This window comes from Hevea brasiliensis, chromosome 3 (assembly GCF_030052815.1).
Source record: "Hevea brasiliensis isolate MT/VB/25A 57/8 chromosome 3, ASM3005281v1, whole genome shotgun sequence".
Taxonomy (NCBI): Eukaryota; Viridiplantae; Streptophyta; class Magnoliopsida; order Malpighiales; family Euphorbiaceae; genus Hevea; species Hevea brasiliensis.
The window spans coordinates 30,110,418-30,182,506 of record NC_079495.1 but is presented as its reverse complement, the minus strand read 5'-3'; the positions used below and the strand labels follow the sequence as shown (position 1 = coordinate 30,182,506).

Genomic DNA, 72,089 nt, shown 5'->3' with positions numbered 1-72,089 from the left:
ACTTTCTACCATACAAAGCTTCATATGGAGGCATCCCAATGCTTGATTGGTAGCTGTTGTTATAAGCAAACTCAATCAAAGGCAAGTGTGTATCCCAACTACCTTCAAATTCAATCACACAAGCCCGTAGCATATCCTCCAATATCTAAATAACCCTCTTAGACTGGCCATCTGTCTGTGGGTGGAATGTTGTGCTGAAGTTCAATCTAGTTCCTAGGGCTCTCTGAAGACTACCCCAGAATCTAGAAGTGAACCTAGGATCTCTGTTAGACACAATTGATACTGGAACTCCATGCAGTTTTACAATCTCATATATGTACAATCTGGCCAATCTTTCCAGGCTATAGTCCATCCGAACTGGCAAAAAGTGAGCAGACTTGGTTAGTCTGTCAATTATAACCTATACTGCATCATGACTATTCTGTGTCCTCAGAAATCTCATCACAAAATCCATAGTTATCTGTTCCCTTACAATGTTTCATAGGGTGCCACTTGTATGCTAGCTTGACACTTATTAATGTATACAAATTCTGTTAGTGGGATGTATCTGTCCCATCTCCTCTCGGATTCAATGACACAAGTTCTCGATATATTCTTGAGGGCTTATCACATTTCTGAGTTATTTTTATCATTTCATTTCATTATTTATAGGAACTCAATGAGTTTCTGAATTTACCTGAATTACTTGTTTCAATTGTCCATCTGTCTGAGGATGATACGTTGTACTGATATCTCTAAGCTTATAGCAATTACTGTGGTACTGGTAGTTCACATTATTGTAACCGAGTTACTGACTCCAGCTACCTTACAAGTGTAGTCTTTCGACAGGCTAGTTCTGAAGTTTTAAATTTCTGACTAAAATTTTCACGTTTATTTCAGAATAGTACCTATTCGGGTGCAATCAGATCAATTTATACATTACTGACAAATATTCTTACTTATTGGACCACGAGGAAACACGTAGCTCTACACAATAATCCAGTTGTCAGACCGTAATCTGCAGCTTACAATACAAATATCGAGAACATTATATAGTCACTACGTTATAACCTCATGGACTAGGTTTTCTAACATCTTATCTTTCTCGAATCCACTAATATCCCAAACCGATTCTGATTACAATTTCCTTTGACAATTACTAACAGTAACATTTTTGCCCTCATCTAGAGCAATTCTATTACTATAACTTACTTTAGGTCCTCTTGCCTTACATTAAGTAGGCTCGCCATTTAGCTTTATAATTTATGGTATGTTAGAAAATACTTTTAGCTAACAATTCTTCCAAAAGTAATGTCAATCATACTTGTTATTATAGTTATTATCCTAAAGGACTAGTCACTAATACATCAAAATTGCTCCCATGTAAAGGAATGACAACAGAACATATAGTTCGACACTAACACACAACTAAGTAGTCTTTGGGATCAAATAATAACTAAAATTAAGAACTTACCAGCCTACATCCAAGTTTCTGCTCCTTTTACTTGGCGCATAGTGGACACTCCGACTGGTGCGCTACTATATTCGGGTTGATTCACTGTGTTATAGTGGTGAGGAGTACCAACTCTATTTTTATCTTGACTCTGACTGACGGTCTGTGAACTCCGGAGAGCAGATCGAGGTGGTTTAGCACAATCTTTAGCAAAGTGTCCAAGTTTTCCACAATTGTAACAGGCTCCAGAGGCCTTACGACAAATACCTCCATGATATCTTCTACAAGTTTCACATTGGCGGGAAGGGTAGGAACTTCTAGTTGTTCGACGACTAGATCTTAGTGGTCTCTGCCCTGATGATCCGCCTCTATCATATTTCTGAGTTCGGGGTTCCTCAAATTCTTTTCTCTTTCTCAAATTACTGTTCGAGCTCTGACCCATAGGTTTCTCCCTCTTTTCTATTTCACACTGCCCTTGTGGGGGTTGGGTCTGTACTTGGGCTTGGGCTGACAGATTATCAGCCATTTATTGAAAGAAAGTGGCCATTTGCTGGGCCATTTGTGCAGTAATTTGTACTGGTAAAGCTGGTACAGTCGGGCCTTCGACACTTTGTGGAGTTGGGGCCTCAACTTGTACTTCTGCCATCACAGACTGTTCTATTGTCTCATTCTTCTCTTCCATTCTTTTCACAGAATTTTCTATTCCTGTACAACCAACATAAGGAGATTCCTCTCCATTAGTTCACATTTATGATGTAAATGTACTATATGTATCAAACATTTGAGCAGTTGTAGTTCTGACAAAAAGATTTCAAATTCACAGTTCGAAATTTACTTTAAAACCATTGCTCTGATACCACTAAAACATGTCACACCCTACCCCTCTGTAAGGCATAACATGATCCCGTAGTATACCTAATGAATTACCAACTCCGTCTACTGATAACCCATTAAATACACTACAAGGGATTTTCAAAACTCTTCTTACTTCTTTTACAGTGGTGAGCACTATTTACAGGTGTTAAAACCTTTTTGAACAGAAGTGATAGAATTGACACATTTGAATTATTTGGAATTTTTGTAAAAATTTTGGCAGAGTGCCCTCTGTATTTTGGATAAAACAGTTCTTCAGAAAACCTGTAAAAAAGCACTTCAATATGTATTTGCAAATCTCAACTCCAACATTTTTCTCAACACAACATTTTTCTCAACTCAAATCCGCAGTGATTTTTCAAAGACTGAGATACAAGAAATATAATACAAAACTATTCAAGTAAATAAAATCTCAAATTTACATTTACAATAATTTACATTTAATTACAAACCAAAATATTTTACAAGAGTTTCTATACAACTGCTCAAATAATTTACATACATATTATTACATGCATACATCAAAACCTATGTACATGGGTATACCTATGATATACCTGGAGCTGATCTGAATATATCTTCAAGGAAATTTACTTATCGCTCTATGCTCTTCTTACTCATGACAAGATACAAAGCTATCAGAGTGGTGAACTTAGTGGTGCACAAAAATAATTTAAAACATAGTACAATATACATTGACAAAATTTCTGATAAATAAATTGGGAATCTGAATACTCATCAAATTTCAAAACTCAAAATATTCGTTGCCAATAATGTAAATCATTTGTATAAATGACTTTGATCACAAAATTCAATTTATCAAATCATGACTAACCATTTAAGTAATTCCAACAAAATCAATTATACATAAACCATAATTGAAATCACAATTTCTTACCATTCAAAAGCCATTCTGTATCTCAAAAATCAATCTTTATCTCAAAACCATGTTGTATCTCAAAAATCATTCTTTATCTCACTAACTATGTAAGACTAATCCGATAGGGCCATCTTCGATGTGATTCTAACTCCCTATGGTCGGGGAGGTCGAATCAGATTCTAACTCCCTATGGTCGGGGAGGTCGAATCATCGTGCACAGTACCATCACAATAATGAATCTTCCACAAGGGCCATAACGATAAAATAAACTTAGATCTAACCTCAAATCAGAGAAAAATCTAAGCCTGTGCACGTACCATGGTAATCAAAACACAACTAACTCCATTGTCTTCTCAACAAATGAGAGAGACGGGTAATAACCTAGTCAAGCATCTATAGTGAGATATAAAACAATATCACAATCCTTTTAGTGAGCATAAATCACAATATAATTCGATTCAAAGTCAATTCTAATATCCAATAATTTTTTTTTGCTCAACACAAATCAAATCATAAATTTGTATTTTTCCATGAAAATTACCATCACAATTCAAAACATGTTCTATCACAATTTTCCAAAACATAATTTATTCAATCCATAACAATGCTTAATACTTGTGGAAATACCATTTCACAAAGCTGAATTCATACATACTATAACAATTTTCAATAATCATTGAATTAAATCCAATGCTTGTTAAACATAATACATAAGAAAAATATGTCATTTAATCATATGAAATATTCAAAACAAAATCAGTTAAAAACTAGTTGTGCACAAACACAATTTAAAACAATAACATACAATTAATCATATGAAATATTATTCAGAGCAAAATCAGTTGAAAACTAGTTGTGCACAAACCTCTGATAATTGTCTCCTGGTCTGAACTCAGTGTTTCCTTCCCTTTTCCTGAGTCTTTGGTAACTGAGAAACACAATTTGAAGTGTTTCAGTTCTAAATTAAACTGTCTCTAACGATAATGTTCGATAAGTAATTCACTGAAGGCTATTATTTGCTCAATTACCTAATATACCGACCCTCAATGCGTTTAAGGTAAATTAGGTTTTGGTGTCCTTAATATGTCACATTCGATAGGGTTTTAGGGTTGGTACGTTTTACTAAACTCATTTCCTTGTTTAGTGCATTTTCTTGCAATTTGCTGGATTCCGGGATACTAGTTTGACCTAACCGGACGACCTAGTTCCCTCGGTTTTCGGGTTTCGATCAAAACTACAAACTTGTAGATCTATGTCTTATTGCACGCGGGGCAAAATTTTAGGTCAATTCTAGTTAAGTATACCATGTTATGGTCATTATACTATTGCTGGTCAAATGGCATCAAATTAGGTCAATTTTAGGTCAATTTGGTCAACTTTGGTTCGGCCAGTTTTTGGACCCGAACTTGTGCAAGCTTTTTGACTTGCTTCTGGTCATTTCTGGGTTTTGGTGTCTTCATAAGACTTGTAGGTATGGGTCTTAACTATTCATGGTTAAAATTTCAGGTCAATTGGACCTGTTTTGAGTGAGTTATGGCCTAAACACTCACTGCTACCCAATTGGTCATTTTTCAGGTCCTAATTGTACCTAATCCGAATTGGTTATTTTCTTAGGTCACCTTGCAAGCAGAATTTTGGTATGTTTTCTCAATGAAAGTTGGCACATTTTGTGCCTAGTTCCACCTCCAATTGGTCTCATACCAATTGAGGTTACACATTTAAACTTACTGGCTAAAATGTACACTGCCCTTGGTTACTTTGCTTAACACACATCAATTACACACATTTACCTTTTAATATGTTTACTTCCCTACCAAATCTGTTTTGGTACATTACCAAAACTATATATTACTTTACATTAACATCACTTTGGGCAGATTACAATTATCCTCAACATACCAAATATAACTCTAATTCCCAAAGTTCAAATACCATTACACATACACATAAACATCACTAGTTTTTACATACACTTTACACAACAATTTCATACTCATATCCTTCAATCCTTAATGCCACAATTCTGCCCATATCTTCATGAACACATACACTTATCCAAGAGTTTCAAGGCTGCCGAAATTGTCCTTCAACACCAAAGTGTCCTACAATTCATTAAATCCCATTCCAAGTGCAAAATTCACCATATACATGTGAAGTAATTCACTAGGTTATTAAATCATCATGATCAACACCATTTCTCATCAAATATATGCACAATTATTTCATCAACTACATGACTCCATGGCTGTCCAAAATGAACACAACAATAACTCTTCAAACTCAAAAATTTTCTTCACAAATCCAACACCCATAACATGCACACAAAACTTAACAAAGCTATCTTCAAAAATTCTAACTTACCTTATGGTTGAAGCTTGTTAAACCTTGCTTAAACTTCTCAAATTTGGTATCAAACTCTTCCTTGTGATGAGTAGACAAACTTTCATGAAGCCACTTAAGGGATTGGAGTTGAAAATGGAGAGGTTAAGTGAGCTCATGCAAAACGCCCATGGAGTTTCCTCTCCCTTCAATTCGGCAATGTTGAGAGAACCTTGAGGAAGATGAAGTTCAGCTGGTTAGTGGACTTACATCAGCCCCCATTTAGTGTTTAATTAATCCATTAATGGTCCACTAACTCCAAATAATCATATAATAATCTAATTGTTCACTTAATCCCACATTAACCCATGATTTTAGCTATTTACTTTAGGTACCACTAAACTAATTTTTCATTTTATTTTCTAAGTGTAATATTATTTATTTTTAATGGAAATTTAGGTCAAAAGACACTTTGGGATGTCAAATGACCATAATGCCCCTGTTCGGGTTGCATTCCCGATTTTTTGGTAACACCGGGTTTTGTCCGTTTTTCGATTTCTCACTTTTCTTTGTACTAATTATTTAATTTTTCTTTGATCTTTCTAATGATATTTATTCTTCAATAAGGGTCTATTTAAGTCCTAAAAATGTTTTCCAGGGTTCCTCGCAGTCCAGGGCTAGTCAACGGTCCACGCCGTGACTTCCCAGTGCGGTCACCCACCGCTAGGTTTCCCGGCTCGCTTAACTTGATCACATTTCTTTGCTATTATTTTTCCTTTGTTTTTCTTGTATTTTCTTTTCTTGTATTTCATTATTTTATGTCTCCTCACTCATATTGAAGTGTAGTTCTAGGCATCCTAGCTGTCCGGACAGCACTGGTCACCGGAACAGCAGAACGCACTACCGAACTTAGGGGTGTTACACTCATAATCCATTTCAATTTTTTACAAAAGCTTTAAATGATTGCAAAATTGAAAGTTCAATTGACAATAAATTTGATAATATGCATGACTTGACTTGAAATTAACTTACTTAGATTGGCCTGATTAACCCAAAAATTAAATGAATAAAATTAATTTTTGAAAAATTTTTAACATTTTAAAATGAAAAACGAGCCATGGCCCATAATGTAATACCTCTGACCAATGCATATCAGAATATACCTCGAGGGAATGGAATGTCCTCCTGAAATTGGGTGAGCAGAGAATCTAGTTTAACTAATAACAAAGTAAACAAAAGTAAAGAAAACACTAACCGAAACACTAACTAAGTTAGGGTAGTATTTGGTTATAAGGCACCTTTGGTCACCAAAAAACTTAACTTTAGCTGCGGAACATGAAGAAATAGAAAAAAAAAAAAAAAAAGAAAAAGACAAAACCTTAGATATTTTTGAAGGAGCAACAGAAGCAGTTTGAAGGTTGGATTTCAAAAATTTTCTAAGGTTTCATGCAAACATACAATATGTTTTATGATCCTAACCAACCTTAAGCACCCAAGGCATGTTAAAACACATGATTTTTTCATTTTCCATCAAGGATTGTAGTTTAACATTTAAACTACTTAAACCCTAGCTTAAAGAGGGTTTAGAGACATCTAACCTGAAGGGACACAAAATCACACTTCTTGCTGCCTTTGGAAGTCTCCAGAGCTCCAATTGTAACTCCTTTAGCTTGTCCATCACAAGCTTCACCAAGCTCCACATTTAGCAACTCTTTGCCTCTCCTTTGTGATGTGCCAACCACTCTTGTAGAGGTTTTGCTTTGGTGGGTTTCAATTGGATGTATTTGAGAAACTAGAAACACTTTCTAGTATTTTGATTCAAGAAAGAAACAAGCTTTCTTTCAAGTATCAATGGAGGAATATGAAGAAGAGGGAGAGAGAGACTGGTGCCATCCAACATAAGGAGGAAGAAGAAGATGAATTAATTCATTTTGTGTTCTTCTCTTCTCACATTAAATGTGCAAGACAAAAGCCATTTATTAAGTGCCACATGTCAATATCCCATTCAATCTTTCTTTTAGTGTGTCTTAATCTTATTAATCCACTTGTCAAGCCAAGATTGAATCATCAAATTATCATCTTCCATCATATGGAAGACAAATGGCACACTTTATGAGTGTCACGTGTCACCATCTCATGGTGCCATGTCACCATATGAAATTACTAAAATGCTCTTGTTTGTATTTTGAGTTCCTAACTCAAAATTGTAATTCTTTCCCTCCAATTAACTTGTATCACATATAAACTAATTAATTAATTAATCTCCATTAATTAATTTATATAATACATCCAATATCCAAGATTTGGTTTCAAGTCATGCTAGTGACATTGCAATCTTATTGCAAACCAAATCTATTTAATTAATTAATTAAACTCTTCAATTAATCAATTAAATCATCATTTGCTTGATGATAAACTTGTATAGGTGTGTGACTTACTAGGCTCATTATTACTTGACGATGAGAAATGATATTAACTCTTAATATCATTGGAACTCTTCCAAAACCATAAATGATTTCCCCAAATCATTTTAGGTATCTCATAGACCATGGTTGACACCAAGCATAGCATGCCATGGCCACCCAATCAGTAATAAGGAATACCTTAAATATGAACATTTAATCATACATCACCATGCACTAAAATCCTTCCGTATTATGTTCCAATCCCATTAAAGATCATGGTAGAGTCAAACCTCTTATCATGGAATTTTATGCACTCATTTGAAATCTTATTCTTGACATATAAGACTTTACCATCAGGAAACACCTTTCCTGGCAAAGTCATCTGTCCTGGCTAGGAACTTAATCTTGTCAAGAACAGCTCAAATTCGCATAGGACTTTAATCCTGTTTACTCAAGGCTACGAATCCCCTCTTGACTGAACACCTGTCCAAACATATGACCAATCTGAGCCAACACATACTGAAATATCCATACACAGTACAGATATGTAAGTGGTATCAAACTCAAATCACCCATATAAGAGACAACCGTGTCATCTCAGGTCTGACGATTATATGCTCTAATATGACACAGATAACATTTTATTGACTTGAATAAACACCATGTTCATGTCATCTGTACGTCACAAGTTCAACCTACTTATCTCATAAGTGCCCACTGTGTTTATCCCGATAACTCATATCAGATGGCATGAGACTCACCATTTCATAAATATCAATATCTCATACTATTCAATGGAGATAAACAGAGGTGACAGCTCTTTGGATATAATGTGCCCACCAAAATATCCTTCAGCTGCGAACTCTGATTTATAGCAAATGTCTCATATATTCTATCACTCATATTCTTATCATATAAGAGTAAAATATATAACATATTGCTATTGGACAATTTCAAATAAATATGCTATAATACATACACAATATTTAAATGAAATGTTTATTGCCATTGGTATATTTACAATGTTATTTACAAGTTACAAGATTAGTGCATGCTCTAAGGCACACACAACTAACAATTTTTTTTATATCCCATTTCCTTTACAGTTTAGAACTTTCCTATTCTCTGTCTTTTTCCTCCTTCTCTCCTTCTCCCACATCCTTCTCTCTCTCCATCTCTATACCCCTAAACAAGAGAAATCTACAGACACCGTAGTCTTAAGAATGCTAGAGAGAACCAAAAAGGATAATCCAAAGTGAAGGGAAATAATATATAAACAAGAAACTCTAGAAGCATAAAAGGTAAGTACTGCTTATGGGAAATTAGGATAGTAGAATAAGTAGGATTGTTTAAAAGGAACAAACTTGATGTTAAGAATTAAATGGATTTACTTGTTTAGGAAAAGATTAAATGATTAAATCACTGGGGATGAATAATGCAACACCCCTATTTGTATAGCCTGGTATATTTCACTATTTCGGTGACCGGTGTCGGTCCGGACAATTAAGGGGATTAGAACCACACTTAAGACAACTAGATAACCTATAAACACAAATAATTAGTAATTGTCAATTAGTTCAGCATAAATAAGAAAAACAGAACATAAGAAGTTAAACGAGCCGAGAGTCACAGCGATGGGTAACATTCTCGAGAAGGATTGCAAAGTCAATTTAAACTCAAATTTTGAACCATAAAATATGACGCCGCGGTCCTTAAGACCATTACGAACACAGTGAAAAAGAGAAAATCACGAAAAAGAATTGTTAAGTCAGTCAAATAATTAGGTCAAGGAGTCGAAAGAAATATTGAGTTATTTGCAAACCGGGTTGAACCGGCGAGGGGCAATTTGGTCAATTGACCTCGAGAGCTGACTCCTGACCTGATTGTCAAATAAAATCAGAGAAAAGAAAATTTAGGAATCGAGAATTAAATTTAAGAACTAATAGGAAAATAAAAAAAAGAAAGAAAATGAGAAAATGAAAAAGTGAAGAGAGGTGACATCATGCATGACATCATGCATGATGTCATAAATCCTATAATTAATTAAATTGATTTTTTGGTCTTCCATAAGACAAAATACATAAAAGAAAAGAAAAGAAAAAAAAATTCATTTGGTCTTCTTCCTCATCCATGTGCTGCCCTCACTCTCTCTCTCCCTCTCTCTCCATTGTTAAACCTCCATTGAAGCTTGTACTCAAGCTCAAATTCCCTCACTTAACCTTAAGATTTTCCATAAACACTTCATCAAAGCTTGTTACCTCAACCTAAGAAGAGGATTGAAAGAGCAAAGAAAAAGAAAAAGAAAAAGGAAGAGAATTGAAGAATTGGACACCAAAGATTGAGGTTAGTGATTAAGTTGCAAAATTAGTTTATTAGTTGTGTTTATAGCTTGATTAACTTAGAAATAAACTTAAAATGAAATAAAATAAATTGTTGAGGGACCAAGCTGAATTTCAGCCAGCATGTGTATGGGGGTATTATTGCATGGTTTGATTGATTTGAATGGGTATATGAACCTCAATTAGTTGAGTGATTATGGTTAAAGACTTTGAATTAGCTAAATGCAACAATTTAGTATGGTTAGGGTTTGGACACTTAGGGTTCAGAGACAAAAATGTGAAAAATTGGTAAATGATGTCTTTGACCTAATTTGAAGTGAGAAATGATCAATGGTGACCAAATGAAGTGTGTTGGAAGTGTTGGAGTTGAGATCAAATTCGGATTGAGTGTGGTCATGCTGCTGGCAACATGACCAAGGTCCCTTTGAGGGATCAAAAATGAAAATTTACATATCCAATTGGTATGAGACCAATTGGGAATGAAAATAGACACTAAATGACACAATTTTCATTTAGGAAGCATGCCCAAAAAGTGACCAAAACCTAGTGAATAAATTGACCAAATCCGAAAAATCTCAGTCTACCCTGTACAAAATGACTAAATGAACAGTGTTTGTTCATTTGGCCATAACTTGAGCTAGGCAGGTCTAAATGACCTGAACTTTTACCAGTGGACAGTTGAGATATAGACCTAAAACTTTTATGAAGAACACAAATGCAAATTATGCCATTAACCAAGTCATTTGGCCAGCCAAAATTGGTGACCTAAAGCTGCCAGAATCAAAATTTGCCCAGAATTCTGGGTTAAGTCCAATCCGGCAGCCATGATTCAAATGGCTATAACTTGAGTTACAAAAATCCAATTGGAGTGATTCAAAAAGGAGAATAAACTTAAGAAAATAGGGAACAATTTCTATGAAGAAAGTTTTGCCAAATTCTAACAGTAAAATGACTAATGGAACAGTGCAACATTAGACACCAAAACTGAAAATTTGCAAATTTGCCTAAAAGACTTAGAATTTGAATAAACAACCAAAACTAACAAATTTAGTGATCAAAATGTGGTATGTGGGTGAAGTTGGATTTTTCATACCTATTAAACCTTAGAAAGTCAACAATTTGACTTGAATAGTATAGTGAATAGTAACCCCAGAACACAAAATTTAAAGAATGTCGAGTTTAGCACATTAGAGCTAGGTAAAAGTGAAGTTAAATTTATTTTTGGATTTATACTAAGTTATGGTACTGAAACACTATGAAATTGCGTGTTTCAGTTGAAAAGAACACCGGGAAAGAACCCGAGGAATCGAGTCAAGGCCAAGAGACAACTCGCTTGAGGTTTGTGCACAACGTATTATTTCTGTAAATTATTTTTTGCATATTGTTTTGAATAATTTGAAATAGTGAATTGTGACATTATTTATGATGCTTTGATTTGAATTGTTGAAAGTTAATTGTGTATATTTGAAATGGCAATGTTTAGCAAATTTTTAAGATAAGTTTTGAAACCATAGTGTCATGACCATATATTTGAACACCTCACTAGCATGACTAGTGGGGGTAATCAGTTTCGAATTTTGATTCCTTCTCTGGATGAAGTGTTGAGGTGTGCCAGTAGAAGAGGAATTTGAATGGATATCCATATATTTGAGCTAGCTAGCCTTGTGATGTCACTTCTCCTTAGCCTCTGGCTATTGAGATTATATTTGTTTCGGATGGCATGATATAACTGTGGGTTTTATGAAATGTGTTTTGGCACTTCGAAATGAACTTGTTTGGATTAAAATCTCATAATTCATGTTTGGTATTTAAGTTTCATGTTCAGTCAAATTTTTGAATAAATGTGATTTAAATTCTGCATAAAGATAATTTTAGTATGTTGTGCACCACTGAGTCCTAGTACTCAGCGATAGCTGTTATTGCTGTCACAGATATAGAGACTAGAGGAGCAGCAGATTGAGCTGCTGAGGACAGGGGAGCTACCAGCTTGAAGTATTCGGGTATAATTTATACCCTGACTGTAAATATTTATTTTGATATTTGTGATGCACATAAATGCATGGACATGTAAATTCGGTCTTGAGCAGCTTGTACAAAGCTTATATTAAGTTTGTAATAAATTTTAGTTTGAATTTCTCTCAATGTAAATTTTTGCAGTGATGTATATAAATTATTTTGTCATTAATGAAACATGAATGGTAGTATTTTATTTTAAATTGAATGAAGTTCATTAATGGAATTTGATGATTTTTGGATATTGAAAATGGTGGATTTGATTTTTGGAAGTTGATAAATGAGTTGAAATTGATTGATATTGATTGTGAAATTGAAGAAGTGGTTGAGAAAATTTATTGGAAGTGCTTTTTTACAGGTATTTGAAGAACTGTTTTCTCAAAATACAGACGGAACTCTGCCAAAATTTTTATAAAATTTGGGAAAAAATAAAATGGGCCAAAAATTTTAACTAGTTTTCCACTTTAATTAAATGTTTTAGTACCTATTAGAAAATGCTCACCACTTAAAAAAAGTAAGAAAATTGTTTTAAAATCCGTTGTAGGTTACTTAATGAGTTATCGGTAGGTGAAGTTCGGTAGTTCATTAGGTATTCTACAGGATCATATTATGCCTTACAGAGGGGTAAGGTGTGACAAATAATATTAACATAAAAACCTTCATGAATGAATAAATGGTGGAATGATCTTGGAATGAGTATTGAGACAATGGGGTAAGTGGAATAAAGGAATAAACCTAAAATATGCGTTCTAGAAAATATAGGTTCAGCAATCGAACTAAGTAAACAGTAGGCAACACATGCATGCAACTTCAGGAGCCAAAGGTCCCATATTCAACTGTCAAAAGTTGTTTGTTCTCTAATTGTATAGTATGATCTAACTCTAACAAAGTAGTTAACTAAATACACTTTGTATACTTTCTTACTATAGATTAAGGGATAGAGTTAAAAGGACTAGAGTTAAAAGAAAAAACACCTAATTTAAAGTAATTATCAAGTCAAAGGGACTATTATCAAGGTGAGTATAAATTACAAAATACTTTTTTAAATCCTATTTTACTATATAGGTGCATTCACACATCATTAGATATTTTAACTAGGTATATTGCATGTATGAATGCATAAATATTTATATCTACAGATGTTTAACATACAAAGATATTGTAACACCCCTATTTGTATAGCCTGATATATTTCACTGTTCCGGTGATCGGTGTCGGTCCGGACAATTAAGAGGATTAAAACCACACTTAAGACAACTAGAGAAGCCATAAATACAAATAATTAGTACTTTTCAATTAGTTAAGTATAAATAAGAAAAACATAATATAAGAAGTTAAACGAGCCGAGAGTCACAACGATGGGTGACATTCTCGGGAAGGACTGCGAAGTCATTTTAAACTCAAATTTTGAACCGTAAAATGTGACGCCGCGGTCCTTAGGACCATTATGAACACAGTGGAAAAAAGAAAATCACAAAAAGAATCATAAGCTACCAAATAATTAGGTCAGGGAGCCGGAAGAAATATTAGATTATTTGCAAACCGAGATGAACCGGCGAGGGGCAATTTGGTCAATTGACCCCGAGAGCTGACTCCTGACCTAACTGTCAAATAAAATCGGAGAAAAGAAAATTTTGGAATCAAGAATTAAATTAAAGAACTAATAGAAAAATAAAAAATAAAAAAAGAAAATGAAAATTTTAAAAGGGTGATGACATCATGCATGACATCATGCATGATGCCATAAAAGTAATAATTAATATATTTAATCAATTAGATTTTTGGTCTTCCATAAGATAAAGACATAAAGAAAAGAAAAAGAAAAAAAAATGGTCTTCTTCCCATTGTTGCCGCCTCACTTTCTCCCTCACCCTCTCCCTCACTTAAACCACCATTAAAGCTCATTTTGAGCTTGAAGAACCCTAAATCCCAACCTAGAAAATTTACTTACCAACCTTGAACCTTGTTGATTTCACTTGAAAAGAAGTTTGATGTAACATCCTCACTTTAGCTAGTCCGTACAGTCTACTGTTCTAGTGACCAGTGTCGGTCCGGACAGCTAGAACGTCTGGAAAAATATTTAAACTAAAGTGAGGAACCATAATTAACTCAAATATTAATAAGAAAAATTTAGCAAAAATTTTAGAAATAAGATACAACCAAGTTAAATGAGCCGGTGCCCTAGCGATGGCTAACCTAGTGAGAAGTTGCGGTTCTTGCAACTAGAAGCCCTAGACCCGGGGAAAAAAATTATAAAATAATTTCTGGAACTCCAGAGAAGAGTTATTGAGGTTCTTATGGCATTAGAATGCTAAGAAAATACTTAGAAAAAATTTTCAATCGGTACAGACAATTTTGGCCCGTTAAGCCAAACGGAGGGCATTTTGGTCATTTCGTCTTCAGAGATGATTTTTGACCAACTTGTCCAGTTAAATAAATAGTTTATATAACATAAAATATGAATAAATATTGTTAAAAATTTAATTGCAATTAAATAGACAAGAAATGAAAAGAAAATAAAGGAAAATGGACTTATGACATCATAATGATGTCATTAAAGTTCTCCCACCCAACCCAATATTGACACATGGCATACCTTTATTTAAAAGAGACAAATGGGCTGAAAAATGAGAGAAAAACCAGATTTCTCATTTCTCCTTTCTTCCTTGCCGTAAGCCTCCACCATAGCCACCATTTTCAAGCTTTTTCAAGCTTGATTTCACCAACTTCTACCCAACTAAACCCTAAACTCCCAACACAAAAAAGTGTTCTTGCATCTTGGAGATTCTTTTGGGAGCAAAAAGAATTAAAAAGAAAGACTTCTTATAAGCTTTGGATTAGCTCCCTAAGAGGTAAGTGACTTAAACTTATGTTTCTCTTCAAATTTATGTTGAGTAAGTATAAATGAGTGTAAATTACAAAGAAAAATTGTTGAATAGCAATTGTATGTAAACCCTAAATTTTTGGCAGCCATGTTTAGGCTTTGTTTGTGATGATTTTAATGAAGTTAAAAGGTTATTATGGCTGCCCTTAATGTGCATTTTGTAAGTGGATTGAAGAAATGCAATGAAAATGCATGAATGGTAATGTTTGAGTTAGGGTTTGGGGTGGAAAAATGGGACTTTGACCATGTGATGATGAAAATGGGTATTAATGGTCAATTAGTGACCATTTAGTTATGTTTAAACCAAAAATGAAGTGTGTTGAGTGATGGGATTTGGGTTTGGTGTGGCTGCCCTAGGTGACCTGCAGAATTGAACATGAGTCCAGCAGGTTTGGGCAGCCATAACTTGAATTGTAGAGGTTCAATTGGTGCAAGGCCAATTGCACATGAAACTAGACACATAATAGCACAACTTTGGTGAAGAAACCATGCCCATAAAACCAAACCAAGTGGACCAAAAGCTTGCCCTAATCCCGGTGACCTGCAGTCTGCCTGGGCAAAATGACCAAATGAATAGTATTTGGTTATTTGGCCATAACTCAATGTAGAAAGGTCCAATTGACCTGAAATTTTACCAGCAACAAGCTGAGATATAGACCAACAACTTTCATGAAGAAATCTGACCCAAATTGTGACCATAACCTAGTCAAAATACCAACCAAACTTAGGTTACCAAATCTGGCAAAACCAGTTTTGCCCAGAATTTTGGATTCTGTCCAATCCGGCCAGTTGTGGTTTTGGACCATAACTTGAGCTACAAAACTCCAAATGGAGTGATTTAAAAAAGGAAATTCAACTAGACAAAATAAGGAACAACTTTTCTGTTGATCATTTTTCCAAATTCCCATTGCAAAAGTGACTAATGGAACAGTAAACCCAAAGCTTAAAAACTAAAAATTCTGTCCAATTCACATTAAGCTTAGAGATGGTATTGGCAACCAATACCAACAAGTTTAAAATGCAAAATGTGGTATGTTGATGATATTTAAACTAATTTACCTATTGCCAATGCAAAATTCAACATTTTGGTTGACCAATGAAATGAATAGTAATCATAAAAATTCAATTTCAAAGAATTACATAAATGAAAAGTGTTAAATGCCCTAGTAGGCCTAATGTGATTGGTTTGGATAGGTTGGCATGCCAATAGGGTTCTGTTAGCAGTACTACATATGGCTTCATGCCATCCTGCATTTCATGGCTTTCCATGCCATTCTGTGATATAATAGCCTTTGGCTATGATATTGAGTTATTATACTCGGGTTTAATCCCCGATAATTATTACAGCTTATTAGCTGTTCCGTTGCACACCGGGAGACACAATGTGACCGACGGTGTAATGGTTCGAGGTACTTAGTACCCAGTACTAGTTTACCCATTTATCCAGTCTAGTCAACTAGTATAGGTTACTCAAGCAATGTTAATAAATCTTACCAAACTTTAATCGAATAATATTGCAATAAATATTTGAAATTAAGTCTACCCAAAAATGTAAACATACATTCTGCATACATGTTTTTATTTTATTTTATTTTATTTTATTTTATATTGTCACCACTAAGCAGAATTGCTTAGCGCGTCGCTTTTGCCATGTGCAAGTACTGGAGACATAGCTGGGGAGTCCAGCCAACCTCATACAGGGTGAGTTTTCCGATCTGCACTCAGAGTTCAAAGTCATCTCACAATTGCAGTGCATTGGTAGGACATTGGGCTACCTAAGTCTTTTATATTTGTAAACTTTTGTTATGTATATTATAAACTCATGTAATCATATTTTTGCTGTAATTACCCATGAGCTGTGTTCAGAAATAAATATGAGTATTTCTCATTGAATTGGGTGTGATATGAGATGAATGTGAATTTCGAGATACTGAATTGATTTGAGAAATTGTTGAAAAATATTGGTAGTTGACTGAGATTGAGATTATAATTATATTGGAAGTGTTTTTAAATAGGTTCAGAAGAACTATTTTCCAATTTATAGCCGACACTCTGTCGGATTTTCTATAAAATTTGTGAAAAAATTTAGATTTATCAAAAATTATAAATAAATGAATAAAAAGGGATTAATTGAAATTGAAACATGAATTGGTGTTCTGACACACTGAGTGGCATAACTTGCTCGGCTACACTGTAGAAGGGTAAGGGGTGTCACATTTAGTGGTATCAGAGCATCGGTTTAGGCGTTTCTGGGTCTAGATAGAGTACATACCATTGCATTGCATTTGTAAGTGTTGAGGTGACACTGATGCAGATCTGTTTGTTTTCTTATTTTGAATAGGACATGGATCCTGTTTCGCAAAGAGCAATTGATGAAGAGGTGGAGAGTCATACTCCACCAAGGGCTGAGTCTGGGGGCAAGGGAGAACCTGCTCCACCGGCAGCTGAGGCACCTGCCCAACCTTAGTTTGCACTATTTCAACAAATGATCGAGTTTTACCGGTAAATGATGGGGGCAATTCCACCACCACAACCATAGCCACAACCACCACCAGCACCACAGAAATCTCATTTGGAGAAATTGAGGAAGCATGGGGTTGTAGATTTCTTTGGGAAGAGGGAGGATGATCCCATGACCGCAGAAAACTGGCTGGATAGAACCATCAGAGTGCTGAAACAGCTAAACTGCACCCCCGAGCAGAACCTAGTGGGTGCTGTGTCCCTACTTCAGGATGATGCATATCAATGGTGGGACACAGTAACCAGTGAGGTGCAACCTGAAAGGATCACCTGGGAATTCTTACTCACAGAGTTCAGGAAGAAATATGTTAGCAAGGTGTATTTAGAAGAGCGAAGAAGGGAATTTATCAGTCTGAGACAGAGACAGTTGTCAGTGGCTAAGTATGAGCGTGAGTTTGTCAGACTGAGCAGGTATGGGAGGGAGATAGTCCCTACAGAGGCAGAGAGGTGCAGACGGTTTGAAGAAGGGCTTAATGACAACATCAAAGTCATGATCACAGCACTAGAGATCACAGATTTTTCTAAACTGGTAGATGCAGCATCAAAAGTGGAAAGGGTCAGAATCAATGAACAAAATAGAAGGGAAAGACAGCAGAAGAGGGGTCTGGGTCAGTCCAGTACATTTTCTGCTCTCAATAAGAAGAGTAAGGGTCCTCCTGCTCAGAGTTCAGGACCACCACAGGGTCAAGGTCAGTCTCAGGGGCCCAGACCACAGTTCATGCCTAGGAGAGGCCAGTCCACACCATCAATGGGTAGCTCTCCAGGGACGGTGTTTAGGGGACCAGCCCCTACATCTTTTGCTTGTCAGTACTGTCAGAAGTGGCATAAGCGAAAATGTTGGCGAGTGACCCGTGCATGCTTACGGTGTGGATCAACAGAACATCAGATCAAGAATTGTCCAAAGAGGACTACTACAGTTGCTCCAACACAAACTGACAGACCTGTTCCTGTACCACAAAGGGGTAGGAAGCCCGGTAAACCTGAGGCAGCTGGTCCATCACTGAGGCCTGCATCTGAGTTAGCTGAGAGGCCAGACACTAGAATACCAGCCAGGGCCTATACCATCAGAGCTCAGGAGGAGCAAGATGCCCCGGATGTCATCAGGGGTACGCTTTCCCTCTACAACACTTCTGTACATGCATTAGTGGATCCAGGATCCACTCATTCCTACATTTGCATCAAACTACCCATAGAGAGGGGAGTTCCAGTAGAGGAGAGTGATCAAGACATTCTGGTCACAAAACCACTAGGCCACAGTGTGGTAGTGAATAAAGTATATAAGGGTTGCCCGTTGAGGATTCAAGGGTATGAATTCTCGGCAGACCTAATTGAGTTGCCCTTCCATGAGTTTGACGTGATTTTGGGAATGGATTGGTTGTCACGTCATCAGGCAATAGTTGATTGTAAATTGAAGAGAATTTCTTTGAAAACTTCTGAGGGTAATGAGATCACTATTGTGGGTGAAAGGATAGATTTCCTGTCCAATGTTATCTCAGCCACAGTTGTAAGAAGAATGATGAGAAAAGGCTGTGAAGCTTACCTAGTACACGTGGTTGATACTAGGCAGGTTAAGCCAAACTTGGGTGACGTATCCACAGTAAGAGACTTCCCAGATGTATTTCCTGAAGAGTTGCCTGGTTTACCACCAGAAAGGGAAGTCGAGTTTGCTATTGAGGTAATGCCGAGTACAGCATCCATTTCTATTGCTCCTTATAGGATGGCACCCACTGAATTGAGGGAGTTGAAAACTCAGTTGCAAGAGTTGCTTGATAAGGGGTTCATACGCCCCAGTGTATCACCATGGGGAGCTCCGGTGCTATTTGTGAAGAAGAAGCATGGAACCTTGAGATTGTGTATTGATTATCGGCAGTTGAACAAAGTAACTATGAAGAACAAATATCCATTGCCCAGAATCGACGATCTGTTTGATCAGTTGAAAGGAGCCGGTGTATTTTCGAAAATTGATCTCAGATCAGGGTATCATCAGTTGAGGGTAAAGGATGCAGATGTGTCAAAAACTGCATTCGGAACCCGGTATGGGCATTATGAATTTCTAGTGATGCCGTTTGGGTTAATAAATGGTCCAGCAGCATTTATGGACCTTATGAACCGTATCTTCCATCCATACTTAAATCGGTTTGTAGTGATCTTCATTGATGATATTCTGGTGTATTCCAAGACCAGGGAAGAACATGATGAACATTTGAGGATTGTTTTGCAAACCCTGCGAGAAAAGAAGCTGTATGCTAAGTTGTCCAAGTGTGACTTCTGGATGAGTGAGATCTCTTTTCTTGGACACATAGTGTCAGCTGAGGGGATTAGAGTGGATCCCAAAAAGATAGAAGCAGTGATGGAATGAAAGCCTCCCAGAAATACAACTGAGGTCAGAAGTTTCTTGGGGCTAGCTGGGTATTACAGAAGATTTGTGAAGGGGTTCTCTCTTATAGCTGCTCCAATGACCAAGTTGTTGCACAAGAATGTGAAATTTGGCTGGAATGATAAGTGCCAAGCTAGTTTTGAGAGGCTAAAGGCTATGTTGACAGAAGCACCAGTGTTAACACAGCCAGTGTCAGGAAAAGACTTTGTGGTCTATAGTGATGCCTCGCATAATGGGCTAGGGTGTGTATTGATGCAAGAGGGGAAAGTGGTCGCCTATGCTTCCAGGCAGTTAAGGCCACATGAACAGAATTACCCTACTCATAACCTAGAGTTAGCAGCAATTATCTTCGCACTGAAGATATGGAGGCATTATTTATATGGTGAAAAATGCTACATCTATACAGACCACAAGAGTCTAAAATATTTGCCAACCCAGAAGGAGCTCAATCTTAGACAGAGGCGATGGATTGAGTTCCTAAAGGATTATGATTGTGTGATAGATTATCATCATGGGAAGGCAAATGTAGTTGCTGATGCTTTGAGCAGGAAGTCCATCACAGCTTTAAGATCACTCAATGCCTGTCTGTCCTTAGCTCAAGATGGAGCTATTTTGGTTGAGTTGCAAGTGAGGCCAACCCTGCTACAGCAGACACAAGATGGGCAGAGGGCAGACGAAAAGCTAATGGCCATTGTGGGTAAAATTCCTGAGGGGAAGGAAAATGATTATGAGGTGAAAGCAGATGGGTGTCTAGACTACAGAGGAAGAGTGTGTGTACCAGATGATGGGGAACTGAAGACTAGTATTCTGAAAGAAGCACACACTAGTGTTTATGCTATGCACCCGGGGAGCACAAAAATATATAATGATTTGAAGCCTCATTATTGGTGGCCTGGTATGAAGAGGGATATAGCTGACTATGTGACTAAGTGTTTGACATGTCAGCAAGTCAAAGCAGAACATCAAGTTCTATCAGGATTGCTACAGCCTATAAGCATACTTGAATGGAAATGGGACCGGGTCACTATGGATTTTGTTAGTGGTCTACCTCTCACCCAAAGGAAGCATGATGCAGTGTGGGTGATAGTGGATAGATTGACGAAGTCAGCACATTTTCTGCCAGTTAGGACTGACTACTCACTGGAGAAGCTAGCAGAATTGTATATCAGTGAGATAGTTAGACTGCATGGAATCCCACTTTCCATCATATCTGATCGAGACCCAAGGTTTACATCGAGATTCTGGAAAAAGTTGCAAGAAGCCTTGGGCACACAACTCCGTTTTAGCACGGCTTTTCATCCCCAGATGGATGGACAGTCAGAACGAGTAATCCAAATCCTGGAGGATATGCTAAGGAGTTGTGTCATTGATTTTGAGGGGAGTTGGGATAGATACCTCCCACTGGCAGAATTTGCATACAACAATAGCTATCAAGCTAGCATTCAAATGGCTCCGTATGAAGCACTGTATGGGAGAAAATGTAGAAACCCAGTATGTTGGACTGAATTGGGCAAAGATAAGCTGGTAGGACCAGACCCGGTGAAATAGATTGAGGAGAAAGTGAAGATAATCAAAGCTAACCTGAAGGTTGCCTCAGATAGACAGCAATCATATGCCGACTTGAAGAGAAAAGAGATAGAGTATGCAGTTGGCGATAAAGTGTTTCTCAAAGTCTCACCATGGAAGAAAGTACTGAGGTTTGGGAGAAAGGGTAAGTTAAGCCCTAGGTTCATCGGCCCATATGAAGTTATTGAACGCGTGGGACCAGTGGCCTATCGGCTAGCTTTACCACCAGAACTGGATAAAATTCATAATGTATTCCATGTTTCTATGCTGAGGAGATATCGCTCAGACCCTTTACATGTCATTTCCATGGAAGAGATTGAAATCCAACCGGACTTGACATATACAGAAGAACATATACGGATCCTAGCTCGAGAAGTGAAGGAACTAAGAAATAAACAAATTCCACTGGTGAAAGTGCTTTGGAAGCATCACAACACTGAAGAGGCAACTTGGGAAAGTGAAGAGATGATGAGGCAACAGTTCCCTCAACTGTTTGCATCAGGTAAATTTCGAGGACGAAATTTTTATTAGAGGGGAAGAGTTATAACATCCTCACTTTAGCTAGTCCGTACAGTCCATTGTTCTAGTGACCAGTGTCGGTCCGGATAGCTAGAACGTCCGGAAAAATATTTAAACTAAAGTGAGGAACCATAATTAACTCAAATATTAATAAGAAAAATTTTGCAAAAATTTTAGAAATAAGATACAACCAAGTTAAATGAGCTGGTGCCCTAGCGATGGGTAACCTAGTGAGAAGTTGCGGTTCTCGTAACTAGGAGCCCTAGACCTGAGGGAAAAAATTATAAAATAATTTTTGGACTCCAGAGAAGGGTTATTGAGGTTCTTATTGAATTAGAATGCTAAGAAAATACTTAAAAAAAATTTTCAATCGATACAGACAATTTTGGCTCGTTAAGCCAAACGGAGGGCATTTTGGTCATTTCGTCTTCAGAGATAATTTTTGACCAACTTGTCCAGTTAAATAAATAATTTTTATAACATAAAATATGAATAAATGTTGTTAAAAATTTAATTGCAATTAAATAGACAAGAAATGAAAAGAAAATAAAGGAAAATGGACTTATGACATCATAATGATGTCATTAAAGTTCTCCCACCCAACCCAATGTTGACACATGGCATACCTTTATTTAAAAGAGACAAATGGGCTGAAAAATGAGAGAAAAACCAGATTTCTCATTTCTCCTTTCTTCCTTGCCGTAAGCCTCCACCATAGCCACCATTTTTAAGCTTTTTCAAGCTTGATTTCACCAACTTCTACACAACTAAACCCTAAACTCCCAACACAAAAAAGTGTTCTTGCATCTTGGAGATTCTTTTGGGAGCAAAAAGAATTAAAAGAAAGACTTCTTTTAAGCTTTGGATTAGCTCCCTAAGAGGTAAGTGACTTAAACTTATGTTTCTCTTCAAATTTATGTTGAGTAAGTATAAATGAGTGTAAATTACAAAGAAAAATTATTGAATACCAATTATATGTAAATCCTAAATTTTTGGCAGCCATGGTTAGGGTTTGTTTGTGATGATTTTAATGAAGTTAAAAGGTTATTATGGCTGCCCTTAATGTGCATTTTGTAAGTGGATTGAAGAAATGCAATGAAAATGCATGAATGGTAATGTTTGAGTTAGGGTTTGGGGTGGAAAAATGGGACTTTGACCATGTGATGATGAAAATGGGTATTAATGGTCAATTAGTGACCATTTAGTTATGTTTAAACCAAAAATGAAGTGTGTTGCATGATAGGATTTGGGTTTGGTGTGGCTGCCCTAGGTGACCTACAGAATTAGACATGAGTCCAGTAGGTTTGGGCAGCCATAAATTGAATTGTAGAGGTTCGATTGGTGCAAGACCAATTGGACATGAAACTAGATACATAATGGCACAACTTTGATGAAGAAACCATGCCTATAAAACTAAACCAAGTGGACCAAAAGCTTGCCCTAATCCGGGTGACCTGCAGTCTACCTGGGCAAAATGATCAAATGAACAGTGTTTGGTCATTTGGCCATAACTCAATGTAGAAAGGTCCAATTGACATGAAATTTTACCAAAAACAAGCTGAGATATAGACCAACAACTTTCATGAAGAAACCTGACCCAAATTATGACCATAACCTAGTCAAATTGCCAACCAAACTTAGGTTACCAAATCTGGCAGAACCAGTTTTTCCCAGAATTTTGGATTCTGTTCAATCCGGCCAGTTGTGGTTTTTGGACCATAACTTGAGCTTCAAAACTCCAAATGGAGTGATTCAAAAAAGGAAATTCAACTAGACAAAATAAGAAACAACTTTCATGTTGATCATTTTTCCAAATTCCCACTACAAAAGTGACTAATGGAACAGTAAACCCAAAGCTTGAAAACTGAAAATTCTATCCAGTTTACATTAAGCTTAGAGATGGTATTGGCAACCAATACCAACAAGTTTAAAATGCAAAATGTGGTATGTTGATGATATTTAAACTAATTTACCTATTGCCAATGCAAAAGTCAACATTTTGGTTGACCAATGAAATGAATAGTAATAATAAAAATTCAATTTCAAAGAATTACATAGATGAAAAGTGTTAAATGCCTTAGTAGGCCTAATGTGATTGCTTTGGATAGGTTGGCATGCCAATAGGGTTCTGTTAGCAGTACTGCATATGGCTTCATGCCATCCTGCATTTCATGGCTTTCCATGCCATTCTGTGACATAATAGCCTTTGGCTATGATATTGAGCTGTTATACTCGAGTTTAATCCCCGATAATTATTACAGCTTATTAGCTGTTCCGTTGCACATCGGGAGACACAATTTGACCGACGGTGTAATGGTCCGAGGTACTTAGTACCCAGTACCAGTTTACCCGTTTATCCAGTCCAGTCAACTAGTATAGGTTACTCGAGCAATGTTAATAAATCTTACCAACTTTAATCGAATAATATTGCAATAAATATTTGAAATTAAGTCTACCCAAAAATGTAAACATACATTCTGCATACATGTTTTTATTTTATTTTATTTTATTTTATTTTATTTTATATTGTCACCACTAAGCAGAATTGCTTAGCGTGTCGCTTTTGCCACGCGCAGGTACTGGAGACATAGCTGGGGAGTCCAGCCGACCTCATACAGGGTGAGTTTTCAGATCTGCACTCAGAGTTCAAAGTCACCTCACAATTGCAGTGCATTGGTAGGACATTGGGCTACCTAAGTCTTTTGTATTTGTAAACTTTTGTTATGTATATTATAAACTCATGTAATCATATTTTTGCTGTAATTACCCATGAGCTATGTTCAGAAATAAATATGAGTATTTCTCATTGAATTGGGTGTGATATGAGATGAATGTGAATTTTGAGATACTGAATTGATTTGAGAAATTGTTGAAAAATGTTGGTGGTTGACTGAGATTGAGATTATAATTATATTGGAAGTGTTTTTAAACAGGTTCAGAAGAATTGTTTTCCAATTTATAGTCGGCACTCTGCTGGATTTTCTATAAAATTTGCGGAAAAATTTAGATTTATCAAAAATTATAAATAAATGAATAAAAATGGATTAATTGAAATTGAAACATGAATTGGTGTTTCGACACACTGAGTGGCATAACTTGCTCGGCTAGTGTAAACGGGGAAGGGGTGTCGCATTTGAGTAAGAAAAGGAAAGGAAAAAAAAAAGAAGAGAATTGAGGAAAGGAATTTCGAGTGAGGTAAGCAATCTAAATTGAAAATTTTAGTTTATTGGTTATGTTTGTGGTTTGAGTAACCTAGAAATTTAATTAAAATCAAAAGAAAACATTTGTAGAGGACCAAAGGGAATTTTAGCCAGCCATGGATGCATGAGAATATGATGTATTTTGAATGAATTAAATTTGTTAGTAAGCTTGTATGAAAGTGGTAGTAAGATTGAAATGCTTAAATGTGATTAAATGCAATGAATTAGTGTGGTTAGGATTTGAGACCTAGGGTTTTGAGGCAAAAATTTGGAGAAATGAGTAAATGATGTCTTTGACCTATTGTGAAGTGAAAAATGGTCATTTGTGACCAAATGAGTTGTGTTGGAATGGTTGGAATTAAAGTCAAATTCGGAGGGAGTGTGGTCATGCTGCTGGTAGCATGACCAAGTTAACTTTGAAGGACCAAAAATGAAATTTTACAAGTCCAATTGGTATGGAACCAATTGGGGATGAAAATAGACACTAAATGACACAATTTTCATTTTGGAACCATGCCCAAAAAGTGACCAAAACCTAGTGAACAAATTGACTCAATTTGGAAAATCTCAGTCTGTCCCTGTACAAACTGACCAAATGAACAGAACAGTGTTTGTTCATTTGGTCATAACTCGAGCTAGGCAGGTCAAAATGACCTGAAATTTTACCAGAGGTTAGATGAGTTATAGACCTAAAACTTTCATGAAGAACACAAGCCCAAATTATGCCAGAAAACCAAGCCATTTGGCCACCCCAAGTTGGTGACCTAAAACTGCCAGCACCAAAATTGCTCAGAAAATCTGGGTTGTGTCCAATCCGGCAGCCATGGTTCAAATGGCCATAACTTGAGCTACAAAACTCCAATTGGAGTGATTCAAAAAGGAGAATAAAGTTAAGGCAATAGGGAACATTTTCTATGAAGAAAGATTTGCCAAATTCTAACAGTAGAATGACCAATGGAATAGTGCAACTAGGGATACCAAAACTGAAAATTTGACAATTTTGCCTAAAGGACTTAAGCTTTGAGAAAATGACCAAAACCAACAAATTTAATGACCAAAATGTGGTATGTGGGTGAAGTTGGAGTTTCCATACCTATTAAGCCTTAAAAAGTCAACAATTTGACTTGAATAGTGTAGTGAATAGTAACCCGAAACACAAAAACTTCAAGAACGTCGAATTTATCACATTAAAGCTAGGTAAAAGTGAAGTTAAATTTATTTTTGGAGTTATGCTAAGGTATGGTACTGAAACACTGTGAAACTGTGTGTTTCAAATTTGAAAAGGCTTGAAGCTCGAGAGGCGAGTCAAGGCCTAGAGGCGACTCACGTCAGTCTGTGCACAATAATTCTTTTTAAATATTTTATTCTCAAAAATTTGACTTACGTGATTAATTATGTCTTTGTGTTGCCATTTTATAATCGCAAATATGACTTTAGAAATTGATCAGATTTCTCATAAATTATTTAAATAAATTATTTTGAATTGATTTTGTGTTCACACTTAGCATGACAGTATCACATTATTTCTCCTCCATTTATGGGGTTGAGATCATTTATTTTCCTCCCTCTCTGGCTTGCCAGTTGAGGTTGAGATCGGATGAGTACTCATTAGCTAGCTAGCCACCTCCCTCATTGATTTTGATTAGTGAGGTTGTAGATTGCTTTGTCGTGGTGTACAACACGGCATTGAAAGGAAATTTTGTGTCATGGCTTAAGTTGTGTATGATTTTGGCAACACTGTGTTTATTAAATTATTTGACTAAATTGTGTTATTATGAGTTTTGATAATTTGTGAAATGTGATTGAGAAATATTTAAATTGTGTTTCATCAATGAATGATTTATGTATTGTATTTTAAATTTTTATTGTGCACCACTGAGTATTTTTATACTCAGCGATAGCTTATTTTGCTGTCGTAGATAAGAGCAAGGAAAAAGCAGCAGAGTGAGCTGCTATTGAATTGAGGACTACACTGATCTTTTGTACGGGTATTATTTTATACCCTTGTAATTAATTTTGATGTAAATATTATAACACTTTATGTATCAATGTAAAGTTGAGCAGTTATAAAATAAATTATAATAATATTATTTTTGGATTTCCTTCTGTAAATTAATATTTGTACTTGTGAATTTCATACTTTACGCCTTGTGAATGAAGTTATTAAATATTTTGAGATGATAAATTTTGATTTGGATTGTGGAATTATTTTGAAGTGAATTGAATTGAGTTGATTTGAGATTAATTGAAGGTTGGGAGTTGAGAAAATTATTGGAAGTGTTTTTTTTTCAGGTATTTGAAGAACTGTTTTCTCTAAATACAAACGGAACTCTGTCAAAATTTTTATAAAATTTGCGGCAAAATTAAAATGGACAAAAATTTTTACTAGTATTTAAACTTTGAATAAATGGTTTTTAATTCCTACCAAAATGCTCACCACTTCCAAAATGTAAGAAAATTTGTTTTAAAATCCCTTGTAGGGTACTTAATGAGTTATCGATAGGTGAAGTTCGGTAGTTCATTAAGTATTCTACGGGATCATGTTATGCCTTACAGAGGGGTAAGGTGTGACATGTTTTAGTGGTATCAGAGCATGGTTTTTCAATAAATTTTAACTATGTGTATGAATATTTTATTGATAAGTACAACTGCTCAAATGTCTTTAATTGATACATATGACGTATTTACATCATGAATATGCACTAACGGAGGTCAACCTCCTTGTGTTTGACTCAGGAAGTAGAAAATTTGGGAAAACGGAATGAAAGAAAGAGATCATTCCGTAGAAGAATCTGTTGAGGCTGAGGTTCAGGGGAAGCCCCAAAGACCTGCATGTGAGTGGGTCACCACTCCGGCTCCTACTCCAAAGACCGATTCCAGCTTTCGGTTTATGCAAGAGATGGCTGCGTTTTTTCAGCAAATGGCGAGAAATGTGCCACCCTAAGCATAACCACAGCCCTCAGCTCGGCAATATGAAAAATTGATGAAATTTGGGGCCACCGAGTTTAAAGGCACTGTGGATCCACTGGAGGCAGAACAGTGGTTGGAAAGAAAGGAACGGGTTTTTAGAAAGCTGCAGTGTACTGAAGAATTAAAATTTGAGTATTCAGTATCTCTTCTCCAAGGGGATGCATATGAGTGGTAGAAGACCATCCCCCACAGCTTGGTTGAGCCACCTGTGCTGACATGGACAGACTTCCTGAGGGAATTCAGGCAGAAATGGGTTCCTGATGCGTATGTAGATATGAAATTACAAGAATTCTTGAGTTTGAAACAAGGAGACATAACCATAGCAGAGTATGAGAGAGACTTTTCAAGGCTAAGCCACTATGCTGGAAGCTTAGTCTCCACCCCCAGAGATAGATGTAAGAGGTTTGAGTCCGGGTTAAGGCCGAATCTGAGGATGCAAGTCGTGGGTTTCCGACATCAGAATTTTGCTGAGTTGATCTCACAGGCCTTGGAACTGGAAAGGATAGAATCAGAAGGGGCAGTGAAGAAGGGTATACAAGAGAAAGAGAAGACTGAAAAGACTACGGGACAAGCATTTGAGAGTGGTTCTGGAAAGAGGAAACAGTTTGGGGGATCCAGCTCCCGTAGATCTAGCAGAGGCAGATTTTCTGGCCAAAGACCACCCCGGTCTGGTCAGCAAACCCAGCAGGCACCCCGAGGAGCTCTATTAGTACGACAGTGTGAAACTTGTGGTAGAACTCACTGTGGGGTTTGTTTCAAGGCCACCAGTGCATGTTTTAACTGTGGAGGGAGCGGACATTTCGCTAAGGATTGTACTAGTCTGCGCCGGTCTGGACCTTCTACTACATCTGAAGGATCAGCCCAAGTCTCTGTACCTAAAGGGTCACAGTCAGCTGCTAGAGGTAGAGGCAGAGGTAGGGGTCCTGGTAATACTTCTGGAAGTCAAAGCACTATTAACCAACCAGTACCCAGTGGCGCACTAGTCAGAGTGTATGCCATGCATCAGAGGGAGGAGGCTGAAACATCAGACGTTATAGCTAGTAATTTTTCCATCCTTGACCAAGATGTACATGTGTTATTTGATCCTGGCTCCACACATTCGTATGTTAGTGCTAGTGTGATGTGTTCTACTGCTATTCAGTGTGTACCAATGGACTATGATGTGCTAGTGACTAGTCCATTAGGCCAGGAGGTCAGGGTAAATAAATTATATAGGGATTGTCCTTTGGTGATCCAAGGACACACTTTTCTATCTGATTTGATTGAAATGCCCTTCAGAGATTATGACATTATCTTGGGCATGGATTGGTTAGCCAGGCATCACACCATGATTGACTGTAGATTGAAGACAGTCACTTTTGGTCTCCCTCAGTATGGTGATGTAGTAATACATGGGGAGAGGTAGTTATTGCCTTCAAACATCATTTCAGCTGCACTGGCCAAAAAAATGATTAGGAAAGGGTGTGAGGCGTACTTGGCACATGTGATAGACACCCAAGTGGGGAGTCCAGCACTGAGGGACATTCCTACTGTATGTGACTTTCCGGATGTGTTTCCTGATGAATTGCCAGGATTACCTCCAGAAAGAGAAGTGCAGTTTGAAATTGATGTTATGCCTGGTGTGGACCCAATCTCCATAACGCCATACAGAATGGCACCAGCAGAACTAAAAGAATTGATAGCACAGTTGCAAGAGCTGCTTGATGAGGGCTTTATCCGCCCTAGTGTGTCACCTTAGAGAGTGCCAGTATTGTTTGTAAAGAAGAAGGATGGCACTCTCCAGTTATGCATTGACTATCGGCAGTTGAATAAGGTGACAATAAAGAATAGATACCCATTGCCTCGCATTGATGACTTATTTGATCAGTTGAGAGGTGCAACTCTGTTCTCTAAAATTAACCTGAGATCAGGTTATTATCAGCTGAAAGTACAAGAGCAGAGTATTCCTAAAACTGCCTTCAGAACCCGCTATGGCCATTATGAGTTTTTGGTTATGCCATTCGGGTTAACTAATGCTCCAGCTGCTTTTATGGATCTGATGAACATTATCTTCAGACCATACCTCGACCAGTTTGTGGTGGTATTCATTGATGATATATTGGTCTATTCGAGGAATGCAGAAGGGCATGATAGACATCTACGGATTGTACTGCAAACTTTAAGGGAGAAACAGCTATATGCCAAATTGTCGAAATGTAAATTTTGGCTGAGAGAAATATCTTTCTTGGGGCATGTAGTATCAGAAGAGGGCATTAAGGTAGATCCTAGCAAGATTGAAGCTGTCCTTAATTGGAAGCCACCTAGAAATGTCACAGAGATTCACAGTTTTCTGGGTTTAGCTGGATACTACCGTCGATTTGTGAAGGGATTCTCCATATTGGCATCTCCATTGACCAAGCTGCTTAGAAAGGATGTGAAATTTCAGTGGACGGACAAATGCCAGCAAAGTTTTGATGAATTGAAAAGATGTTTGACTGAGGCTCCAGTCCTGACTTTACCTACACCGGGTAAAGAATATACAATTTATAGCGATGCTTCTCACAATGGGTTAGGTTGTACGTTGATGCAAGATCGAAATGTTATTGCCTATGCATCACGCCAGCTAAAATCGCATGAGAGGAATTATTCAACACATGATTTGGAGCTTGCAATTATTGTGTTTGCTCTTAAGATCTAAAGACATTATTTGTATGGGGAGAAATGTTACATCTACACAAATCATAAGAGTTTGAAGTATTTGGGCACCCAGAAAGAGTTGAATTTGAGACAGAGGAGATGGTTAGAGTTGATAAAAGACTATGATTGTCTGATAGACTATCAGTCAGGAAAAGCTAATGTTGTAGCTGACGCCCTAAGTCGCAAGACTATGGCAAGTCTACGGGCTACTCCTTTGTCTTTGGTACATGAATTGAGATCATTACATGCCAGTTTAGAGATTAATGATGAGGGACAGACAGCAGTTGCATGGCATGTATAGCCAGTGTTGATTGATCATATCAGAATGGCTGCTCAGAATGATGAAAGGTATCAAAAGCTGTTGGAAGAAGTCCGGCAGGGCAAGAAACCAGAATTCTCAATCAGAGATGATGGTTTACTACTACACCAGGGCAGAATGTGTTTTCCTAATGATGTTGATTTGAGGCCGATCATTTTAAAGGAAGCACATGAGTCTCCTTTTGCCATGCACCCTGGTGGTACAAAAATGTATAGAGGGCTAAAGGAGCATTACTGGTGGATGGGTATGAAAAGAGATGTGGCAGATTTTGTATCCAAATGCCTAACTTGTCAACAAGTAAAGGCAGAGCATCAAGTACCCACTGGGTTGTTACATCCACTACCAGTGCCAGAATGGAAATGGGAAAGAATAACAATGGATTTTATGATGGGACTTCCGAAGACATAGAAGAGTCACGATGCAGTTTGGGTCATTATTGACAGACTGACTAAATCTGCTCATTTTCTGATAGTTCAGATGGACTACAGTTTAGAAAGATTGGCCAAGTTGTATATAGACGAGATTGTGAGACTGCATGGAGTGCCAGTATCCATTGTATCAGACAGAGATCCCAGGTTCACTTCTAGATTCTGGAGTAGTCTTCAGAGAGCCCTAGGAACTAGATTGAACTTCAGTACTGCATTCCACCCATAGACAGATGGCCAGTCTGAGAGGGTAATTCAAATCTTGGAGGACATACTACGGGCTTGTGTGATTGAGTTTGAGGGTAGTTGGGATACACACTTGCCTTTGATTGAGTTTGCTTACAACAACAGCTACCAATCAAGCATTGGGATGCCTCCATATGAAGCTTTATATGGTAGAAAATGTAGAACCCCATTGTGTTAGGATGATGTGGGTGAAAGAAAGATGATTAGACCCGAAATTATGCAGCAAACTGAGGAAAAGATCAGAGTAATCAGAAATCGACTTAAGACTGCATCAGACCGTCAGAAGTCCTACATTGATTTTAAAAGAAGGGATATTGAGTATGCAGTGGGTGAGAAAGTTTTCCTCAAGGTTTCTCTTTGGAAGAGGATTATGAGATTCGGTAGAAAGGGAAAACTAAGTCCTCGTTTTATCGGGCCATATGAGGTTCTGGAAAGAGTGGGTCCTTTGGCATATTGTTTGGCACTACCTCCAGAGTTGGAGAAGATACATAATGTCTTCCATGTGTCTATGTTGAGGAGGTATCGATCAGACCCATCTCATGTACTACCAGTAGAAGAAATTGAAATGAATCCAAACCTCACATATGAAGAAGAACCCATAAAGATTCTAGCTTATGAGGTGAAGCAGCTACGGAACAAGCAGATACCACGGGTAAAAGTGCTGTGGAACCATCATTCAGGCCAGGGGGCTACTTGGGAACGAGAGGAGGACATGAGGAGACAACACCCACAGCTGTTCAGAGATTGATACCAGGTAAAATTTCGAGGGGTAAAAGTGCTGTGAAACCATCATTCAGGCCAGGGGGCTACTTGGGAACGAGAGGAGGACATGAGGAGACAACACCCACAGCTGTTCAGAGATTGATACCAGGTAAAATTTCAAGACGAAATTTATTTAAGGGGGGGAGAATTATAACACCCCTATTTGTATAGCCTGGTATATTTCACTGTTCCAGTTATCGGTGTCAGTCCGAACAATTAAGGGGATTAGAACCACACTTAAGACAACTAGAGAAGCCATAAATACAAATAATTAGTAATTTCCAATTAGTTAAGTATAAATAAGAAAAACAGAATATAAGAAGTTAAACGAGCCGAGAGTCACAGCGATGGGTGACATTCTCGGGAAGGACTGCGAAGTCATTTTAAACTCAAATTTTGAACCGTAAAATGTGACGCCATGGTCCTTAGGACCATTACGAACACAGTGGAAAAAAGAAAATCACGAAAAAGAACTGTTAAGCCAGTCAGATAATTAGGTCAGGTAGCCGGAAGAAATATTGGATTATTTACAAACTGTGATGAACCGGCGAGGGGCAATTTGGTCAATTGACCCCGAGAGCTGACTACTGACCTAACTGTCAAATAAAATTGGAGAAAAGAAAATTTCGGAATCGAGAATTAAATTAAAGAACTAATAGAAAAATAAAAAAAAATGAAAATGAAAAGTTAAAAGGGTGATGACATCATGCATGACATTATGCATGATGCCATAAAAGTAATAATTAATATATTTAATCAATTAGATTTTTGGTCTTCCATAAGATAAAGACATAAAGAAAAGAAAAAGAAAAAAAAAAACAAAATTGGTCTTCTTCCCATTGTTGCCGCCTCACTTTCTCCCTCACCCTCTCCCTCACTTAAACCACCATTAAAACTTATTTTGAGCTTGAAGAACCCTAAATCCCAACCTAGAAAATTTACTTACCAACCTTAAACCTTGTTAATTTCACTTGAAAAGAAGTTTGAGCAAGAAAAGGAAAGGAAAAAAAAAAAAAAAGAAGAGAATTGAGGAAGAGGAATTTCAAGTGAGGTAAGCAATCTAAATTGAAAATTTTAGTTTATTGGTTATGTTTGTGGTTTGAGTAACTTAGAAATTAATTAAAATCAAAAGAAAACATTTGTAGAGGACCAAAGGAAATTTCAGGCAGCCATGGATGTATGAGAATATAATGTGTTTTGAATGAATTAAATTTGTTAGTAAGCTTGTATGAAAGTGGTAGTAAGATTGAAATGCTTAAATGTGATTAAATGCAATGAATTAGTGTGGTTAGGGTTTGAGACCTAGAGTTTTGAGGCAAAAATTTGTAGAAATGAGTAAATGATGTCTTTGACCTATTTTGAAGTGAAAAATGGTCATTTGTGACTAAATGAGTTGTGTTGGAATGGTTGGAATTAAAGTCAAATTCGGAGGGAGTGTGGTTATGCTACTGGCAGCATGACCAGGTCAACTTTGAAGGATTAAAAATGAAATTTTACAAGTCCAATTGGTATGGGACCAATTCGGGATGAAAATAGACACTAAATGACACAATTTTCATTTAGGAACTATGCCCAAAAAGTGACCAAAACCTAGTGAACAAATTGACTTAATTCGGAAAATCTCAGTCTGCCCCTGTACAAACTGATCAAATGAATAGTATTTGTTCATTTGGTCATAACTCGAGCTAGGCAGGTCAAAATGACCTGATATTTTACCAGAGGTTAAATGAGATATAGGCCTAAAACTTTCATGAAGAATACAAGCCCAAATTCTGCCAGCAACTAAGCCATTTGGCCACCCCAAGTTGGTGACCCAAAACTGCCAGCACCAAAATTGCCCAGAAAATCTAGGTTGTGTCCAATCCGGCAGCCATGGTTCAAATGGCCATAACTTGAGCTACAAAACTCCAATTGGAGTGATTCAAAAGGAGAATAAACTTAAGACAATAGGGAACATTTTCTATGAAGAAAGGTTTGCTAAATTCTAACAGTAGAATGACCAATGGAATAGTGCAACTAGGGATACCAAAACTGAAAATTTGATAATTTTGCCTAAAGGACTTAAGCTTTGAGAAAATGACCAAAACCAACAAATTTAATGACCAAAATGTGGTATGTGGGTGAAGTTGGAGTTTCCATACCTATTAAGCCTTAAAAAGTCAACAATTTGACTTGAATAGTATAGTGAATAGTAACCCAAAACACAAAAACTTCGAGAACGTTGAATTTAGCACATTAAAGCTAGGTAAAAGTGAAGTTAAATTTATTTTTGGAGTTATGCTAAGTTATAGTACTGAAACACTGTGAAACTGTGTATTTCAGCTGAAAAAGGCTTGGAAGCTCTGAGAGACTGAGTCAAGGCCTAGAGGCAACTCACGTCAGGTCTGTGTACAATAATTCTTATTTAAATATTTTATTCTCAAATATTTGACTTCTATGATTAATTATGTATTGTGTTGCCATTTTATAATAAAATTGTTTTGAATTGATTTTGTATGAGTACTCATTAGCTAGCTAGCCACCTCCCTCATTGATTTTCGATTAGTGAGGTTGTAGATTGCTTTGTCGTGGTGTACAACACGGCATTGATCGGAAATTTTGTGTCATGGCTTAAGTTGTGTATGGTTTTGGCAACACTGTGTTTATTAAATTATTTGACTAAATTGTGTTATTATGAGCTTTGATAATTTGTGAAATGTGATTGAGAAATATTTAAATTGTGTTTCATCAATGAATGATTTATGTATTATATTTTAAATTTTTATTGTGCACCACTGAGTATTTTTATACTCAGCGATAGCTTATTTTGCTGTCGCAGATAAGAGCAAGGAAAAAGCAGCAGAGTGAGCTGCTATTGAATTGAGGACTACACTGATCTTTTGTACGGGTATTATTTTATACCCTTGTAATTAATTTTGATGTAAATATTATAACACTTTATGTATCAATGTAAAGTTGAGCAGTTGTAAAATAAATTGTAATAATATTATTTTTGGATTTCCTTCTGTAAATTAATATTTGTACTTGTGAATTTCATACTTTATGCCTTGTGAATGAAGTTATTAAATATTTTGAGATGATAAATTTTGATTTGGATTGTGGAATTATTTTGAAGTGAATTGAATTGAGTTGATTTGAGATTAATTGAAGGTTGGGAGTTGAGAAAATTATTGGAAATGTTTTTTTTTCAGGTATTTGAAGAACTGTTTTCTCCAAATACAAACGGAACTCTGTCAAAATTTTTATAAAATTTGAGGCAAAATTAAAATGGACAAAATTTTTTTCTAGTAATTTAAACTTTGAATAAATGGTTTTTAATTCCTACCAAATGCTCACCACTTCCAAAATGTAAGAAAATTTGTTTTAAAATCCCTTGTAGGGTACTTAATGAGTTATCGGTAGGTGAAGTTCGGTAGTTCATTAAGTATTCTATGGGATCATGTTATGCCTTACAGAGGGGTAAGGTGTGACAGATATTGCATTTTATAAATGTGTTGTGTATGGTGGCTATGAATGACCAAGCGGTTCCTAATGGGAAAGACAAAGGAAAAGTAAAGTAATATAGCATCCCTGCATTATGAGTTCATATATAAAAGAAAAGAAAGGGATGTTAGGATAAGGCAATTCTTGTCTCATACTCCAGGGTGCCAATGAGGAAATTCTATATCTCTGAGTCTATTATTTGATATGATATACTAAGAGAAAGTCCTAAGAAGCTCCTATAATGGGCCGGACACATTGGACAAATAATATGATATGAAAGTAAAGGGAATGGGAACCTTTGATGCTATATCTACCTTGTTGTGAATTATTTGTGTTGTGGAACCATTTATGAGAATAATGCATTCGTGTGCTAAAAATATATTTTATTAATATATTTCCTTCTCTATGTAATTCTTTGTTTTCACGTGAAATTGATTTTACTCAAATTATAAGTGTCAAAAGCGAATATAACCTTTTTCATGCGTGAAAGTTGAATTGTGGGCATACTAGGGACACGTATGATCCCATTTGTAAATGTATTTTTGCCATTTTGACTTCTAATCAGAGCAATTAGCAGGAAATAAAAGACCAAATTTTCCCTTGGGTTCCTTAACTCAACTAGGATACGCTTCATCGAAATCTCTACTTGATCAACTTGAAAAATTTAAGAACTAGAATTGACTGCTAAGAAATTGAAAGATTGCTTATGCATGAAAGAGTAAATGTTGTGCTTGAAAAGTAAAAGTTGTTCATAGCTAATTGCATCAAAAAGTATATCTATGTGGAAAAGATAAATTTTGCACTTGATTAAAAGAGTAAATTGCTTGCTGAGAAAATATAAATATGAGCAAAAAATATAAATAAAAGAGTTGAGAAATTAAAAGACTGATTTGCTTAAAAATGTAAACATTGAGAGAAAATAGTAAATTGGCTTACTGAAAAATTACAGAGCTAACTTGCAGAAATTGGAATATGAATAAGAAATTATAAATTGCATTGAAAACTAAAGATCTTGAATACAGAAAATGAAATATTTGCAGAAGAATTTTAAATTGTTTGCTTGAAGAGAAAATAATAATGCTGAATTGAAACTAATACTATACTAAAAGAATAAAGAAAGTTGTTGAAAAGAAAATATTGAACTAAAAGGAAAATTGAGCCAAGACATTGTGTTTGTTAGGTATTGATTGATAGATTGATTGATTGACTACTATTGTGTTGTGTATTGTATGAAGCCTAGCACGTTAATTTATAGAGGAAGAGCTGCTTGGTGGCCAAGTTTAGTGGTTACCACTTGCAATTTCTTCTCATCACTATTCTCCTATCCATAACCACCAAAAACTGCCCATCAACTCCCATAACCACCCACTTACAACACTTCATGCCCACTTTCCCACTACTCCACTTTCAAGCCTATCATCTTTAGTAGATGTGTTAGACATTAAATATCTATAACTGCCAATAAATAATACCCATCTGTGTGAGTAATTATTTAATTGGTCTAACTTCACATAATTAATACTCATTAACTATTAGTCTTCTTCTAGTTTGAGCCATGGCTTAGGTCACAATAAATAGACAATTTAATTTAATATTTCATATTCATTAATTAACTGGAGCCTAAAAATATTAAAATTAAATTTTGGTATAAACAGATGCCCCCCATGTATATAGCTTGAGGATTTAGGCTGTACACATGTAGAGAAAACGTTGAATGTCATCTCAGCAGTCACTTAGCTGTTTTGAACTGGACTTGAAATTTTGCAGCTTTTGTGTTGCTCTTGCTGACTTGCTTTCATGAAGAAATTCTTGAAGGATTTAATCTATTGAATAAAAATTAGTAATAATTATAGAGCCAAAATTTTATTTTACCCAATAAATTAAATAAGAGAACATTTTAATTTTATTGAATAGAAATTAACTAGCGATGTGCCAGCCAAAATTTATTTAATAAAATTAGTTTTGAATTTTACCTATGACTAAGCTCACATTTTTCTCTCAGCTCTTTATTTTATTTTTCCTTTTTTTTTTATACAAACCACTTATTTAATTTTTTTTAGCTCACTACCCATGGATCAATTTTCTCTCAACCCACAAAGACCCTGAAAGTTAAAATAATGTAGTATTTTAATTCTCAAAGGTCACTCACAATTTATTTTTATCTCACCCAATTACAAATAGATCCATTAACTCTCTTACCGATAAATGATAAACCTAATCTCACAAATTCCTTACCCAAATATAATAGACTATCAATTTTCTTTCAAATGGGCTTAGTCTTATAGCTCTCAATTTCACATGCCCATTTGCTTTTCTAATATAATGAGCCCAAACCCAACTCTTTTACCCAAACATAACAGACCAATCTCACATTTTTCCTCACTAATGGGCTTAATATCACAACTCTCACTCACCCAATTATAAGCCCATTAGTTGACACAGATACACAAACCTCACACAGATGCCCAAACCTTCAGGACTCACCATTCACACTATCTCCATCACCCAAGCAATCTCCCTCTCTCTCCCTCTCACTCTCTTGCCAATTCTCTCTCTCTCTCTCTCTCTCTCTCCATTAATTTTTCTCTCTTAATTTCCCAAACTCTGTCATGCAAAGTTTCATCCAAATCAAAATCTCACAAAAAAAAAAACCATCCTAATTATCCAACACTGGTGGCAAAAGAACACCCAAGGAGCAACCATTGCCGACCACCAAGGGATAGGAAGGAAGAACACCAACCAAGGAGGAAGGAACAGTGGGCGGTAAGGGAGAAGAAAAGGAAGAAAAGAAAAGAAAGAGGAAGAAAAGAAAAGAAAAGAAAAGAAAATGAAGGAAAAGAAAGCAGAAAGCACAACAAAAAGGTATTCATTCTTTAACAATTTTTAGTGATTTTTGATGTATTAGAAATTTTCGAATAAGAAGCTATTGATTGATTTGATGAGAATGGTATGAAAATGCAAATTTTGAGCATAAAAAATTTTATGGGTAATGAACTATTGATAAATTTGGTGAGATTGCATAAAAAATTTGACGATACTAACGATTATGGGTATTAGAATGTTCAAGTAACAAAAAATTAATAGAGCTAATAATCTTGGGTACTAGAATTTTTTTGGGCAAAAAATTTGATGAGAAAGATGAAATTTGAGTATCATAAAATTTTCAAGTAGTGTACTTTGAATAAAACTAATGAATTTTTAGTATCAGATTTTTTGGGGTAACGTACCTGTGAATAAACTGATACTATACTGCATGATTTTTGTCCATACCCTGTAACTGATGAATGATACTTGTGAATTGAGTTTCTGTGAATTTTTTTAGTCCTCTGATTGTTGAGAAAATCTTAACCACATATTGAACTTCTAAACTGTGTGACCTAAAAACTTACAGACCTTGAACAATATCTTTTTTTTTTTGTGGTTTATGGACTTAGTTGTGACCCTTTGCGGTATTGAGAAAATTTTGGCACAGCAAACTATATGAGGAAATGCTGCTAAAATTTTTGCAGTATCAAAACACACCTTATAATACCAATTTCTTTGCTCTCTGTAAGCTCGTATCCATTGCATAAACTGATACTTGCATCTTTGAGAAATTCTAGACCAAATGATTGTAATGTTGACTTGTGGTACTAATCCTAATTTTTTACTGCTTACCCAATATAGACAAATTATAAAAATATTTTTGCATAAATGTTTCAACTCAACTCTCACTTCACAACACCATAACACCCTTCATTACTTCCCAAATTGTCTTTCAATAGATCTTGTACCACCCCATAACCAAACTTACACAAACTCTTACACTTCACTTTATGGTACCAAACTTTAGTCTACTTATATCAACTTAAACCACAAAATCTTCACCACAATTTAAGAACAATCATGTCATATTGTAGAAATAATAAATGAATCCTAAAAAGAAACTTATCCAAAATCCAAGGATATTTCCTAAAAATTTTAGCAAGGCAATCTCATGGAACACATACCAAATTCTAGAAATCTAAACCTCAAGTCACACTACAATTCAACTTAAGTACCCAAATCACTTCCTATCATTCTACTTCAACACTTAAGCACATATGTACTTCACTAAAACCTCACTTCTAGCTGCCCCCAACCTTGCTTATAGGAAATTATTCTAGCAAAGCTATATTCTTGAGTAATGAAAACTTTAAGGCAAGATAGTACCTTTCAAGCCTCATTATTATTTGTACTTGTGCTTTAGTAGCTAGAGCTGAGTTGGCATCCCACTAGGACTCTCGAGAGATTTCTTGCTACCTCTAGTGTTGCCATCATGGACAGGCCTTCATCCAGCGACCTTAGTGAATATCACTATCCTTCTTGTGCACATAAATCAATCCACTTGCTTGCTTTGAATTGACTTTCCATGGACCATTAATGTTCCTCCAGCATAGTTATGGGAGTTTTGAATTCCATACTACTACAGTTATTACTCTAGGTACTTCCATCACCTTCTTTCACTTGTAGTGAACTTGTTGTAACTTGACTTTTGCTTGTAGTGATCCTTTGTATGCTTTTGCACCATTTGCTCTGGTTAGTAACTATAGAGCTTATTTATTTGTTTAGGTACAACAAATATCTTTTTTTGTTTTGCCTGCAAACTAATGAGGAAACTTGCTTAGAGTGACTTACTCCAGATGCCAACAAGCTAAAAAGATTAGTTTTCTTTGATGGAGCTCTACCTCTTTTGTTTTTTAAATTTTTTTTTTTATCTGCTGCACTTATAACTCTTCTTGAACTCAAAATCTTGCTGATGATTTGGACAACTGTGATTTTGACTTTTAAGACATGATGAGACTTGATGACTAAAGTTGAGCCCTTTTTGTGATTATGAATTGATGAATAGGGCTAAGCCCTTTGTTGTGTCACTGTCACCCACTTCATTATTCATATGAATTGTCTTTGGCAAATACCCAACATGCCGCAAAGCCCTCTACATGCTTTGTCTGAATTGTCTATGCATGATAAGAATAATGGAATGACTCCTTGAGAACTTGTCTACTCATTGTTTTATTGCTTTGACTTTGATGATACCATAGACCTGGCAGCTATGAGGCTAGCCTAACATAGGCCATGTTAATGGCCCTACGCAATTCTGTTTGAGCCTTCTGATTGTGCCACCTCTAAAATACTAAGATAGTAATTTTTGAGGTAGAGTCCATTGGTGCACTTTTTGTATGAGACTCCATCTAAGCTAGCTAGTCAGTATGTATCATGCTTGAGAATAGAGTGCACCTTGAATGGGCCCTCCCAGTTGGGCGAACATTTTCCTAGTTCTATATCTTTTGTCCTTAGAAGCAAGATGACTTTTCACACCAGCTCACCTTTCACAAAGCTTTTCCTATTCACTCTTTTATTGTATGCCTAAGTCGTGTTCTGATATTGAATAGAGCCTTTGGTGTTGAATTACTTCTTGCAGTATTGTTCAGCTTTTAACTGTTGTAATCTCCTTTTCTATATCGTAGTCAGTGGCTTAGGAAATTTCTTGTGTTGAACTAGACTCCATTCACCAGCAGGTGTATCTCCAGTTGGTACCACAAACCAAACTCTTTCCTTTGTTGCATTTGGCTTTCAATGCCCAAGTCCTGTGATCTGTTTCACTAGTGTAACCTTCCTTATTGGTCTCATTTATTATCTACCAAGAACCTTATAAATCTGCTACTTTGGAACCTAAGCCCATTTTAGTTTTAGACTAGGATTTTTTTATATCTTATTCCCAGTTTTCTTTTCTTCAAATAGTGCATTTAGATTGATATTGGTGGCATTAATGGTTGCCACTATTGGAAACAAATCCTCATCAATCAACATTGAAGTCTTTCTTTAGTCTGGGAACTTGAGCATACCCTTGTTGATCTTGCCTTATATCAAATTCTTGAATGCTTAATAGTAATTAGTGTGATGAGTCCAAACATTATGATACTCGCAGTAATCCTTGCCCTTTACCTCTTCTTTAGATGGCATCTCATGTCCTTATGGAAGAGTAAAAAAGTTCTCCTACAAGAGAAAATAAAAAATATCCTCCACCCTAGTTAGGTCAAAAGAATATTGTTTTGGGGTGGCAGAGGGTTAGAAGAAGCTTTCCTTTATGGTTCTGGAGGTTTTGCTAGTTTAGATAATATAGGACAAACACGACTATCCATATTAATAAAATCAACAATACCATCATCATTAAAAGTTTCTTAAAAATAGGTACCCATGGAAGTTTTCCTTTTTGGATTTTCTTCCTTAAGCAGCTCTTCATAGTCTGCTACTTTCATAGCAAACTTAAAGAAATCTCTAAACTCCATATCTAGAAACTTCTTTTTAAGCTTCATGTCTAAACCACCTTGAGCCAATTTGACAAACTCATATTCTGGCAAAATTACTTTGCATTTTTTGCTCATATTTTTGAACCTAGATATGTATGAAACTATAGACTCTCATGGCCTTTGGTAAATTTTAGACAACTCAATAATAGATACTTCATGTTCAGCTTTATAAAACTGTATCTAAAATAAGTGTTTCATGTCTTACGAAGTGTGTATAAAATCTCTAAGTAATGAAGCATACCAAGAAAATGCAAATGCAGTTAGGGAATTGGAAAATAGCCTTTGTTTAAACATGTCAAAATTCTCAAAATTAGCAAGCTTACCACATTGCACAGTAAACCTTCCAATATGTTCTAAAGCAGACTGTAACCCATCTCCTTAGAACAAAGTGAACTCAGGTATTTTATAACCTCTAGGAAAGGGATTATTCCAATCCACCTAGTTTGGATAGGGTTTATGAAACTCAGGACTGCCTATTTAACAAAAGCCAAGTCCATACAACTCTCCAACACCTGTCCTAAGGGCTTTATGGTCAACATGAGGTTTGGGATGATGTAACATGGATGCATGCATAAGTGTTGGTGGTGCCACATAATTAATCCTAGCATTATCCATATTATTCATTGCATTATTCACGACAATATTTAAATTTACAATATGATATGCATATGGGTGAGTGGTAGGATTGGTAATAGCATAGAAGTTACCTCCCTGTCGACCATTGAATAAGCTTTATGCTTGTGTAGGAGTAGTCATTAGAGTTGTTTCTTTCCTTTGAGGTGGCTGGTAATGTTGCTCTTTTTGGGTTAATGTTACTTACACCTCATTGGACTTTGACAAGTTAGTCACGACATGACTACCTATGATTATTGCTTCAAGCAGAGTTCTCATAGACCCTCAACTAATCCATTCTAGCTTAATAGATAGTGTCTTGAAGCCAGTCTCACAAGCAACTTTGATGCTAGCTTTAATTTGTTTTGTCACTTATTGAGCAATCTGAGTGCCAATGCTAGCCATATCAAATGCAATTGGGGCCACCTTTTATCCTACAGGTGACTCATTATTAAGATCTTATTGTTCATTATCATTAAGTTCAGCTTCAATAGCTACTCTTTTAGGGACTAGCCCTGTGGCTTCTTTTTCATAAAAATCCTTATTTTGGGGCATGATGTTCGAAACTTTTGTGTGAAAACTACAACCTCAATGTGAATGAAAAGAGTAAAAAGTATAAGCAAGTCCCCCTGGGCGTGCCAAAAACTGTTTCCATGTGAAATTGATTATACTCAATTTACATGTGTCAAAGGCGGATATGGCCTTTTTCACACATAAGAGTTAAATTGCGAACATGCTAGGGACATGTATGATTCCAATTGTAAATGTATTTATGTTGGTCTTACTTCTAATCGAAGCAATTGGTAGGAAATAAAGGACTAAATTTTCCCTTAGGTTCCTTAACTCTACTAGGATGCACTTCATCAAAGATCTCTACTTGATTAACTTGAAAATTTTAAGAACTAGAATTGACTATTGAGAAATTAAAAGATCACTTATGCATGAAAGAGTAAATGTTGTGCTTGAAAATTAAAGTTTGTTAATGCATGATTGCTTTGAAAAGTAAATCTATGCAGAAAAGATAAAATTTGCGCTTGATTGAAAGAGTAAATTGCTTGCTAAGAAACTATAAATATGTGCAAAAGGTGTAAATGAAAGCTTTAATAAATTGAAAGATTGATTTGCTTGAAAATGTAAACATTTGTAGAAAATAGTAAATTGGCTTGCTGAGAAATTAGAGAGCCGATTTGCAAGAAGTAGAATATGAACAAGAAATTGTAAAGTGCATTGAAAACTTAAGATCTTGAGTACAGGAAATGAAGTATTTATAGAGGAATTATAAATTGTTTGCTTAAAAAGAAAAAACATGCTGAATTGAAATTGATACTATACCAAAAAATAAAGAAAGTTATTGAATTGTAAAAAAAAAGGTTAACTAAAAGAAAATTTGAGCAAGGATATTATGATTGTTAGGTGTTGATTGATTGATTGTTTGTTGTTGTGTTGTGTTCTATATGAAGCCTAGCACATCAATTTATAGAGGAAGAGTTGCTTGGTGGTCAAGTTTGGTGGTTACCACTTTTTTCAACACTTGCACTTTCTTCTCACCACTACTCCATTATCCATAACCATCGAAAACCACCCACTAACTCCCATAACTATCCACTTGCACCACTTCATGCCTACTTTCTCACTACTCCACTTTCATGCCCATCATCTTTAATAGATATGTTAAACATTAAAATATCAGTAATTGCCAATAAATAATATTCATATGTGCAGGTAATTATTTAATTAATCTAACTCCATATAATTAATACACATTGATTGTTGGTTTTCTACCAGTTTGAGTTATGGGTAGACCACATTAAATAGGAAATTTAATTTAATATTTCAGACCTATTAATTATTTAGGGCCCAAAAATATTAAAATTAAATTGCAATGTAAATATTCTCTACTCACTAAGTGTATACACTCACTCTCTTTTTCTGTCTATCGCTTTCAAAGACACGAGTAAGGATAGCAGTTAGCAGATTTTGAATAATTAAGCTTCAAAATTTGATGAAGTATGTATAATTAATATCATTTTGTGGATTTCTTTTAAGAAATATATGATTTTGGCTATCTTAGCACTATGCATATTATTGTACATTTTGCATAAAAGTATATTAAAAAGATTTGTTAATTTTATGAGAAAGTATTTGTTTTTCAAAGTGGTCATGAAAAGCATAAGAGGATGAAAAGTCTCACTTACATAGATTCCAGCTTTAGGGGAAAGAATATAAATAAATGAGATGGAAAGCCCTACCTAGACCCTATGAGATAAGCTCCATGGAATGAAAGTAGAATTTTTTAACAAATTAGGAAATGATAAATGAAATGATGTTTCATGAATAGTAGGTTAATGGATCTCACCCAAGTATTTATAATGATATATTATAAAAGAGTTAAAAGAAAAGCTAAAGGTCAAGCTGGCATACCATAGGTTCTGGTGTTCTTATGCCTCCTATGGCTTTAGTGCCGTAATGATTCAGAATTAGGTCATTACACATAAATTTAATCAAAAATTCTGTATACACAAGGATATGAGTGAGCAAATCATGCTGCAATAGGAAATGAGTCTACTCAAATCCATCTGAAAAAGATTGATAAATTAAAATAACATGAACCTTTGACATACCAAAAGTAACCCATATTGTAAAATTATCACATTTAAACTCACCTCAAAAAAGGATGAGATCAAATATGCCTATAACTTAAATAACTCAAATCTACTAGACTTGATTCGATCCATTTACCATTTTTATACATTGTATTATACTTATATTAGCTAAAATATATTGGTAACTCTCCTTTCTAGACCAAATGAATGTGCAACTAATTCAAATTTTAGGCATAGATATTTAAAACTATTAATATTGAAAATTTAATTACGACTTAAAATAAATTCATGCTAAAATTCATAGGTCCAAGCTCTTATATTATTTGTGTATAATATAAACACATTAGAATAATGAATTATATTCATTAATTCACAATCTAAGTTTTCTTAGTATTATAGAAACAATTTCTTCGACACTCCAAATAAACTAAACCAAAATAAACTAGACATCCATCATATCCACACCATGCACACCTACCGAGGACTAAACACAACACAGCACTTTCTTCTTAATTTTGTGTTCTTGTATCGTTCTATATAGGGCAAAAAGCTTCATTTAATTTTGTGCCCAACACAATACCTCCTTTTAATGTATTATATTTTATTTTTACAGAATATGAGATTTGGATTGACCCATCTTGAGCGACTTAGATTAGTTTCCAACATTTTCTGCTCACACTTAATAGAAGCAATTCTCACCTTAATTCCACAATATTATTCATACTCAACAAATAAATTGTGTGATTAAACATCAAAGGCGCATTGATATCTACTCGGAGTATATAGCTTCTCAAATAATGATACTTTGAGTAAATTCAATATACCTTAAATCATTTATTACATTTTTAATCTCTCATTATCTCATTTACTAATGATATACATTGTATTCACAATAATATTTTATTACTTAGACAAATTATAATTGACATATTAGTGAATACAAATTAATATGATACAACAATGATCTTCCTATTTTCACGATTCTCGTAACCTCAATTTAACTTGATTTTCTACAAATTAATATAATACGCTAATTCTCTTTCTCATCTCATGATTCTCTTAACATCAATTTAACTTAATTTTTTAAAAATGTCCTATCAAACCAAACCTTTAATATTGCTTTGACAATACCCTAAAAAAGCAAATATTAAATTAAGTCACAAATAACTTATAGGAGCCCTGAGACACAAAATGAGATTCATTTTAAGATCCCATAAAATTTTAAATTTGAGATCTTTACTTTATTACCTTTATTAGTTATATATTTTTTATATATGGTATGAATCACATAATTTATTTTATCATTTTTCATGAAATATGTCTTTTTAATAAATAATTCGTAAAAATAATAGTTCAAACACGTGTAATATCTAACTTTGTGTTTACTTATTAACTATTTCACTCGTGACTCATCATAACTCACCTTTGGCGATAAGACAGATAAATTGATATCTAAGTAACCACATACCATCAAACAATACACATTACGATTACCCTTTACTTGTCAATGACCAAGTCCACAAGCCATTTAGCAACAAATTTTCGCAAAATTGCTACGTTGGAGTGTATATGAATCTTGTCTTGGTTTATAAATTTATTTATATCCATTTATATTTATTTTTAAAATTTAAAATAAAGTATAATAATTTAACCTTTTTAAATTTGATATATATATATATATATATATATATATATATATATATATATATATATATATATATATATATATATATATATATATATATATGGTGATTAAGGAAATGAATAAGTATTCTCATTTTTATAAGAACATACTAATGCTTGTCTAAATTACCCTTTATCTCATTTAATTACTCTTTGTATAAATATTTATTATATTTAATAACGATAAAGGGTAAAATTAAAAAAAATAATTAATATTTCTTAATTTTCTAAATGCGACCAATAATTTTGAACAAAATAAAAACCTAAACGCAAGTGATAAAAATAAATGGAAGGAATATTTATATATTATTCAAATTCAATTCAATAGTTTTTATTTCTTTTTTTTTTTAACTTCATAACACTTGTCATTTTATTAAAATATCATATATTGCGAGACTAACATTTTAATCCTTAATTTTTTTCAAAAAATATTAGTTTTTCATTCTTAAAAGAATCAAAATGTGAGGGGTAAAATGTAATGTAAGTATTAAAGGTATTTTCCTTCAATTTGAATTATTTAAGTTATTTAAAAAAAAAGTTAAGAATACAAGTGTAAATTGTTATATTGATAACTCTATCAATATTTTAATTAAAATGTTTAACTAATTCAAACTAAAAAAACATAATATAAAAAATTGTTAGGATTTTATTACTTGAAAATGACCATTTACAGTTTACTACATGCTTTTCTTTTAATTATTTTTCTTAATTTAGCAGTACTACCAATGGACAAATTAAGAAAGAGATTAAGAAATTGAGGTTGAGGATTAAAAGCTAATTTTGTAAGGGAAGCTATAAATAGTATAGTTAGGCACCTTGACTTCTCCTGTCCTTTCAATTGTTTGTCAGGTTGTATAGAGGTAGCAGATCATCATCTCTCTCTGTTTAACAGCAAAGACACATAATGATTCTCTATCCCCTGCTTACATGAAATTTTATGGTTTCAAATTCAACAATCTGTCACAATAAGACAAGCCCAAATCCTTTCCTAAAAAAATAAATAAATAAATAAATAAATTTTATAATTTAAATTTAGATAAGTTAATTAAAAAATTTTATTTAATAAAATCAATAAATATATAAAAATTTCATTATAATAGTTAATTATAATAAAAATCATTGTAAATATATTAATTTTATAATATAATTTTTTATTAATATAATAGAGAAATTCTTATTTAAATTTAATCTATTAATAATTTAATACATAAATGTATAAAATTTATATATTTAATTGATGAATTTCTTCATACATACAGTGTTTTAAGTGAATAATAATTTTCTTTGTAATCAATATTATGTGATTGATGTAGAACTACTTGATTACTGTTGGAATAATCCTTTCACAAAGTTTTGTTATATAAACTAAAATTTCTTTATTTAGAATTTAATCATTGTAATACAGAAAATTGACTTGGTTGACAAATGATTATATATTTTAAATTTTTAATTTTAATATTGTCTATTTATATTATAATTAAATTAATAATTGATTTAGTGGAATATTTATTCTCGTTATATAAAAAATAATTATTTATCATTTTCCACCATTAAAATAAAAAAATTAACTTAATACAATGCTACCAAATTAAAATTATAATTTTTTTTAATGCTTGCATGCAGTAGCTTCTTATTTCTTTAATTTCACTATATTTATATAGAATTAAAAAATAATTATTTATAATCTAATGTCGGCAATGGTTTTGCATGACATTTTCTAATTTATCAATGATTTGACAGATGTCTAAATTACGCAAGATTTGTGTGAGATTAATGTGCAGGCACAGTGAGAATAGAAAATTCTCTAAATAACTGAAAAAACAGAAGTTAGAAGCGAAAATTTGAGTCAGACATGAATGTTTGTTCTGGTTGGAGAAGAAAAAGGCAGTCTTTGGTTCAATCGCTCTTTTCGCTCCCTTCACAGAAACAAGAAAGAGAAAAAAAAGAAAAGAAAAGATAACAAGAAAACAAGAGAGAGAGAGAGAGAGAGAGAGAGAGAGAACACCACCATTGTTGTAGGATTTCACATTCTATGATTCTTTCTGGTAACAAACACATTTTCCTCATCTAAGCTGTTCATGATTTCTCTCCAAACGAATCCCAAATCCAAGAGCTCATGCATTTATCAATCACTTTTATCCTACAATAGCATGTGAAGGTGAAAAAAATCGACTCCATATCACGGAAGAAAAGAAAAAAAGATGAGCAAAGAACAAAGCGGAGTTATAAAGGCATGGGAAGCCACTTTACGCAAGACTCAGGCCGCCAAGAAAAGAGCAAACAGCATCTTTGGCACCGTCTCTGTAGCCCATGCAGATGACGAAAATGAAGAAGATCATGATCATAATAATGGAGGTGTCGCTCTGGAATCTTACCAAGCAGAGAAAGTCTTGCCTAATGGAGATTACTATACCGGCCAATGGTACGATAATTTCCCTTGTGGACAAGGTAGATATCTATGGACAGATGGGTGCACGTATGTAGGGGAATGGAATAAAGGAAAAACCATGGGAAGAGGAAAGTTTAGTTGGCCTTCAGGAGCTACTTACGAAGGAGAGTTCAAAAGTGGATATATGGATGGAAATGGTATATATACAGGGCCTAGTGGTGATACCTATAAAGGACAATGGATCATGAACTTGAAGCATGGTCATGGAGTAAAGAGTTTCGCTAATGGAGATTTATATGACGGCGAATGGCGCCGTGGATTGCAGGAAGGACATGGAAAATATCAGTGGACGAATGGTAATCATTATATTGGTGATTGGAAGAATGGAAAGATCTGTGGTAAAGGGACTTTTGTGTGGAGTAATGGGAACAGGTATGATGGGAATTGGGAAGATGGTGTGCCTAAAGGCAATGGAACATTCAAATGGCCTGACGGAAGCTTCTACGTAGGGAATTGGAGCAAGGATCCTGAAGAACAAAATGGGACTTATTATCCTTCAGGATCATCCACAGAACAGAATCTTGAATGGAATCCTGAAGATGTGTATAAGATTCATTTATCTGAATCTCAGATTTGTCCTGGTGAGAAGGTTTCAATCTTGCCATCACAAAAGAGGCTTGCGGTTTGGAATTCGTCAAAAGGTGGAGGTGAGAAGCCTAGGAGGATGTCTGTTGATGGAAGGGTAAGTGTAGGTGTAGAAAGGCCATTTGATAGGATGAATTTGTGGGAAGCAGAGGATGTTGATGGAAATGATAAGAATCCAATGGTTGGGAAACCTTTGGAAGCTGATTTGTTAGGTTTATATGTTGATGAAGGGTTTCCAAAAAGGCTTCCAATAAAGGTACCAAAATTTGTGAAGAGACAAGGAGAAACAATATGCAAAGGACATAAGAATTATGAGCTTATGCTCAATCTCCAACTTGGAATCAGGTATTACTTCAAATTTTTTGAGCTCTTTTTTTCTTCTATAGATCTTTGATTTGTTTATTCTTTTTTCTTCTTTTTTTTTTTTGGTCCCTTTTCTTTTGTTAAATGAATTTTCCTAGATTTTATCAATGTTATTTATTGGTATTGTTCAAGTAGGATTTCTTTTGACCATATATATTGAAGAATTAAAATACCATCTAACAAAAAAATAGTTGGCTTATTCTTTTATCATAGCTAGTGAATGATCTATATTAATCAATCCGACTAATCTTTTGAGGAATTAATATTGAAATTCTCATCGTCCTGTGTCCTGTCTTTAATCAAGACAAAGGAATTTTGGAATTTTATATCTAGCCATTTATGGAATTTCAACCACTAACTTCCATAAGTGAAGTTGTAACATTGATTTTATTGGTTAGAAAAGCCTTTAGCAACCATCCTTCGAGAAATTCTTTGGTAGATTCAATCTATTATTATGATGTCTTGTTTATCTTGTTCCCATATGAATTTTATATTAAAAAAAAAGCTTTATATGGATTGCTACTTACTACCAATTTGTGGAGCAATTATTCAGGCATTCTGTTGGAAGACCAGCTCCAGTTGCATCCCTTGATTTGAAGGCTTCAGCCTTTGACCCCAAGGAGAAAGTATGGACAAGATTTCCTCCAGAAGGAACAAAGCATACTCCTCCTCACCAGTCTTCTGAATTTAAATGGAAGGACTACTGCCCATTGGTTTTCAGGTTACACCTTAATTTGTAATTTATTATACTAGATGTATGAAAATAGCTTTCCATGTTAAAATAGCTTTCCATGTTATTACTTATTTCGTTCAATTCATGAATATTTCATATATATTTGCTTAGCATTTTCACAGGTTGCAGTTAACAGTGAGGCATTTGAGATTAAGGCTACACAAGTCATGATAACTTAGCAACAAGATTGTCTGATTAAGACCTGGATGGAAAAAACTTGCCTAACCTGATGCATCATGGGCTCTAGATACAAATACGTGGGTCTCACTTATTTAATATTTGGATCCTACCATACATAATGTGTCTTGAGTCAATTATGAACTTTGGTTTATAGGCAAGAATTTGCTTACCATTTTCACAAGTTTGCCCTTTATAGTGAGCCATTAGAGATCATTAAGCCTACACATAATAACTTAGTAACAAGATTGTCTGATCAAGACAAATGCACTTGGATATTGTTAATATTAATACACTCATGAAATTACAGCCATTTTCTTCATATATCATATTGTTTTCCTCTTCTCAGGACTCTAAGGAAGCTATTCAAGGTGGATCCAGCTGATTACATGTTATCTATATGTGGGAATGATGCACTTCGTGAACTTTCCTCTCCTGGAAAAAGTGGTAGCTTCTTTTACTTGACCAATGATGATCGCTATATGATAAAGACAATGAAGAAAGCAGAAGTAAAAGTGAGTTAATTATGTACAGAAATTAATGTTGCCTGTTACTAATCATGTTCAGCCTCTAAGTTGACTAATGGTTCAGGTGCTTATAAGGATGCTTGCCGCCTATTACAACCATTTTAGAGCTTTTGAGAACACTTTAGTTACCAAATTTTTTGGTCTGCACTGTGTGAAGCTAACTGGCCCTACCCAGAAGAAGGTAAATAAACTTTAGCATTATGCAAGAAAATGGCTATAGGAGATGAATTAAAACAGGTGGGTGTCCACAAGGCATGAGGCTTCTTGCTTTGCAAGAATTAGTATAAGTTGATACTATTATGAGTATCTACGTTAATAAATTTAACCCAATTTATGAGCACTAATGTAATGAAGTTGATAATCCAGGTACGATTCATCATTATGGGGAATCTCTTTTGTTCCGAGTACACCATCCATAGACGTTTCGACTTGAAGGGATCTTCACTTGGTCGAATAACAGATAAACCTGAATCAGAGATTGAATCAACAACTATCCTTAAAGATTTAGATCTGAATTTCATATTCAGACTACAGAAATCATGGTTTCAAGAGTTTTGCAGGTGCATACAGTTTGCTTACTTTGTTCTTGGATACCTCCCCGTTTTTTTTTTGGGCCATCACAACAATAACAGCTTGGTACAATCCACTCCAATTGAAACTCCAACTCTGAGATCTCCTCCCAGCCTTGGAATCCACTCCAGTATCACTAAGCTCATTGGTTTACTTACTTTCTTTTCAATTGTATAGGATTATACTATTTGTATCCCTGCTATTCTTGATTTTCAAATTTTTGTTTGGAAAGCATTATTATGGAAAATTCTTCATTGGTATAGTGTTTTTGATCATGTTCATGGTTCAAATTTGTATGCACCACAATAAGTTCATGATGCTAATGACTGTCCTTCCCTTAATCCTTCATATTCCTTTTGCAAACAAATAGATTGCATTAATTGTTTCCTAAATACAGTCGACAATTTCTTAGTGATGATTTTTGTCAACTGCTTCAACCTGATATATAGTGAATGGCTGCATTCTTATGCCTTCCTAGAAACCAAACACGATTTTGATTATATTTACCGTTTCCTTCATCGGCCCTGTTGATTATATTTAATTATTTTTGCAGGCAAGTAGATAGAGATTGTGAGTTTCTTGAACAGGAGAGGATTATGGACTACAGCTTGCTAGTGGGTCTTCACTTTAGAGAAGTATCACATAGTGGGGACCTGATTCCTTCTGCTTCTCGTATTAATTCTGGAGGTTATTTTCATCCTTTCTTGCATATGTGCGCTTGATTTTCAATCAGAACTCTTTATATTGCTGAACAATCAAGAAACTACTAAGTTCTCATCTGCAGGTGAGACTGAGAGTGATGGAGGTCCGCGCCTTTCAAGAGCCGATATGGATCATCTTCTTCTAGACCCAGCCAGGTAAAAATTACTCTTATAACAGCATAAAAAAATAAAAATTAAAAAAAAGGTAAAAAGTAAAAATGGCTGACCCAAGGCTCTGAGAGAGTTCATGTACGCAGACTTACCCCTACTTTGGAAATAGACTATCTGGCTCCAACTTATAAACTCAAAGTCACAAATGAAGTAACTTTATCGTTACATCAAAGGAACTCTCTAATGTGAAAAAAACATAGTTTAAGGATTTTTCTTACTTTGATCTGATCCATCGTGGTGTCTTGGGTCCATAATGAACTAGATCTATGCAAACTTTCTCATCGTTTAAAATTTCCAGTCACGGATTAAAGTTATGAAAACAGTCTCCTTAGCAAAAGCAAAGGAAGGCTACATTTAGTGGATATAATCTTCCAAGGAGCACCGATTTATGCTAACTAAATATTGAGAAATGCAGGTGGGCTCGGATTAGATTGGGTGTAAACATGCCAGCACGAGTGGAAAGAACTATGAGAAGAAATGACTGTGAAATTCAACTTGTAGGAGAACCAACAGGAGAGTATTATGATGTGATAATGTTTTTTGGTATCATAGACATACTTCAAGACTACGACATTAGCAAGAAGCTTGAGCATGCGTACAAATCCATCCAGTATGATCCCAGTTCAATATCAGCTGTTGATCCTAAGCAATATTCAAGACGCTTTCGTGACTTTATTTTCAAGATTTTTACAGAAGAAACTTGAAGCGTGATCTTCTGCCAAATAGAAGCTAAAATGATAGTGAAGCTGGAAAATAACAGAAGTTGGCTACCAAAGTTGATTTCCAAGTTCTTCAAGCCAATTTTGTTTGCTTTAAATCATTTGTTTTTCTTTGAATATGAATGTTATAGATCTCTATTAATATATATTGGTATAGGGATAGATAATATATACTGTAGCCAGAGAGCAATGCACGTATATGACATATTATACATCTGTGTAACTGTATTAGAATTTATTGTTTTTAAATCAATTCATTCTTCAGAGGAGATAATCCGGTTTCCTTGAAAGTTAAGAATTTATCTGGAGTTGAATTGTATTTAAGGAAATGGAATTGATTCAAAATTTTGTGATATTTGTCATTATAATGTTGAAGTGTATGTGATTTGCTTACACAAAAAATTCTTGTTTAGGCCCGAGATATAAATATGTGAGAATTATTTATTTAATAGATACATCTCTTCATTCATCTTATATTTTTTTTGTTTTATTAGTTAGTCAATGAATTAATTTGGTTAACTAGGGTGGCTATTTCGATGTCTGACTGTCAAGAGTGAGGGCAGCTCTACTTCATATTGAGTAGGTAATTTTTTTTTTTTTTTTGGTAGTTCTTATATATATAACTCCATTAAACTAATTTTTATTTCATTAAAATATTATAATATTTAATAATTTATACTTACTGTTCTAACAATGTAGTACTTATCATATAATAATTTTGTATTTATTGTTTTAATAATTGACATGTATAATATATAAAAATTAGTATATTTATTAGTTTGTTGGCTTGTGAAATTCACGTTAATATTATCTATTACAATTGCAAATGTTAAAACATATTTTCTGTAATGAAAAATTATGAAAACTCAATTGCATAACAAGTGAAAGATAGCTATTGAATGATTATTTGATTATATATATTGAAAAATGTTGTTTTTGTTCTTTTTTTTATATATATAAATAGTAATTTTTTTTATTAAAAATAATAAGTCAGCAAAAACTTAGTATGATCAAGTCTGACTCAGGCCAACAGACCTACCCAAACCCAGAACTCAACATGCTAAGTGAAAAAACCTAGCATAAGGGAATACATTCAAGACCAAAATACAACCAAAATCTAAGAAGTTCAGCAGCAGTAAAGAAAATGGCTTTCAATAACAGTAAATAAAAAGCTGGAAGCTATCCAAGCAAACAAACCAGTGAATGGACACAAGACTAATAAATCCGTGGCCTAAGCAAAATCCAATCAGTATCAAAACTAAACACCTTAGCTAGAGGCTATTAAAGCCAACATTAAACACATCAGTGCCCCCTATCAACAACTCATATGAGGCACCTAAATATCTGAAGACAGTCCCTTACCCGCAGCATCAACTTGACACCACACAAACAATGACTGCAGATTATATAGCAAAGAAGCCTGCAAAAATAACAGCTAAAAATAATACAAAACTCAATTATGGCTTCCTTAGCTAAAAAATTGGCTAAACTATTGGCTTCTCACAAAACATGAGTAAAAAAAAATCCTTGGAAGAGAGCCTAGGCTTTGATCAATTAAATTAGGAGTATCATTTACCTTAAAGGGAGTATTCTTAGGATCAGAAACCCAAGATAAAGCAATCTTTGAATCTGATTGAATATAAATTAACTCCCCAGAAGACCACACCTCATGGGCAGAAACCAACAACTGGAGAACCTTTAAATTTGCTTTAAGCTCCGCTGCATTTGAATAAAAAATCCCCGTACTGCAAGAAACATACCAATAAAAGAGCCCAATGAATTTCTTAAAATGCCTCCTATGGCACTAGGGCCTGGTTTGCCAAGTGAAGAGTTGTCAATATTCCACTGTAGGCAGCGTGAAGGTGGAGGAGACCAGGAGACAAGTGGCCTATGAGAGGTTTGACTGATCCAATTTTTAATAGATTTAGCCGAAGAAAGTAGATCCATACCAGTAGAGGGAAAATTTGCATCCACCGCCTTTAGCAAAACTGAAACCCGAAACAACATAGTACAACATATTGAGGAAGTAGTGAAATCAGTGCCTCTGAAAACTATGTTACTTCTGGCAATCCAGATGGACCAAACAATAGCATAAAAAAGAGTCCACCAAAATTTTGTTTGGAATTTGCCCACCACCATGATTTTCCATTCACGAAAAAGCTTTTTTATTGAACCAGTGACGCAAAAATGAATGCCCCACCATTGTAAAAGCCACGTCCAAACCTTCCAAGAAGACCCACACTCCAGAAAAATATGATCAATTGACTCCTTTGTGCCACCACAGAAAGGAGACACGTTATTTTCAGGAGGCAATGAGAGCAAATGAGCAAGCCCCAAGTGCTCAACCTTCCATGACAAATAAGCCACACCAATATTTCAGTTTTAGGAGGCACAACACGAGACCACACATGAGGATGGTTGTTATTCTGTTGAAAACATGCTTCCAATAAACAATTGTACAGAGATTTAATAGCAAAAGGCCCATTACTTGTAGGCTTCCATACAAGCCTATCTCCCTTAAATTAACAGAGAAAGACTGAATTTATAACATCCAGCAATTGCTTCAAAGACTGCAGCTCCTAAGAAAATAATTCTCTTCAGCAATTAAGATTCCAAACCCAGTTGTTGTACTCCCAAATCCTTATTTCACTAACATGTGCATCCGGCGAGGAAGAAAGATAAAAGAGTCTCACAAAGATACATCTTAGTGGTCTATCCCCAACCCATTTGTCATACTAGTAGCGAATGGATGATCCATTGCCTACAAGATGCAGAAAATTTTCCGAATTGGAAAATTAGAAGCCGGTGTAGATACAAAAAGCTGAATATCCCTCCAAATTGAGGAAAGAGATGAACCCGTTGCCATAGGGATTCCATTTTCGGATTGAAAGCAGCATTTGGAATAAAGGATCGACGTCCATGGAGAATCAGACTGTATTTGTAACCTCCACAGCCATTTAAACAAAAGAGCTTGATTTTGTAAAGCAAATTTGTTATTCCCAAGCCATCAGACTGTTTTGACAGCAATAAAGTCTCCCATTTGTTGATAATATGAATAATGTTTTCAAAAAATAAAAGTCAACTATTGCAAAGTTAAAATTATAGGGAAAATTTATTATTTTATGAAATTATTTTTTTATTTAATTATTGTTATATATTTATATATATTATTATATTTTTTTTTAATATATAGTTTATTATTACATATAATATTTTATTTTTTTTAAATTAAGTAAAATAAATTTTTTTGAGCCACTGACTTAATTTGTTGGCCCTGCCTCTGATCAAGAGTGAGGATTCTCACCCCCTCTTTTCTTGGGGATGTATTGAACTTTGATTTTTCAATAATGCATAACCAGTTTGTCTGTGTTCAAAAGAAGAAGAAGAAGAAGAAGCGAACGGAATTAACAATAACCAGGAGTAATCTCCCAAGCAAGCTTCAATCTCTTGCCCAAGCAACACTGCTCAAGTAGGATCAAGTTTTCAAATGTAATACATCAGACAATGCAAAATTATTGAAAAATTTAAATGTAATTTATTGGTTAGAAAATAATTAAGTTTTGTGGATGAATATACAAATTATTTGGAACTTAAATATAAAGGTTTAGAAGTTTTGGGTCCTTTATTTTAAGTCCAAAATAATTTCACTGAAGAAGAAGAAGAATATTTGATAAAAACAAATCAACTCAAATCAATCCATCAAAACATATAAAGCTGTTATCTTGCGAATTGGCTTATCGAATCAAATTATGCATTTCAGAACACCACTATGCTTACCTATAAAATAATTGAGATAAACCTATTTCACATTAACTTATATGTTGACTGTGTTAGAACATTTTCTCGCTTTGTTTAGGACTAAATTTTAAGCTTTTTTATTTGTTTTTAATATTTTATTGATTGGACTGTTAATTTTGGATTTCCTTATTGATTTTTATTATTGGTTGGGTTGTGTTGATTTTGATTTGAATAAGTTTTTATTGATTTTGATTTTAGAGTTTAGAATGAGGCTGATGCATATATAGAGAGAGATAACGTATAAGGAGAAAAATTAGTAAATTTATATTAATTATAAAAGTATTAAAAATTAACAAGAGAATGGAGAATTTTTAAGCGGTGGATCTATTATTGAACCAAATCAATATGCAAGTAGGGGATTATTCTTATGTATTCTCATTAATAATTAGATTTAAAGTCCAATTTCAATCCTATATTTATTAGGAAAGTTTATTTTAACTTATTTTTAATTTTTTATCTAAATTAATTTAAATAGTTTAATATAAATTTAATATAACCTAAAAATCAAGAAAATTAAGAAATTAAGTATGTTAATTTTTTTGGTTTAAATTAAGAAATTTAACCTAAAATAAAGAAATTGAATTTCTTAATTTTTTTTTATTTAAATAAGGATTCAAGAAATTTAGATTATAAATTTTAATTTTAGACTAAATTGAGTTTAAATTGAAAATTTTAAATTAATTTAGACAAAAAATTTAAAATAACTAAATTGAACTTTCCTAATAAATACAAATTAGTGATAAATCGTTGTTATAACTATGATATTTTTAACAGAGTTCTTATTTCTATATAACCTATATACATACACAATGCACACTACATATTTAATGTGGGATCCCAAAAGATCAACCCCTTGTTCATAGCTAAGGCTTGCATATGTTTATCAGAAGCATTATTTGTGACAGCATAATATTGAATACAGTCGTTTGTGATAGCATAGGGATTTTCTATTATCTAACGAATCATCTAAAAATTTTTAGTGTTGAACATTAATCATTCAGTAGAATTCCTGCTTATTAGTCTCATATATGATACACTTGAAATTCATATATAAAATAAAATAAAATAATATATTTATATTTTATGTTTAGGGAAAATTGCCAAAAAAACCTTATACTTTAAGAATTTTTTCAATTATATCCTATACTTCTAAAATTACCAATTAAACCCTGTACTTTGAGAATTATGAAATCTATGCCCTGCCGTTAGGCATCCTATTAGTGGAGCAACGGAAATGCCACATGGCTACCATGTCACGCCATGTCAGCCCATCTGCTAAGCCAAATGAGAAATCCCTAAAATACCCCCTAAAATTAATCCCTAAATAAGCACTAAAATAGTCCCTTAATCCAACCTACGTGAGACTCTCTTTCTCATTTATATCCTCATTGGTATTTAAAATCACTAATTAAGCCAGTTGAGAATCACATTATGTTAGGGAAGAGAAAGTGGTACCCTGGGTTGTGGCCTTCAATTGCCAAAAGGAGAATAAAGTATCCAATCTAAATTCTGACGCCATTGATAAACTCGAGTGGTACCCATAGCAAATTCGAGGGGTTTGTATGGTTATTCGAGGTATGTTTACTGTTCCCTATAATGCTAACATCTTAGCATGTGCATGCGTGGAAATAGTGATCTTTATATACTAACTATGGTTTCGTTTTGTTTTTGTTTGTGCATGACATAAGATGGTATATGTATCTTTACTGATTCACCATGGTGGAACTTTGCGGGATGTGGATGGTGGCTTTAAATACGAGGGTGGTGAGTTGCATTATTGGGAATACATTGATGTAGATATGATTAGCTATCTTGATATAGAGGAGGAGTTAAGAAAATTGGGATATGGGTATGTAATAAAAATGGCATATTTTATGCCTAGGGTAGATAAGAAAACAGGGGTTTGATATGTTAGGAATTACAGTGACAGTGATATTTTAGAGATGGTTAAATAGGATGATAACAGGGATATCCATTTGTATGTTGAGGCTTTGGAAGGGCAAGATTCAAAGGGTGAAAACCAGCCTGGCATTGATATTGGAGCTATACAAGGTACACCACAATCAAAGCTAAATGAAAATGATGCCATTAGTCTTAATTATGAAATGTTTGATTCAAATGATATCGTATTAGGTGATAATGAAAATAATGTTGAAAAAGGTACTTCAGTTGACCCTGCTGAAAAATGTCTTATGGTTGATGATGATAAGAGTGAGGATTTAAATTATGATCCTGATGCAAATAGGATGTTAACTGGTGATGATGAATTGGAGAATGAAGTTTTTGATGACTACGTAACTGATGATAGTGAGTTTCAGTTAGTTAGGAAGGGTCAGAAGAAGAAAACTATTAGTGATAATGTAGTTGGTGTTACTGATATGCATGAAGTCCCTAGACTGGTTTTTGATGACATGGTCAATGAAGATATTCCAAGTAACCTTAATTTACCATTTGAATTAGATTCAGATGATTTGTCCCACACCCCAGCCCCAAGTGATGAAGATGACTTTGAAGAGCATATGAGGGAGACGAGAGGGGATATTTTGTATGACCCAGAGTGTGATCATGCATAGCTTGAATTTGTAGTTGGGATGAAGTTTGTTGATAGCAATCAGTGTAAAGAGGCAATCCAGAAATATGCCATTTGTAATGGGTTTGATGTGAGGATTATCAAGAGTGAGAAGAAAAGACTTGATGCAAGGTGTGAGGATGGTTATGATTAGAGAGTGTATGGCAGTCTTACTCAAGATGAACATACCTTTGTAATCGAACCCCTTATAAATGAGCATAAATGTAACACCCTTATTTGCATAGCTTGGTATATTTCACTATTCCGGTAACCAGTGTCGGTCCGAACAATTAAAAGAAGTAGAACCATGTTTAAGGCAACTAGATAAGCCCTGAACACAAATAACTAGTAATTGTCAATTAGTTAAGTATAAATAAGAAAAACAGAACAGAAGAGGTTGAATGAGCCGAGAGTCACAGCGATGGGTGACCTTCTCGGGAAGGAGCGCGAGGTCAATTTAAACTCAAATTTTGAATTGTAAAATGTGACGCTGCGGTCCTTAGGACTATTGTGAATACAGTGGAAAAGAGAAAATCACAAAAAAGAATTGTTAAGCAGGTCAAATAATTAGGTCAGGGATCCGGAAGAAATATCAAATAACTAGCAAACCGGATTGAACCAGCAAGGGGCAATTTGGTCAATTCACCCCTAGAGCTGACTCCTGACCTAACTGTCCAATAAAATCAAAGAAAAGAAAATTTTTGGATCAAGAATTAAATTAAAGAACTAGAGAAAAAAAAAGAGAGAACAAGAAAAAGTTGAAAAAGTTTATTACTTCATGCATGACATCATGCATGATGCAATAAATCTAATAATTAAAATTTTAAATTTTAGGATAATTTTTGTCTTACTAAAGATTTAAAAAGTCATAAAAGAAAAGAAAAAAAAAACTTCACCCTTCTTCTTCCTTTTGCCGTAACCCATTCTCACATCTCTCTCTCTCACATAACTCCATGACAGCTCATTTTTGAGCTTGAAAAAAAAACCACAAATTCAGCCATAGAAGTGTAACCTCCTTAGTTAAACCTTGTTAACCTCACTTGAGAAGAAGATTGATCAAGAAAAAAAAGAAGAAAAGAAGAGGAAAATTAAAGATTGAACATCAAAGTGAGGTTAGTTCTTTTAATTGAAATTTTAGTTTAATGCATGTGTTCTTAGTTTAAGTAACCTAGAAATTAACTTACAATCAAAACAAAACAATTATTGGGGGACAAAAGGGAAATTCAGCCAGCCTATGTGGAGGTATGATTTGTATGAGTTTGATTGAATTAAAGGTGAACATGAGCTTGAATGAGTTGAGTGATTATGTTTATATGCTTTGATTTAGTAAAATGTAATAATTTGTGAGTTAGGGCTTTGGACCTAGGGTTTTGGAGATAAAATTTTGAGAATTGGTCAAATGGTGTGTTTGACCTTATTTGAGCTGAAAAATGATCATGAATAACCAATTGTGGTGTGTTGGAAGTGTTGGAATCAAATGGAAATTCAGATTGGTTATGGACAGTTTGTAGGCAGCATGACCAAGGTCCCATTCAGAGACCAAAACTGAAAATTTACTAACCCAATTTGTGTGAGGCGAATTGGGAATGAAACTAGACACAAAATGGCACATTTTTCATTTAGGAATCGTGCCCAGAAAAGTGACCATAGCATAGTGAACAAATTGGCCAAATCTGGATTAGGCAATCTGACCTGTACAAAAATAACCAAATGAATACTATTTTTTCATTTGGCCATAACTTGGGCTAGACAGGTCCAAATGACCTGAAATTTTACCAGTAGAAAGTTGAGACATAGCCCTACAACTTTTATGCAGAACACAAGTCCAAATTATGCCCTTAACTAAGTCATTTAGCCACCCAAAATTAGTGACCTAAAACTACCAGAACCAAGTTGGTGCCCAGAAAATCCGGGTTAGGCCAATCCGGCCAGCCATGTTCAATAGCTATAACTTGGGCTAAAAAACTCCAAATGGAATGATTCAAAAAGGGAAATAAAGTTAAGACAATAAGGAACAATTTCTATGAAGAAAACTTAGCCAAATTCTAACAGCAACATGACCAATGGAACAGTGCAAAACAGGACACTAAAACTAAAAATTTGAAATTTTGCCTAAAAGACTTAAGTTTTGAGAAAAGAACCAAAACCAACAAATTAGGTAACCAAAATGTGGTATGTGAGTGAAATTAGAATTCTCATACCCATTAAGCATTAGAAAGTCAATAAATTGACTTGAATAGTGTTGTGAATAGTAACATCGAAATACAAATTTTAAAGAATGTCAAGTTTAGCATATTAAAGCTAGGTATATGTAGATTTGAATTTATTTTTGGATTTATGATAAGTTGTGATACTGAAACACTGTGAAACTGTGTGTTTCAGTTGAAAAGAATATCGAGAAAGAACCCGAGGCATCGAGTCAAGGCTAAGAGATGACTCGTATAAGGTTTCTGTACAACATAAAATTTTCTGTAAATTTTCTTTTGCAAATTATTTTGAATGAATTGTGACATTAAATTGTGACTTAAATTGTTGAAAGTTTACTTGTATGTGTTTGAAATGGCAATAAATGTTTAGTAAATTGTTAAGATAGTTTTGAAACCACAGTGTCATGACCATATATTTGAATACCTCACTAGCATGACTAGTGGGGGAAATCAGTTTCGAATTTTGATTCCTTCTCTGGCTGAAGTGTTGAGGTGTGTGACAGTAAAAGAAGAAACTGAATGGATATCCTTATATTTGAGCTAGCTAGCCTTGTGATGTGACTTCTCATAAGCCTCTGGCTATTAAGATGATTATTATTTCGAATGGCATGATATAACTGTGTGTTTTTATGAAATTTATTTTGAGACTTTCGAAATGAAATTGTTTGTATTAAATGCATATAAATCATGTTTTGTATTTATTTCTCATGTTCAGTTCAATTTTTGAATAAGTATGATTTAAATTCTGTATAAAGGTTATTTTAGTATGTTGTGCACTACTGAGTCATAGTACTCAGCGATGGCTGTTATTACTATCGCAGATATAGAGACTAGAGGAGCAACAGAGTGAGCTGCTGAGGATCTTGAAGCCACATCCCTGAAGTTTTGTCGGGTATATTTTATACCCTGTTTGTAATATTTATTTTGATGTTTGTAAATGTATGTACATGTAATAACTGGTCATGAGTAGTTGTATAAAGTTTGTAATAATATTATTTTGGATTTGCTTATGCAAAGTTTGGTTGATGAATGTAAATTGATTTTACTTTAATGAAATTATTTAATATTATTTTTTATGATATTTGAATTGAGAATTATGTTGGAGTTTTGGAGTTTGGGAAAAAATGATGTTGAGTTGTTGTGGTAGTGATGGATTTTGATGAAAAAGAATTATTGAAAGTGTTTTTACAGGTTTTTGAAGAACTGTTTTTCCCAAATATAGACGGTACTCCGCCGAAAATTTTCCAAAAATTGCGAAAAAAATAAAAATGGACAAAAATTTGAACTAGTTTTTAAACTTCTTTTAAAAATAAGAAAATGCTCACCACTTCTAAAAAGTAAGAAAATGGTTTTAAAATCCTTTGTAGGGTACTTAATGAGTTATCGGTAGATGAAGTTCGGTAGTTTATTAGGTATTCTACAGGATCATGTTATGACTTATAGAGGGGTAAGGTGTGACATGTTTTAGTGGTATCAGAGCAAATTTTTAAAGTATGTTTTAATTTGTTAATTTGTGTCTTTTTTTTGCTAAGTATAACTGCTCAATGTCCTTATTTGTTACATACAGTGCATTACATCATAAATATGAACTAACGGAGGAAATCTCCTTGTGTTATTTGTTCAAGAGATATCCTAACTTCAGACCAAAATGGAAGAAGGGGATCGCTCTGTTGAGTAGTTTGTAGAGGCTGAGGCCCAAGGGGAAGCCCCAGCTCTACAAAATGTCAGTGGGTCAGTGGCACCAGCCCCACAAATGCCGCAGTTTCCTGCACAGTTCGTACAACAGATGGCGGCAATATTTCAACAAATGGCTGAGGGTATGCCTACTCAAGCTCCACCCCAGATTACTGTGGTGCAACCTCAAGCTCCAGTCAGTGTGACACCCCTTACCCGTCTATAGTGTAGCCGAGCAAGATATGCCACACAGTTTACTGGAACACTCTATTTTAATTCAATTATTTTTATTCTTCCTAATTTATTTTTTTTTCATAGTTATGGAGTATAATTTGTGAAATATAATTCATTTCAATCATTTATTGAAGTCATAAATTTATTTGAGGTTTCGTAAATTTTATAGAAAATCCGGCAGAGTACCGACTAAAAGTGGAGAAAACAGTTCTTCGGAACCTGTGAAAAACACTTCCAATATTTTCAATCAATCCCAAACTCCATTTCATCAACAAAATCTCAATATGTTTTTCAACAACATTTCCATTTCTCAATCATTTATCTCATATGATAATCATGTAAAAGTCATAAATAAATGTTCACTTTTTCATTCATAAACACAATTTCTACTATTTACATTAATACCAAAATACATTACATAAGTTTCAATTACATATGAGAAAATAAAAGTTAATTACAAAATATCAAAGTAAAACCTAGTGTCCTACCAATGCACTGATGACGGTGAGGTGACACGGATACTATGCAGAGCTACAGGAGGTCTCACCCAGTCTGTGGTCTATCGGGCTCTCGGTCAGGATCTCCAGAACCTACGCGTGGCAAAAGCAATGCGCTAAGCAATAATGCTTAGTGGTGCCAATAATATAATAAAAAGAAATAACAGAAAATAAATATGTAGTGAATATATTAATGTCTCATTGTAAATAAATTTTCTTTGAGTATTTGTAGTCGTACTTATTTTGTACTGGTTATATTCATTATTTCATTACATTTATCCACTTTCATTTTTTGGTTGCCCAAGTAACCTATACTGGACAACTGGACTGGATAAATGGGTAAACTGGCACTGGGTATCAAGTACCTCGGGCCGTCACACCATCGGTCACATATATGTCTCCGGCAGCAATGTAATAATTGTAATAACATTAGGCACAAGGCCAAGTATCAACATAATGTCAGAATGGCTAAAAGCCATGAAATCACAGAATGACATAATGCCATGTGCAGTACTACTAACTGAACCCTATTGGCATGCCAAACTATCAAAACTAATCTTGTTAGGTATACTAGGGCATTTGATACTTTTGAATTTTACAATTTTTGAATTTCAAGTTTTGGTGTTACTATTCCCTTCATTAGTCAACAAAAATGTTGACTTTTGCATAGAAAATAGGTACATTGGTTTTAACACTCCCAACATACCACATTTTGCATTCAAAATTTGTTGGTATTGGTTAACAATACCATTTCTAAGCTTAAAATTAATGGAGCAGAATTTTCAGTTTCCATACCCAATTTTTACTGTTCCATTAGTTGTTGTTGCAGTGGGAATTTGGGAAAATGATAAACATGAAAGTTGTTCGTTATTTTGTCTAGTTGAATTTCTTTTTTTGAATCACTCCATTTGGAGTTTTGTAGCTCAAGTTATGGTCTAAAAACCACAACTGGCCGGATTGGAATTTTTCTGGACTGACCATATCTACAGTGTAGTGAACAGTGACTGCAACTGCCTTGTTGGATAGGTTATGGTCATAATTTGGGGTGGGTTTCTTCATGAAAGTTGTTGGTCTATATCTTAGCTTATTTCTAGAAAAATTTCAGGTCAATTGGGCCATTCTACAATGAGTTATGGCCAAATGAACAATCACTGTTCATTTGGTCATTCTGCAGAAACTGGTTGCAGGACACCCGGATTGGGGCAAGTTTTTGGTCTACTTGGTTTGGTCTTATGGGCATTGTTTCTTCACCAAAATTGTGCCATTATGTGTCTAGTTTCATGTCCAATTGGCCAAATACCAATTGAACCTCTACAATTCAAGTTATGGCTGTCCAAACAGGCTGGACTCACAGCCACACCTGCAGGTCACACAAGGCAGCCACATCAACTTCAAATCCCACAACCCAATTCACTTCATTTTTTATTCAAACCAAACCAAATGGTCACTAATTGACCATTAAAACCTACTTCCATTATCACAAGATCAAATCTCATTCTACAACCCAAACCTTAACTCAACAATTCAAAACCATGCATAATCATTGCATTTATCAATTCACTCGTAAGTTACACTTTAAGGGCAGCCATACTTGCACATTAGCTTCCCAAAAATTTTCACCATATTACCTTAACCATGGCTGCCAAAATTTAGGGTTAGCATACCAATGTCTTTCATCAAATTTCTTTGTCATTTAATCACCTATATAGTTCTTAGACATGAATTTGAAGTGAAATTTAAGGTTTAGGGCACTAACCTTGAATGGAGCAGAATTTTCTCTTGACCCAACTTAGATTTTTCCTTCAATTTCTTTGAATTTCTTGACAGCCAAACACCTTCCCAAGAGGTAAGGATAATTTTTAATGAAGAGACTTAAGGTTTAGTGATGAGAATTTAAGGTTTGGAAGAGAGAAAATGAAAGGAATTTTAATAGAGGAGAAAAATGGTTCACGTATGGAAATTGGGAAGAAGAATAAGCTGGGTTTTTCTTTCATTTTCTGCCCATTTTATTGATTCTAAATGGATTAAGGACATGTGCCACAATATGATAGGTCATTGGGGTTTTAATGACATCATAATGATGTCAAAATTCTCATTTATTCCATTTTCTTTTCTACTCATTTTCAATTCAATTTTTAGCAATATTTATTCATATTTTATGTTATAATAATTATTTACTTAACTGGACAAGTCGGCCAAAAATCGCCTCTGAAGGAGAAATGACCAAAATGCCCTCCGTTTGGCTTAACGGGTCAAAATTGTCTGTACCGATTGAAAAATTTTTCTAAATATTTTCTTGGTATTCTAATGCCATAGGAACCTCAATGACCCTTCTCTGGAGTCCCAAAAATTATTTTATGAATTTTTTCCCCGGGTCGAGGGCTCCTAGTTGCGAGAACCGCAACTTCTCACTAGGTTACCCATCGCTAGGGCACCAGCTCATTTAACTTGGTTATATTTTATTTCTAAAATTTTTCCTAAATTTTTCTTATTAATATTTGAGTTAATTATTATTCCTCACTATAGTTTAAATATTTTTCCAGACGTTCTAGCTGTCCAGACTGACACTGGTCACCGGGACAGTAGAATGTACGGAGTTGCTACAAGGAGGGTGCTACAACTCTTCCCCTCTAATTTAAATTTCGTCCTCGAAATTTACCTGATGCAAACAGTTGAGGGAACTGTTGCCTCATCGTCTCTTCACTTTCCCAAGTTTCCTCTTCGATGTTGTGGTGCCTCCAAAGCACTTTCACCAGTGTAATCTGCTTATTCCTCAACTCTTTCACTTCCTGAGCCAGGATCCGTATGGGTTCTTCTTCATATGTCAAATCCGGTTGTACTTTAATTTCTTCCATGGAGATGACATGTGAAGGATCTGAGCGATATCTTCTTAGCATAGATACGTGGAACACATTGTGGATCTTGTCCAGCTCTGGTAATAAAGCTAGCCTATAGGCCACTGGACCCACACGTTCAATGATCTCATATGGGCCAATGAACCTAGGGCTTAACTTACTTTTTCTTCCAAACCTCAGTACCTTCTTTCACGGTGACACCTTGAGGAACACTTTATCGCCAACCGCATATTCTATTTCTTTTCACTTCAAGTTGGCATAGGATTTCTGTCTGTCTAAGGCAACCTTCGGATTGGCTTTGATTAGTTTTACTTTCTCCTCAGTCTGTTTCACCAGGTCTGGCCCTACCAGTTTGTCTTTTCCCAATTCAGTCCAGCACACTAGAGTTCTACATTTCCTCCCATACAGTGCTTCATACGGGGCCATTTGGATACTAGCTTGGTAGCTATTGTTGTATGCAAATTCTGCCAGTGGGAGGTATCTATCCCAACTTCCCTCAAACTCAATGACACAACTCCTCGGATATCCTCAAGGACTGACATATATTTCATGTTATTGTTATCATTTTAGTTCAATATTTGTATTAATTCAATTGGTTCAATTGTTTACCTGGATTACTCTTTCTGATTGCCCATCCGTCTGAGAATGGAAAGCTGTGCTGAAGTGGAGTTGTGTACCCAAGGACTCATGCAACTTCTTCCAAAATCTCGATGTAAACCTTGGGTCTCGATCAGTGGAATTCCATGCAATCTAACTATCTCACTGATATACAATTCTGCTAATTTCTCTAGTGAGTAGTCAGTCATAACTGGCAGAAAGTGTGACCGACTTCAATCTATCCACTATCACCCATACTGCATCATGTTTCTTCCGGGTGAGAGATAGACCACTTACAAAATCCATGGTGACCGATCCCATTTCCATTCGGTATGCGTATAAGTGCAAACTGATGCAACTTGATGTTCTGCCTGCACTTGCTGACATGTCAAGCATTTAGCCACATAGTCAGCTATGTCCTTCTTCATACCAGGCCACCAATACTGAAGCTTTAGATCATGATACATCTTTGTACTTCCTGGGTGCATAGCATAAACGCTGGCATGTGCCTCTTTGAATCGCTTTCAATTCCCCATTATCCGGTACACATACTCTTCCTTTGTAGTAGAGACACCCATCCGCTTTCACCTCATAGTCGCTGCTTTTCCCTCCGAGATTTTGCTCATAATAGCCATTAATTTTTCATCCGCTTTGCCCATCTAAAATCTGCCAGAGTGTTTGGCCTCACTTGCAACTCACCAAAATAGCTCCATCTCGAACCAAAGATAGACGGGCATTCAATGATCTCAAAGTCGTGATGGACTTTTCGATCAAAGCATCAGCAACTACATTTGCCTTCCCATGATGGTAGTCAATTACACAATCATAGTCCTTCAGGAACTCAATCCATCGTCTCTGTCTAAGGTTGAGCTCCTTCTGGGTTGGCAAGTATTTCAGGCTTTTGTGGTCCGTGTAAATGTAGCACTTTTCACCATATAAGTAATGCCTCCATATCTTCAGTGCGAAGATAATTGCTGCAAGCTCTAGATCATGGGTAGGGTAATTCTGTTCATGTGGCCTTAGCTGTCTGGAAGCATAAGCGACCACCTTTCCCTCTTGCATCAATACACACCCTAACCCATTATGAGAGGCATCACTGTAGACCACAAAGTCCTTTCCTGACACTGGCTGTGTTAACACTGGTGCCTCTGTCAACATAGCCTTCAACTTCTCAAAACTGGTCTGACACTTGTCATTCCAGTCAAATCTGACATTCTTGTGTAACAACTTGGTCATTGGAGCAGCTATTAAGGAAAATCCCTTCACAAATCTCCTGTAATACCCAGCTAGCCCCAAGAAACTTCTGACCTCAGTTGTATTCCTAGGAGGCTTCCATTCCATCACTGCTTCTATTTTCTTAGGATCCACTCTAATCCCATCAGCTGACACTATGTGTCCAAGGAATGCAATTTCATTTAACCAGAAGTCACACTTGGACAACTTAGCATACAGCTTCTTTTCTCTCAGGGTTTGCAGAACAATCCTCAAATGCTCATCATGTTCTTCACTGGTCTTGGAATACACCAAAATATCATCAATAAAGACCACTACGAACCGATCTAAGTGTGGATGGAAGATACGGTTCATAAGGTCCATGAATGCTGCTGGTGCATTCGTTAGGCCAAAGGGCATCACCAGAAACTAATAATGCCCATACCGGGTCCTGAATGCAGTATTTGGCACATCTACATCCTTCACCCTCAACTGATGATACCCTGATCTAAGATCAATTTTAGAAAATACTCCTGCTCCCTTTAACTGATCAAACATATCATCAATTCTAGGCAACGGATATTTGTTCTTCACAGTCACTTTATTCAACTACCGGTAATCGATGCATAACCTCAAAGTCCCATCTTTCTTCTTTACAAAAAGCACTGGAGCTCCCCATGGTGACACACTGGGGCGTATGAACCCCTTATCAAGCAACTCTTGCAACTGAGTCTTCAGCTCCCTCAATTCAGTGGGTACTATCCTATAAGGAGCAATGGAAATGGGTGCTGCACCCGGCAGTGTCTCAATAGCAAATTCAACTTCCCTTTCTGGTGGCAAACCAGGCAATTCTTCAGGAAACACATCTGGGAAGTCCTTTACTGTGGATATGTCACACAGATCTGGCTTAGCCTGCCTAGTATCCACCACATGTGCTAAGTAGGCTTCACAGCCTTTTCTCATCAGTTTTCTTGCAGCTATGGCTGAGATGACATTGGACAAGAAATCTGTCCTTTCCCCCACAACTGTGATCTCATTACCCCCAGGAGTTTTCAAAGAAATCCTCTTCAGTTTACAATCAACTATTGCCTAATGACGTGACAACCAGTCCATTCCCAAAATCACATCAAACTCATGGAAAGGCAACTCAATCAAGTCTGCCAAGAATTCATACCCCTGAATCCTTAACGGGCAACCCTTGTATACTTTGTTCACCACTACACTTTGGCCCAATGGATTAGTGACCAGAATGTCTTGGTCACTCTCCCCTACTAATATCCCCCTTTCTATAGGTAAGTTGATGCAGATGTATGAATGAGTGGATCCTGGATCCACCAATGCATGCACAGATGTATTGTAGAGGAGAACGCACTCGATGACGCCCGGGCATCTTGCTCCTCCTGAGCTCTCATGGCATAGGCTCTGGCAGGTGGTCTGCTCTCAGGCCTCTCTGCTGGCTCAGATGCAGGCCTCTGTGATGGTCCCACTGCCTCAGATTTGCCAGATTTCCTACCCCTTTGTGGTGCAGGAGTAGGTCTGTCTGCTTGTGTTAGAGCAGCTGTAGTAGTTCTGTGTGGACAGTTCCTCAACTGATGCTCTGTTGACCCACACCTTAAGCAGGCACCAGTCACTCTCCAACACTCCCCCTTATGCCACTTCAGGCAATGTGGACATGCGAGTTATCGGGCTGGTCCTGAACCCCATCCCTGGAGAGCTGCCCACTGATGGTGTGGACTGACCTCTCCTAGGGGTAAACTGTGGCCTGGGCCCCTGAGACTGACCCTGACCTTGTGGTTGACCTGAACTCTGTGCAGGTGGACCCTTGAACTTCTTCCCAAATGTAGGAGATGAACTAGACTGACCTGGGCCCCTCTTCTGCCGTCTCTCTCTTATGGTCTGCTCACTTATTCTAACCTTTTCAACCTTTATTGCAGCTTCCACTAACTTGGTGAAGTCGGTGATTCCCAAGGCAGTGATCTTGATCTTTATGTTGTCATTTAATCCCTCTTCAAA

The 72,089-nt window shown here is 35.3% G+C and overlaps 1 protein-coding gene across 1 annotated transcript; it reads left to right on the top strand.

Annotated features, from left to right (window-relative positions):
• The first annotated feature begins 39,009 nt into the window (after window positions 1-39,009).
• Window positions 39,010-54,736, top strand: LOC110654174 (phosphatidylinositol 4-phosphate 5-kinase 4). The gene is made up of 9 exons (XM_058143977.1): window positions 39,010-39,070; window positions 49,220-50,817; window positions 51,389-51,556; window positions 52,095-52,260; window positions 52,337-52,453; window positions 52,639-52,832; window positions 53,396-53,529; window positions 53,627-53,699; window positions 54,130-54,736. Exons 2-9 carry the CDS (start codon window positions 49,640-49,642, stop codon window positions 54,416-54,418), a joined length of 2,319 nt encoding a protein of 772 aa, XP_057999960.1. The 5' UTR covers window positions 39,010-39,070; window positions 49,220-49,639; the 3' UTR covers window positions 54,419-54,736.
• Window positions 54,737-72,089: the final 17,353 nt, after the last annotated feature.

Excerpts from the sequence above, each read along its gene's own strand:
- LOC110654174 (XM_058143977.1), top strand. The coding sequence starts at position 49,640 with ATGAGCAAAGAACAAAGCGGAGTTATAAAGGCATGGGAAGCCACTTTA. Across the intron at positions 50,818-51,388 it reads AATCTCCAACTTGGAATCAG|GCATTCTGTTGGAAGACCAG; the intron begins GTATTACTTCAA and ends GCAATTATTCAG. Across the intron at positions 53,530-53,626 it reads TTCTCGTATTAATTCTGGAG|GTGAGACTGAGAGTGATGGA; the intron begins GTTATTTTCATC and ends TCTCATCTGCAG.